At 40.0% G+C, this 72,089-nt stretch overlaps 3 protein-coding genes across 8 annotated transcripts; all 3 read right to left on the bottom strand.

The window, feature by feature from the left end:
- Positions 1–14,801: 14,801 nt before the first annotated feature.
- Positions 14,802–24,272, bottom strand: LOC125397983 (serine protease FAM111A-like). 2 transcript variants are annotated; one of them, XM_048430523.3, is made up of 4 exons: positions 24,139–24,272; positions 22,382–22,475; positions 21,897–21,979; positions 14,802–19,532 (listed from the first exon to the last, which is right to left on the bottom strand). In XM_048430523.3, the coding sequence occupies exons 3-4, from the start codon at positions 21,939–21,941 to the stop codon at positions 17,880–17,882; spliced, it is 1,698 nt and encodes a 565-aa protein (XP_048286480.3). In that variant the 5' UTR covers positions 21,942–21,979; positions 22,382–22,475; positions 24,139–24,272; the 3' UTR covers positions 14,802–17,879. The 2 variants fall into 2 exon arrangements, with proteins under 2 accessions (XP_048286480.3, XP_048286484.3); XM_048430527.3 differs by having other exon boundaries at positions 21,897–21,971.
- Positions 24,273–38,716: 14,444 nt separating this feature from the next.
- Positions 38,717–46,173, bottom strand: LOC125397984 (serine protease FAM111A-like). Its single transcript, XM_048430530.3, has 4 exons — positions 46,016–46,173; positions 45,103–45,212; positions 43,434–43,544; positions 38,717–40,591 (listed from the first exon to the last, which is right to left on the bottom strand). Exons 3-4 carry the CDS (start codon positions 43,512–43,514, stop codon positions 38,804–38,806), a joined length of 1,869 nt encoding a protein of 622 aa, XP_048286487.3. The 5' UTR covers positions 43,515–43,544; positions 45,103–45,212; positions 46,016–46,173; the 3' UTR covers positions 38,717–38,803.
- Positions 46,174–50,396: 4,223 nt separating this feature from the next.
- Positions 50,397–64,915, bottom strand: LOC125397985 (serine protease FAM111A-like). 5 transcript variants are annotated; one of them, XM_087908082.1, is made up of 7 exons: positions 64,695–64,915; positions 63,787–63,878; positions 61,925–62,015; positions 59,225–60,491; positions 52,098–52,266; positions 51,350–51,469; positions 50,397–51,197 (listed from the first exon to the last, which is right to left on the bottom strand). In XM_087908082.1, exons 3-5 carry the CDS (start codon positions 61,964–61,966, stop codon positions 52,193–52,195), a joined length of 1,383 nt encoding a protein of 460 aa, XP_087764208.1. In that variant the 5' UTR covers positions 61,967–62,015; positions 63,787–63,878; positions 64,695–64,915; the 3' UTR covers positions 50,397–51,197; positions 51,350–51,469; positions 52,098–52,192. The 5 variants fall into 5 exon arrangements, with proteins under 5 accessions (XP_087764208.1, XP_087764207.1, XP_087764209.1 ...); XM_087908081.1 differs by having other exon boundaries at positions 50,397–51,469; XM_087908083.1 differs by lacking the exon at positions 51,350–51,469.
- Between the last annotated feature and the right edge of the window lie 7,174 nt (positions 64,916–72,089).

Here is a 72,089-nt window from a genome sequence, read left to right as displayed (position 1 = left end):
AGGTAACAGACAGAATATACCTACAGGATGGCAATTTACATGATATCCAGGGGCAGTTCAAGGAGGAGATATTGTCTTTAAAAGGAACCATTAAGACCTTGGAATCACAAGTGCAGAATGAGGACCAAAAAATTGATACCTTAGTGAAATCACTAGAAACACGTGCAGGTCAGGAGATTCAGGATTTAAAAGAGACAATGATACAAAGATTTGAAATGATTGAAAAAATTATTGGAACTGATGAACCTGGTGAGAAGATACAAGGGCAGGATACAATGCCACCACCACCTGTTAGAACTGACTTACCCAGGGTTTTAGCAACATACCCTGTAATTTATTCTGACAAAGCATCACCTTCTAAAGGCTCAAAGGGAGCCAAAGAATCTAGATGGACGCCAGTAGGAATGAATGACCTAAAGGAAATTAAGCAAGCCGTTGTTAATTATGGCTTGCACTCTACATTTGTTAAGGAAATGATAAGGACTTGGGCTTCTAATGTTAGGGCTATCTCCCATGATTTCTCACAGTTAGCTTCAGCGGTCCTCGAAGATGGACCTTCCTTGATGTTTGGAATCTATTTCAAGGAAGAATCCAAACATATGGAACAGCAAGGAAGAGCAAAAGGTGTGGAGGTTTCACAGGATCAAATTCTTGGCATAGGAGCTTATGCTGATCCACAGGTCCAAGCTCTTTATGATGATGAAATATTGTCTTTATGCCACAAGGCAGCTTTAAATGCCTGGGGTAGATTACCAGAGCCAGAAAGAAAGGTAGAATCATATACCAGGGTTAGGCAGGGACAGAGAGAACCCTATACTGACTTTTTGCAAAGATTAATTAAGGCTCTGAACACAGGAATAACAGACCCAGAAGCTAGACTACTAATTCTACTACTAAAACAAATAGGAGGATGCCCTCTTATAGTTATTGACTTGAAGGATTGCTTCTTTACCATACCATTACAAGAAAAGGATAGAGAAAAATTTGCTTTCACAGTGCCTACTTATAATAACTCCCAGCCTACTAGGAGATACCAGTGGACTGTCCTCCCACAGGGAATGCTCTATAGCCCCACCTTGTGTCAATACTTTGTAAGTCGGCCATTGGAAATAATACATAAGCAATTCCCTAAATCTATAATATACCATTACATGGATGACATTTTGCTATCCGATTCAAACATTGATACTTTAGAAAGAATGTTTGAGGAAGTAAAGATAATTTTGCCTAAATGGGGATTACAAATTGTTCCTAAAAAGATTCAAAGAGGAGATTCTGTTAATTACCTAGGTTACAGAATAGGTTTACAGAAAATTAGGACACAAAAGGCACAAATTAGGAGAGACCTGTTACGGACTCTTAATGATTTTCAGAGATTGTTAGGAGAAAATTCCAGTTTACGACCGGCTATTGGGATAACACCTGATCTAATAATTCATTTAAACAAAACCTTAGATGGTGATAAAGACCTGAACAGTCCCAGAGAATTAACAGCAGAGGCAGAAAAGGAACTGATGATGGTTGAGGAAAAATTACAGGAGGCACATATAGATAGGGTGGATCCAAATCTTAGTTGCATTCTAGTCATATTGCCTTCCAGAATTTCTCCTATGGGAATTTTAATGCAAAGGGAAGATACTAGTTTAGAATGGATCTTTTTACCCCATAAACCAAGTAAAAAATTGAAAACTTATGTAGAAAAGGTCTCTGAATTAATTATAAAAGGTAAAGTGAGACTTCATCAACTAGCAGGTATAGACCCAGCAGAAATTATAGTGCCTTTCACTACTGATGAAATAAAAAAGTTATGGGAAGACAATGAACCATGGCAAAGGGCTTGTGCTAATTTTTTTGGAGAAATTAATAGCAACTATCCAAAAAGGGGTAGACTTAACCTTATAAAGAGAACTTCTTGGATTCTTCCTCGAATTGTACATGATGCTCCAATAACTGGAGCCCATACATTTTATACTGATGCTAATAAATCAGTGAAGGCTGGTTACAAATAGGGTGGATTGAGTAAGGTGGCAAAGCCCTTATACTTCTGTCCAGAAAGCAGAATTATATGCCATTCTTATGGTGCTAAGGGATTTTAAAGAACCTCTTAATATTGTTACAGATTCACATTATGCAGAAAGAGTTATCTTGCATATTGAAATCGCTGAATTTATACCAGATGATACAGAGTTGACTTCATTGTTTATCCAGGTACAAGACATAATCAGGAATAGACTTTGTTCGATGTACATAACACACATCCGATCCCATATGGGTCTGCCAGGTCCTTTAGCACAAGGTAATGCAGAAATTGATCAATTTATTGATTGGAAGCATGTTTCAGGCCTCAGAATTTCATAAAAACCATCACGTCAATAGCAAAGGTTTAAAGAAAGAGTTTTCCATTACATGGCAACAAGCTAAGGAGATTGTAAAGAGATGCCCTACTTGTTCTTTATATAACCAAACACCACTACCTGCAGGGACTAACCCGAAGGGTACTCAAAGGAATGAAATCTGGCAGATAGATGTGTTCCACTTTGCAGAATTTGTAAAATTAAAATATGTACATCACACCATTGGCACTTATTCAGGCTTTCGGTAGACAACTGCTTTAAGCTCAGAAAAAGCTGACTCAGTAATCACACATTTATTAGAAGTTATGGCCATCATGGGTATAACTGCACAAATAAAAACAGATAATGGTGGTCCAGCTTATGTCTCTAGGAAAATGAAATGTTATTTGCTTATTATAATATTAAGCATGTTACAGGTATACCATAGAATCCAAGCAGTCATAGAAAGATCAAATTGAACTATAAAGGGTATGTTAAATAAACAGAAAGGGGTGGAAAATGCCCCCAGAAATAGATTACATAATGCCTTATTAACCTTGAATTTCCTTAACACTAATGAGAAAGGAACAACAGCAGCAGAAAGACATTGGATAATAAAAAAAAGTCTGCGGAACTAAATCAACTGGTTTATATCAAGGATGTGCTGACCTCTCAATGGAAGCCAGGAGATGTGTTGCATTGGGGAAGGGGTTTTGCTCTTGTTTCCACAGGAGAAGAAAAATTGTGGATACCACCAAAATTAATAAAGGTTAGATTTGAAGAGAAGAAACCTCTTGGAAAGGAGAAATGACAGCATCTACAATGACGATAACCATACAGGTGGTAATAAAAACAGAATGGGGGCAGGGTTCTGTTCTTGTCTCCACAGGAAAACACTCATCTTTGAAAAATTCAAGGAACCCTGAATGTTTGAATACTGACAGATGGAAATATAACTACCCAATAAGAACTATCAAGAAAACTGAATAGGTTCTGTGAGTATGAAGCTCTGGAATATACTAAATCACGTTTCTGAATTTATAGAGCTGGTTTTTGAGTTGGACTCTTGGCTCGGTTCCTCTCTAATTCCAAGCCTGTTGTTAAGAGAAAAATCCAGAGTTTCTGGAGTTTCTGTCTTATGTCAAGAGCCATGATATGAGACAGAAAGAAATATGAGTTTAGAAAACATCTTTGCTTTTCTTCATATATATCATACTTTTCATTGAATATGTCTATCATACCTTTCATTGAATATATATTTGTCTATATATGTCTATATAATTAATGTTTAAGTTTTCCACAATGAACAATGAGTTTTTCTTGCACTGACATTTGAAGTTTCCAGGAAGATGGAACCCCCATAAGAACAACTCCACTTGGTTGATATGACGTCATGATACTGATGGTGCTACTACAAGTCCTATTTCAGGTATCAGCGGCACAGATGATTCCAACTTGGTTAGCTGAAATGGTGCACATCTTGTACAACATTCTGGCCAGACCTCCACAAAATACTCAGAGACTGTTTGCAATTTTAAAAGACATTGATCTTGAAATTTAACCATCATTTTACTTTCACAGGATCCTCCAGAAAGAACCTCACCCCCATGACAGCTGGAAGTAATTCTAGAGGACGATGCCCCCTCTCTCAGCAAAATTTGTCCTCGGGTTTAGGAACAATATTTAGGAATTGATTATAATTAGTATACGGTTGAGAGTTGGGAAAGGAATTTTATGAGCTCAGGGATCTTTTTGGAAAAAAAAGAGGGAAAATTAGATAGATAATAATGGTATTTGTGAGTTATTGTTTACAGATAATTACATCGGCATAGATTTTTGTATATGGATACAAAGTTAAATTATATTGAATGTTGTATGTATGTATGCATGTTTCTACCTGTTTAAAACATTTTTTATGTATTGATATATATATATATTGTATTGATATATGTATACCATATTGCAGTGTACATTTCTACCTCTGATTAAGATACTTATATATTGTTTATGTATTTATATTTATTGTTTACATTTGGAGGTCATTGTCCTCATTTATTGCATAGTTGTTTATTCTCTTAGTCTTTAAGTTAGATAGGTTTTAAGAATTGTAGATCAATAGTCATCTATGTCTGTCATATTTATGGTTAGATTAATGAGGTTCTTTAGATACATAGAGATTATATTCTGTATAAATAGTCTTCAACCTCTTCAAAGAACTGTAGAATATGGCATTTAATTTAATCTTAGAGTTCTGTGTAGTGAGACACAATCACTCCTGGCAACACTGACCTATTCCCAAGAGATTGTTGAGCACCAAAGACACTCCACTTGGAGCTTGTCTTCTTGACAAAACCAGCCTCTGGGCAAGGAGCTGCCCATACCTCAACTACTGACAAATACATGGTATCCGAAAATGGATAAGTAGAACTGTCAAATCTTACCAAGACAGGGTAAATTGGTTTTGAAAAATCTCTTGCCTGTTAAAAATAATCTGTCAGTTATTCTAGGCCTTAGTCAAAGTTGGTTGCTTCAACGCTGCAAACGTGACTTTGGTGATTGCCCAGGTAGCCAGTTGTCTCTGTGATTTGTTGCATGTTTTGGAAGGTCTTTGATTGCACTTCCTAATTACTCAGGTAACATTATTTCCCTTCTCAGATCTTCTATGGGGTTGAAGACTAAATAAATGTAGCTACTTTCCTCTCATGATTTGGCCAAGTTATTTATTATACAAGACTTAAGCTAGTTAGAATAGGATATTTGTACTTATTGTATATAATTTTGTAGGTTTGTACTTACTGTATATAATTTCATAGTAGGCTTAGAACTCTCTTACTTAAACAAAAGGGGGAGATGCTGTGGGAGTACCTTCCACTCCTTCAGCCAATAGCCGCTGAAATACCAGCCCACTGGGGCATGGTATATTTCTCTTTAAAAAAGAGCAGGAAGCCTCGGCTCGCTCTCTTGGTTCTGGTGCTTGGTTCCAGCTCCTGCTCCAGTGACTAGGCTCCTTTCCTGATGGTTTGTGTTATGTAAGTTTTACACCCCCCCCAAATAAATACCCCTTTAAGACCTAACTGGTGTGGGATTGTTTCACCATTATCATGCTGTTTCAACTGAGATAAAGTTCCAATCCCTAAAACGTGAATCTTTTTACCTCCTGAAGAGGCGATTTTGGATGCCAAGATTCTTGTGAAATTATTGTTATATCCGCACCTGTGTCTACTAGATTTTCACTGACAATGCCATTTATTTGCATTTTTAATTTTGGTCTTTATTCATTTATAGAAGTTTGCAGAAATAATCACTTTTTGTTTTTTCCTGAAATTTTTTGCTTTCTCTTCTATAGCTGTTATATTCTCCAAAGCAATATGGTTTCTACAATAGGCATTACGTTCTTTAGATTCTTTTTTATCAACTGAAGAATGTTTCTTCTAGTCTAAGGACTTTAAAACCATGAACAGTTATTGAGTTTTATGACATACTTTTTGCATTTATTAATAAAATCATGTGGTTATCTTTAAATTGACTGCTTTCCAAATAGTGAAGTGTAGATTTGCGTTTCTAGAATAAAACTTGTTTAGTCACAGTGTTTGATTTAAAAAATATTGCTGAGTTCTGTTTAATATTTCCTAAGGAGTTGAAGACATGCATTTATGAAAGACACTTTTCTGAAAATTTTATTTCATTTTCCCCCTTCTTTGTACTGTCTTTGTATGGGTTTCAGAATCCAGAAAATATAAGCTTCCCAAAATAAGATGGGAAATTAATAATCTTCTAATTCCTGGAAGAGCAATGTGAATTCTTCTCTAAAATATCTAGGAGTTTCTTTCATAAACATTTTAGTTACAAATTAAATTTTCTCAGTCGTTATAGGGTAATCCGAGGAGTTGTCTTGGCTTGTTGTCTTAAGGACTTGATTCATTTCTTTGAAGTTGTGGAATTTATGTATGTGGAGTTGTTCACAGTCCTTCTTTGTTATACACATGATACCTTCTATACCTATCTGATCCTCCATTTCATTCATGATATTGGCATTGGAAATTCATGTCTCTTAATATATTTCATCATTACTATATTAATTATCATAATCACCAGTAGTAGTAGTTCATTCTTCATATATCCATTTTGTTATACCCTTTTTCTAAGTTCTGTGTGCACCTGTGTGTGTGTGTGTGTGCATGTTTTGTTCCTGTGTGTGCGTGCGTGCGTGCGTGTGTGTGTGTGTGTGTGAATGTGGAGGTCACAGGCTGATTTCAAATATCTTCCTTAATCACTTTTTACCTCATTTCTGGACACAAGTTTTCTCAGTGGTCCTATAGCCCAGCTAATAGGCTAGGTTGATTGGTCAATGAACTTCAAAGACCCACCTGTCTCTGTACCACCAATGCTGTGGCTGCCACTGCTCCCCACCCCACTCAGTGTTGGAGTTATGGCCTGTGTCGTCATACTTGACTTTGATATGGGTGCTGGGGATCCAAACTCAGTCCTCATGCCTATTTTATCCACTGTGTCTTCTTCCCAGTTATTGGTTCCACATGGTCAGTTCAGTATCAAATCTGGGAAAGGGGAACCCAGAGAGACTTGCATACATCACCTGAAATGGAAGTCACAACCCATCATAGTAGCTCTATGTCCTCCTTATGAGCTGGGCTCATCGTTTGCTGGTCCTTAGCTGCTAAGTGTGTGAAGTGACAGGCAAAACCTAAAACTAAAATCTCCCCATGTCTCCTAATAGAAGTGTTTTCCTCTACAGGGGGGTCAAGGCCTGGCAGCCTGCAGATCCTAGCAAGCAAAGGTAAGTGGGCATTTTCTGTCTTTATCACTTACTACTCAGGGATATGTCAGAAATCTGATGTGGGCCTCGCCAGGTTAAAATCAAGATATTCGATGGTTACATTCCCTTTGGGAAGCTCTTCTGTGCTAATATGGTGCACCCAGCTACCCTCTCACATTGTTAATTTCACGTGCAACTTTCCCCCCCTCTTCTACGAAGCCTAACATCCTTGCAGGCCTAGGGTTTGGGTGTGTGTCTTTGGACACACTCTCCATATTCCTTATGCAGTTGTTTAGAGTCTCTTGTGCTGAGAGTTTATTTTCCATCTTCTAAGAGATTGTGTTTTGGCCACTCCTGACATTATGACTTGATAAACCCTGCCACAAAGTGGGTAGGATAAATCCTGCCAATTCATGTGTAGTCACTTCATTTCTCAAGGTTAGGTGTTTCAAACCGAGGCTAAATACCCATAGGTGCTGTGTAAAGAATATTGGGTTCTCCCCTGTATGGGGAAAAAATTCTTGCTTCAAAAATCCCAGGAATCTTTTGTGCTGTGATTTTTCCACTTTGTGGTACTTTTGCTGCCATCAAACAGTTTTGGTACCTACAGAGCAGCCAGACTTCATGGCCAAAGCAACAGAGCTGCCCCCAACCAACAGCTCTTCTGAAGAACTCCTTTATAGGGTAGACCCAACTCAGTGCAGACAGCTTCTGTGTGAACCTGCAAATGGAAGCAGTAGCTTTGAGCCCACCCCGCTTTGAGCCTCCAGACACAAAGAAGCCGATCACAGGGCACACCTCCCTCTCCCCAGCGGAGCATATGCTTCCCTCTTCCTGGTGGAATATGCAAGATTTGGTCGTTTATATTTTGCTACGGTTAAGAGGTCCTAGCATGTTTCCAACTTATAAAATTTATTATTATTCTTGGAGTTCCCCTCTCACTACCTGAGGTGTATGTAAGTTGGGGGCTCTGGTGCATTAGTTAACAACATCTGAGTAAAATAAAGAATAAAGTTTCCTCCAGAAAGAGAGCTGTCTCTGTTGTTGTTTTAAACAAGCAATGCCAGGAGTACACTGACTTAGCGCTTGAGTACATCATTTGCAGTTAACTGCCAAGGGCCTTTTGGATGCTCCTTGTACTAGTTGGTGAGGATGCATTCCTTCATACCAAGAAAAGGCTTCCTAGGAATCAATCAGTTTCAACAGGTTGTTCTCCAGGAGGGTGGCTCTTTTTTAAAGCATGTACTTACAGATCGTCTCCTGCAGGGGGCGATATTGTGCTATAAATAACCTATGAATGTACTTGCCTTCAGGTCTAACCTGGACTTTCAGAGGCAGTGGATGATCTACACATCCACAGGAAGCCGATGGAGAGCAGGAGGATGTTTTCTGAGATGGAGGAGTGACGCACATAACCCCATAACAGCAACTCGAATCCATGCATGTGGTCCATTTCCAAAGTTCTATTGCTTTCCTTCCCTACTGCAAATCTCAAGTAAGCCAGTTGACTTCTGATTCTTTACCCGAAGTGGGTCTCTGGGAAAACCAGAAGCTTAGAACAATGCCCCTGCAAAGGACAGAGGATACAGAGATGCTGCAAAAGCACAGCTAGGGTACAGTAAGACGAACAAGTGGAGAGGGAAACAGTTTGATTACCAGGCTCTTTCCTTCTTTTAGCTCCTTGCCCCAGAGTTGGCAACCAAGCACCAGAATGCATTTCCAGTATTCTCAATTTATGACGGGTTTATCAGGATGTAATCCCACCTCTACCCCATTTTCATTCCTGATTTCCTCCGTCTCTCTTGTTTCCCTGTACTTGAGAGGGTACCTTCGGTTAGATTTATCATCACATAGTTAGTTTATGACAATCTAATTTCTAGATCCTCAATTATATCTGCAAAGCCCCTTTATCCAAATAAGCTCACTTACAACTGATGTTGGACCATGGGGAACTGTGAGAGAGAATCCCGGAAAAAGGACAGAGGGCCTTTTACCTCAGGTGCGTTTGTTCTCCTGGTTGTTTTTGGATGTGATTTTATGCCTCCTGTGATAAACATCTAAATTCAATTTATAAGACATAGTTTACTCTTGTTGAATGTCAGATCATAGCTGTAGAAACCAATCTGGGCAGTGTAGCCCGAATCTGGATGTGGCCTTCTGCCTTTCTTTTGTGCTTTCCCAGATATAATCTATAGTCCATGCCAGGCAATTGCGTTTAAACTGTCTGTCCTGAGAACGTTCTGAGAAGGGGCTGCTCTGTTAATATTTAGTATGTGCTGATTGCTGTTTATTTACATGCTTTTTCTGAACTCCAACAGCCATCCTCGGATCATTGCTCTCTTTGTTACGTTCCCGTATAAAGTACACTGAAACTGAAGTATGGTTGTCTCCAGGATTAGATAATAGTCCTCCCCCATTCTTGCTGGTCCAGCAGACAAGATCTGCATAGGTCAGCCTAAAGTGGACAGTCTTGGGCTAGAACTCTGGAAAACCTCAGAGGGGGTATGATTCTATGATGTAATCCCATTCTTCCTGCTATCTTGATTCATTTATCTATTTATACATATATGTAAATATACATATTTTATATATTAAGATTTCTATTTATATATTAATATTTATTTTCTTTTTAATTATGTCTATACATGTGGAGCTGGGTGGGCATGTGTACATGTGAGTGAGGTGTTTCAACATACATGTATTTCTCTATGAGGTAGATAAGTCATCATTTTGTTAGGAACACCAGACAAAATTTTAGGGTTACCCTTGAAAGCCACTTAAACAGTAAAATCATCAACAAAACCATCATAACAATCTAAAGGATGCGTTACAAAATCTACAAGGAGAAGGACAGTTGTTCCTAGTGAGAACTCAGAATGTGGCCTTGTTTCATCTTCCCTGGGAGACTGCATTAGGCAACCCAGTCTTCAAATCTATGTGTAAAATTTCAAATGAGGAAAAACACCAAAAGAAGGATTTGATTTGAGTGACTTTAAAGAGCTTAATTAGCTAATTAAGATTAATGTTAGGACATGGGTAATTTTAAAAATACGTGATCTGAACTGAAAATACCAACAATCAGCTGGCTGAATTCTACCTATTGGGTTCTGCCTAGCATTTCATGAAGTGCCACACTGCTCGCACTGTATCTGGAATGTGCTCCAAGAATATGTCCTCTGGTGATGGGACAGAGTAGGAGGAACACCTCACCATACACTGGCAGACATCTGGAAAACAGAACTGAGGGAGAGGATTCTGTAAGCTTGTCGATGCGTGAGTCTTAGCTCCTTCCCAGCTCACTATACCTTCTCACCTACTCCTCCACTTTCTCTAAGGTTTGTAAACAAGCAGCTCCCCCCAGTGTAAACAAATGTGCCTTCTGATGCTTTATTATGATTGTGAGGCTACTTCCTGATCACACATTCTTCCAGTCTCCTCAAGGAACCCTGATTCCTGAGGAACACACACATGAGGACTCCAAGATGAAGCACGTATTTTTTTTAAGTGCCTACCGTATAAACATGCTGCATGAGTTACCTCTTTTGATTTTGTTTTTGTTGTTGTTGTTGTCTTCTTTTGAAAATTATAGATAAAAGTTTTAAGTGATAAGGGTTATACAGTTTGGGATTGTTTTCAAATTTTGTGATTCAATTTAATTTCTGGTTCTTAAAAATCATATAAGGATAAAAAAAATTGGTAAAAACTTAAGCTTGTGACTTGGCATGAAATGTGTAAAACAATAAAGTAGTAAAATTAAATATTTTTGAAATAATATTGACAGAAATGACAAATGAGAGAAAAAGGCCATGTTTAAATTTTTCGTCTGTGTTTTAGGTGGGAATAAACATGGACAGAGATCTGAAAAACCAGAAAAGGGCTCTTTAAGAAGGGGAGCTTTTAGGAAAGAGGACCAGGAGAGTAATAGAAAATGTGATATAAGGACTCCTGTTAAGTGCTCAGTAGTTAAAAGCACTTGTCACCAAACCTGAAGACCTTAGTTTATACCCTGGAATGAAAAAGTTAGAAGAGAATCAACCACTTCCAAAGTTGCCCTCTGATCCCCACCCTCCAGTCACTGAATAGATTTGGCCACACACATACACACCACTACATGTGTGTGAAATAAAAATATGTTTCAAAGAAAACAAAATATGAAAGCAAAGGGAAATACTGAAGTCATAGAGCAACAGGGCAGGGAGAAGGGAGGGAGGTTTGTGGGGATATATCAACCAAAATTTAATATGTATGAACTGTCATTGGAAAGTTTGTTATTTTGTGAAAAGAAGGAAGGTAGGAAGGGAAGGGAGAAGAAGAGAAAGGAAGGGAAGGGTAAGAAAGGGAAGGGAAGGGAAGAAAGCAGGCCTTTAGAGATAGCTGGGTGTATGCAGTTCAGTTGGTAGAATGCTTGCATAACATACATGAAGCCCTGAACTTGAACCCACCATCTCACAAACTGTACATGATGGCACAACCTTCTAGTCCCTTGGGAGGTAGAGACAGGAGAATTAGAAGGTAAGTACTGGTGAAGAAGAAGCAGAAAGATTGGAAGTTCAAGGGCCGAGGAATAGCTCAGTTTGTAAACTCTTGTTGTATGAGCATGAGGGCCTAATTCCAATTCACCATTTAAACTCCCATTTAAAAAAAAAGCATACATACATACACACTCACACACACACACACACACACACACACACACTCACACACACACACACACACACACTCACACACACACACACACACACACACACACACACACACACACAAGCTAGATGTCTCCTAGTTTACATTACAGTACATTGGATTACAGTAATCCAAGTGCTGGGAAGACTGATGGAAAATCCCTGTGGCCTGCTGTCCAACCAGACTAGCAAAATAAGAAGTCTCCAGGTTTACTGAGGGATCCTGCCACAAGCAAATAAGGTTAAGAGTGATTGAGGAAGACGCTAGAACCAGACTTTTGACCTTCATTCATGTAACACCTAAGTATGCTCCCCTAACACCACATGCACACACTAAACCCAGAGAAGTTTAACATCATCCTCAACTATCCAATGAGCTTGAAATCAGTCTGAGATTTAGCTTCTATATGAATAAATAATACACAAATCAATTAAACAAAATGATAGAAAATAAAATAGCCTTTAGTGTTCACTTAGAATATCTATGGAGAAAGCAGTCAAAGTTGTAAAATAAGTAGGTCATGTATTATTTCAGTAGGAGAAAGGAAGAAATTAAAATATGCATGCATGTGTGTGTGTGTGTCCCATTATAATGTTTATCTTTGATGTTTCTAAACATTCTTAAGTGTTATTTTTTCTCCCCGTCTGCCCTACATTCCCATTTAAGTGTATCCCTTCATTAGTATTATATACTTTTCTCATTGACATATATACACATATGTGTATATATGCCTTTATATGGAGAAAGACATACATCACACACACGAGAGAGAGGTTTAAATGGAATCACCTTGAGTGACCTTACATGGGGACTAATGTTTCTCTCAGATGCCATAGTTTGTCAGGCAAAATACTGAGTGCCAGGTGTGGAATACCTCCCCTCAGCTTGGTCAGGGAGTTCCCAAAGACACCCCCAAAAATGCAGCCTTTGCCATTGCTCTTGGTTACCTGACAAAACTTGATAAGACTCTACTGCTAAAGGTACAACATACTTTGTTCATAGGACATGAAGAAATCAAACTAGGGTCAACCTGGGAGCTTAGACCTTGCTGGTTATCTTTCATAGTACTGGAAAGTGTCAGGCAGGCTTCTGGGGGCAGGGGAGTCAACAACAATCTCATTTGGGTGTGAGTCATGTGAGCTGAAATAATGATTGACCAGACAAGACATGGCCATGTGTGCAACGGTGGTATAAATGTTATGAGTGTCACCAACTAGTTTCTGATTTCGTTTAAGACTTATTTCACAGGAGGAACTCATTCCTGGAATGACAAATTTTGCCTGTGGTTGGGGAACTCATATGTCTTAGAGGAGAGCCCATTACTATGTATCTTGATAAACTGATATAGTATCAAACTGTCTTCCAATCTTACCATTATACCTTTAGATAAAACCAGTTTTCAATCCCAGTCAGAGAAGCTTCTTTTGGCAGTGTGCAGCAGTTAATGAAGAGATTTACAAGTTGTTGAAGTATAAAGAACAAATATCTACGGAGTGTTCAGCCACAAATGGGACATGTTTATTATATGTCCATTCCCTGACGCTCAGGAGATGTGAAAGAGGAGGGACCAGGATTAAATGCCAGAGGTCAGAGGGGACCACTGTGAAACAGTGTCTTCTGAACATGACATGACTGTTGCAGTGATGAACTCACAGCAACTACGGTTCTTTGCACCAGAACTGCACAAGTTCAAGCCTCTCTCGGTGAGAGAGGGGCCCTTGAGTCTCCGCTACAGCTGAGAAACTGTTAGCAGTTGATGGCTACTGGGAGGAAGGGAATACACCATGTAACTCCAGTAATATGACATTCTGAAAAAACGTAAAACTACAAGGATAATAAAATAAAAGAATGATGGCCAGGGTTCAGGAAAAAGGGAAGAGGCACGATTTTCTTCAGTGATGTAGCACCAGGTGGGTTGACCAAGCTCTAGTGCAGTGGTTTTCAACTTGTGGGCCACAACCCCCTTCAGGGTCCGAATAACCCTTTCACATGTCTGATATCCTGCACTTCAGATATCTGCATTACGATTTGTAACAATAGAAAAATTAGTTACGAAGTAGCAACAATTATAAAATAACTTTATGGTTGAAGGTCACCACAACATGAGGAACTGTTTTAAAGGTTAGCAGCATCAGGAACATTGAGAACCACTGGGGTTTGGATAGTTTCAAATCTATGTACATTTTGGTAGTGCTAATTTTGGACTTAGAGGGTTTTGAAAACAAAAAGAAGAGGGGAGGAAGAACGGAAGAAGAATGATGAGGAGAAGGCATGAAGTTGGGAGAAATCCAGAAGGAGTTAAATGAGATTGTGGGTGTGGATATGATCAAAATACACTGCATTTGTGTGTAAAACCTTCAAAGAATAAATTAAACATTAGCTTTTACAAAAGACAAGAAACGTGGAAGGTAGAAACCAATTATTTCTTGGAAGATTATAAAAGGAAGTCAGGGGTTTGTACTATCTGACTTGTAAGTAGGGGGTCTAATGTGGTGACTTTGCAATTTCTCCATAAATTACTAGTAGTGTCATAGTGACAAGTCACGGCATCTCCTCAGACATCTACAGCTCTGTCAACAATTTCCCCTGCTCCAGGGAGCTAGGGTGACATCCCCTGGTTGAACTTTTGTCGAAGCCTTCTTCTCCTGCTCCTCACACACTCAAAGAGTCTCTGATTCTTTTAATGTCTATTATGTTATAGCTTCCCTCAACTTCTTCAACAAACCTTGTAATCCTCAGAAGGCCTCCAGCCTTCCCAGTGTTGTGCCTCAAATCCAAATCAAATAAACCACGACACAGAACCAGATGATACCAAATGTTGGGGTTGGGGCATGGAACTTCTGTCATTTGTTATTGCTGAAATACACAAAATAGTAATTAATTTGGAAGAATTTTGGCAGATTTTTTTTATAAAGCTAAGCATTGTCTTAGTATAGACTCCAATTATACTCTTTGGTTGGTTGGTATTTGGCCAACAGTGTTGAAAATGTGTGTCATATAAAAACCAAGACAAAGAGACTTGTAGAAGTTTATTAATAATCACTGAACACGGAAAGCAACTGAGATCTCTTGAAAAACAGAACAACTAAACAAGTTATAGCAAGTCCATGTATCACTATGTGGTAATGAAAAGAGACAAGCTCTATACAAGCATGGGACAGTACACATCTGCTAAATCCAGTAAATGTCACACTGTGAACTTTAAGTTATACAATTTTACAAAAATCATTCAGAATTCAAAGGCTAACAGGACAGCATGAATGTGGGATATTCCAGAAGGTTATTTTTGTGTAACCATTTCAAACGTTTAAAGAATCTCACCCAGTGTGTGTCAGGTGTAGATGGAGTGGGTGGAAGTCATCTCAACTGTAGAAGAGAATCCCATATGTCAGACTAAAGAAAAGGAACTGCACAGGAGCACATTATTTAGTTGATAATATGTTAGTCCTCATTCAAGTACAGACAATTTTACCATTTATGCTGTTGCTCTGAATCTATTATATATATATATATATATATATATATGTATATATATATGCTACAATAGCTAAGTATTATATGTCTTTATTATATGTATCTATGAATTTATGTCTCTGATTTTATATCTATACATTTGTTTTTCTGTATTGGCTATTTACCTACGAGTTTACATCTATGCATTTATCTACACACATGTTATTTAAGTGTTCATGTATATCACCATATATGTGCATTTATGTATATATCTATCTATGTATCTATCACCTATGTATCTATGTAATTACCTATGTAGCTATTATCTATATTATTATATATTATCTATATATCTATACTCGTATGTATGTATGATTTATATATGATCTATATCTATCCATATTTCTATTATCTATCATCTATCTATCTATCTACCTATCTATCTATCATCCGTCTGTCTATATAACCTCTGAATTTATCTATCTATACACTCATTAATCAATAACTAAATGACTGAGATATGGTAAGATCCATATTTTTCACAGTTGGAATGGAAATTTATAGAGATGGACTGAGAAGAGATACAAATTGTCTTTGTAGTTATGAGTCAGATTTGATGACATTCATGATAATTCTGTAATTTATTGTAGATACATATGGTTATGGATACAAATATTTATAGATCTATCTATCTATTTAGGTTATTGCACATATATATTTCTTGGTCCTATCTGTGTATCATCTGTTTATCTATCTATCTAGGTTATTACACTCATATATATATATAAAGAATTTCTCCCATTAATAAAGGAGACACAGAAACAAAAGAGAAGAATATATTACTTAAAATTCTTGGGGGTCAGCAGACTACAGACACACTTAGTATTCATAAATCTCTGGGTTCAAATTCAGGCAAAGAATTTGTGTTAGGTACAGTGCATTCCTTGAGGTTGGCATGCATGCACGCAAGTGCAGAAAACTGGAGCAGGGAAGGAATGGGGGCACAGCTTCTGTGCTCTTACTGATATTTCTGAATAACCAAATAAATTAGTGCATAAGAGAGAAATACCCATTGCAGAATCGTCCCAATGGATTATGTAGATACTTCAGGAACACCTACGCCAGGACAGAGAAACAATCCCCACTCCTTAAACAAAGACTGTGCATAGTGACTTCCTTCCCACGGGTGCTACCCAAAAGTGGAAAGAAGAGAAGGGGTATGTCTTCACAATGGAGAAACCTGGCAAATACCACTTCAGCTGGTGACATGAGTCAATAACAGTAGGCACGAATCATGTGGATGTGATAGTGTGAAAATGATACATGCCTGTGATTGACCTACTTAGAACTCACACCTCTGTCTACTCATCAGAAAGGCTCAGGTGACTCCAATACAGGGGCATCCTAAAGACTGCCTGACCTGTTCTCTTTTTAACTGCCAGGGCATCCAAACCAGCAGCTCTGAAAAGCCATCAGGAACCTAGAGGATAACTAAATGTAAGTGTGGATGAAATCTGGGAACAGAAAAGGGGACACTCGGTATAAACTAATGAACTCCCAAAAAATCATAAGGTCTTTAAGTAAGATTAATTATAAAAGTAGATATTATCATCTGATTTTTGGTTGGAATGGGTCGAGAAGGGACCTAGGAAGCCCACCTTTCACTGAGAAGCTTTGGGCAGTTGATTTGGGAATAAAAAGTCAGTTTTCTTAAGGATTTGGGCTCTGATAGTTCAACCATGCTCCAGTACATGTCCAAATACCTGACAGTATACAGGTAACACAAATTGGACTAATGTTACCTTTCAAAGAAAATGAGGATATTAAGTTGGGAGGTGTAGATTTGGGAGAAGTTATGGGAAGAAGTTAGAAAGAGGAATAGAGAGACAAACATGATCAAAATACATTATATGCATGCTTTAGATTTAAAAGAACTAATGAGCATCTTACATTTTTAAAAAGTGGAAAATAGGCTACAGGCATGGGGACATTTGTGCTATACTCAAAATTAGATAGAGAACACTTATAAAGATGTTCAGTTGTTGAGTATTCAGTTGTGGATGGGTCATCTGTATAAACCCTGATCAGGTCATGAAACTTCATGGTCAAGAGGACACAAAAGAGCCAGAGGAGTGGGAGGAGAGCTGTGGAAAGTGACATCTAGACATGACAGGGATGTTGCAGGTCTACTCACCGAAGCCATGGTTACCTAAACAAGGTCAATCAAAAGTTCTGCAAGGATGAAGTGGGGCCTTCAGGACAATGTCCTTTGCTGAGCAGCTATTGACAGTAGATGGCCACTGATGCAAGGAAAGCTGCTTTCTTTTGGGGACATGGTGGTGGTAGGGCGTTCATGTCCCAGTGAATGGCCACATAGTTATGTGCACAAGGGCAGTACTAATTGGGCTCAGGAACTTAATAATAGCAAAAAATAAAAAGAAGGCATGAAATTGAGATAGAGATTGGGGTCCTAGAAGAGTTGAAAGATGGCAGTAGATGGATATGATCAATATGCATTGTGTAAATGTGAGAAGAATACATTGTAGAAGCGTATTGTAAGAACATATTGTATAATTGTAAGAATAAGAATGCTGTTCATTAAAAGGGAAAAAGAAAACAGACTAACTTCTCTCCAGTCCTCAACACTCTAGACTATTCATTTCTACATCTTGTTGATTTGCACATTCCTTTTCATACCACGTTGTATGATTTGTCTTAATATGGTTGAAGATGGATTCTATAGCACAGCCAAACTCGATGATACTGGAAACCCCACTTTCATACTCACAAATGAAGCCAGCGGTGTGCATGGCTATCAGTGATCCTTTAGAATCAAATATAGGAGATCCTGAAGACCCACAATAAAAAGTGTTATTCCAGGTAGACACACCAGGTTCGCGGACTTTTTCTTGGAAACTTCTTTGGGTGTACATATAGATATACTGTGTAGTATCACTGTCGTCTGCTGCTTTTCTTTTCTGAATGTGCTCATCTTGAGAAACCAGAACACAGCCATCACTACGCTTCTGTTTTATATCAGGATGACCAATAACATAAATTAACCCACTAGATGGTACAGGGGCTATTCCATTAAACAGCCCTGCAGGTTCTTGTTGTTCATTTTCCTCCAGTTTTAAGAGAGCATAGTCGAGTGTGTCATCATAGATCATGAACCAAGATTCAACGGAAAAGCAGTTTTCTTCATTTGCCAAGTACTCTTCATAATCAAAAACGACTTTTGTACATTGACTAATTTTTTCTGCCCACTTACTTTGCTCTATGTCTTTCCCCACGATGTCGTTTATCACATGCATACAAGTAAGAACATACAATCCTTTAAAAACGAAACAAGTGGCATAGCCCTCATTTCCATTGTTGTTCCAAACTATGAGCCCAACTGAATCACTGAACTGTGAGAGAAGTTTGAGCACTTTAGTTGGGGTGGAGTTTTTTGTCAATTTCCCAAAGTTGGCTTTGTGCATTTCAAAAGAGGAAGTTTTCTTACTTTGTATTTCACTTTCTTCCTTGATGTATGCTCTGATTTTTTCACTTCCTCTCTTTAAAGTGGGGTACTTGTTCACAATGTATTCTTTTAACTCATAGTAAGATGGCTTCTCCAAATCAGTGGAGTTTGCTGCCTGGGGACATTTTTTTCTCTCAACCTCAACCTGAAAGAGTTTGCCTTCTAACTCATCAATTGGCTGGGTGTTTTCTATAATGGTGTCCAGGTCACTAATGAGCTTCCAATGGTCACTCTCTACAAAGGAATTAAACCTGCCATCCTTCCTCAGAGTGTCCTTGATGGACTCTCCTTTGAGGCCATTGACACAGAGTTTTTTCCCCTCTTGGTGAAGTTCTCTACACTTGAGAATCCTTTCGCTTCTCTTCCCAACTGCATGAATGTAAAATTTAATGGAGTCTGTACACACCTGGTGCTGCGAACCAAATGCTTGCTTATCTTCTCTCTGCTCACTTTCAGTTTTAGAGAATGTAATGACCATGTGGCTGACTTCTGGTATGCCAAGGTTTATGTACCCTTTGATTCCTTCTTTGCCACACACCAGCATTTCTTTGTCTTGTTGATTTTCTATCTCTTCTTTGACAGCATTGAGAGTGGTCTCATGATTTCCATCTATGGTGATGCTAATTGTCTTATTTGAGGAAGTGGGCTGATCTTGTCGATATTTCTTAGGTAGACATTGATTGTGGGGGTTGGTTTTCTCACTTGCTCTTTTTCTAGATTCCATCTCAATTTGATCAACCTTGCAAACACTCTGCTCTTTTTGGGGGACCTAAAAATAAATGATAGATAGTCTAATATTTCTATTTTTAGTGTAAAATTCACAGAATTCCTGTGGGAATCTCAGTACCAACCTCAGAAGATCAGTGAGTAGAAATAATCTGAGTTTAACTTGGGATCTGAAATATAAGCTCAGCTTCCTATCAAATCAGTCAGATAATTTCTTTATATCACATATGGTACATTTCCCAACCAATAAAGGGGAAAGAAGTGTTATCCAGATATTTTAAATCTACCAACTTCCTGATACAGTGTTTCAGGTCTTGCTTATTATTTTAAACAATATAATTTTCATCTTTGCCAATCACAGTGCTATATTGCACTAGCAATTGTATCCATTTGCTTATTTGTTATTGTTTTTCTATTATAGATTTTCATTATGTATCCAGGCATTCCTAGAACTTTTCAATTAGTCCCAGTTGCCCTCAAATATATGATTGTCTTGTTTGTGTCTTCTAGGGCTGGGTTTTTAGAGACACCTCACAATACCAGACTTCAAAATTTTTAATTTAAAAAGCTTTAAAATTAGAAATAGTACAGCATAATGATTTAGTACCAGGTATTCAATGCTAACAATAAAAATATCAACATTTAACTAATTATTTTCTCATAAAAATAGTTATTTTTGGTAATAGATACATTGATTCCCCTAGCATCTAACATGCAAAAATCGACCATTTCTGCCATTACATCAATACCAAAATCATTGAAGTAGGTAGGACAGAAAATGGCCTGTCTTATGTTTTGATAGACATGGTGATATAATGAACATTTTTCGTTATGAGTGCCTTACCTGTTATCACATAATAACCAGCAAAGAACTGAACAAGTTAAGACTAATACCCAGTTTCCAATCATTCCCCATTCATCTATGCATTTTTTTTGTAAACTTTGTATCCACAATTTCCATTTCTATAGGATGTTATCTCAAGAACCAGGAAAGTGTGATGGTGGGGATTAAGGAGGATTGATTCAAACAATATAAAGGGAAGCATCTGCCTCCTGTGTCAGAAAAGTTTCTTTTCCCGATGTCATGGTTTCATGAAAATGATGCCAACAGTCCTGGTTTAGAGTGCAGCAATGCTATACACTGGTAGTGAGGACAACAATGACAGAGCATGGTAAAGGTTACTCCTGTTATCATTTGAGATGACACTAATATTCTCAGATTTAGAGATTAAAAAGAATGTAAAATAACAAACTTACTCTGACCATCCCTAGAAATTATCCTGAAGTCCATCTGCAGTCTAAATGCTGTCACCAGTGATATCCTTGCCACACTGTGCGGAGTGCTGGAAATGATTTTCATTATGCAAAGACATTGGGGGCAATTTAGGTACTTTTCCTTGTGAATTTGTAGTATTGTGGTTATTGTTGTTGGTTTTTGGAATGTTATACCTCCCTGAATCAGCAGGAATGTGAAAATTTCCCTCCTGCTTACAGAGTGCTGAGATTACAGTTCTTGCTTGGCCTGAAACTTTTAAGGAAAGGGAAGCAGTGTATGTGGTTATCAGATTATTTCTCTATAATAGAGTAAGGCAGAGACAGACTCAAGCTTGACGTGAATTTTCTAACTATTTAGGTCTTCTAGCTTTATGAAACTTGGATAAGAAGAAACAAGGCAGAGGCTTTGAAGCAGTATCCTCAAATGCCTGTCAATACTCAACCTTTTTGACATATTCAAAAAGCTGTAAGGACACAGAAAAGGGTCATTTTTATAACCAAGCTTAAAGAATGGAAAGAATTCTGATCACATTAGAAAACTGAAACAAGTCTTCACTTCTCCTTCCAGAAACTCCCTTCTCTCCTTTCTTTCCATAAGCAAATAAAAAACACAGTCTTCCTCACCAGCCTGACAAGGTCACAGTAATAATCAATATACAAAACAATTACAAACTCAAGTAGTTTAAGAATATAGGTTGTTCTGATTGAATGAATTATCCATACTCAGAATATTTCCATGCTGTGAAATACTATTGATTTCATTTCCCCAAATCTTACCATAACAGATTGCATTTGACATTTTTACTATCATCATTATTGTTTAAGGCAAAATTACAAACAAAATTTCTTTAAGAAGAAAACCATTTTAATATGATTTAGACTTGATTTACAAATGTCTTCCCCAATTCCGTACACTAAAATAAAAAGAATCAAAAAAAAAGAAAGAAAGAAAGAAAGAAAGAAAGAAAGAAAGAAAGAAAGAAAGAAAAGACAGGAAGAAGAATCAGGTAAATGGGGATGATTTCACAATACACAAGGAAGCAGATTCCCGGCAGGAAGAACTATGCAATCTAGGACCAAGTATGGCCAAGTCTATTGTATAAATATTTCATAGCAGAATATAGCAACGTACCCGAGAAAAATGGTCCCCCTGTGACTTGCACTTCTCACAGCTCATGGTAGCTTAAAGATGAAAGAGATAGTTCACCTGAAACACTAATTTGAAAATGAGTCAATGTATGGCAGAATCTGTAGAGAAGAAATGATTAACTGGGGTCCTGTCTGCCTCTTCAGTTCTGGTCTTGTTTGCCCCAGTGTGCTAAGTTAGGAAGCAGTTAGCTAACTGACCAAACATGATCACCCCAACAACAGAAAGTGCGAGAGCATTCTGAGTCAAGAACTACCCTAAAATTTTAACAAAATGACCTCTAATTGTTAGTTCCAAAATTGCCATGAAGAGCAGGCTTTCCTTAGATTTTGTTTGGCAGGAAAGTAAACCATTGACAAGAAATAAGACACACCCAAGCCTAGAAATTGAAGCAGAGACCAAATTCAAATACAAAGAGAAGAACCCACATAGCAGCTTGTAGTCCAGGAAATCAAAAGTTTTCTACTTACCTTGATGTTAAGCTCTGGTCTTCCTTGCAGATGGAGGTAGTAAAGTTATAGTAAATTTGCAGATGAATAAGTAGGTGAAGAACTTGGCAATACCCTAAAGATGAAAGAAGAAAAAAATATCAAGATGAGATCTGGAAAAAATATCCAAAATGATTGCTTAAATTACTGCTTTAGTTTTTTGGATTTTTTTTTTCTGTCCAAAGATGTGTTTTTCCCTGTTTCTTTCTTTTGCTCTCTCTCCAATAGAAAACATTTTGAATTAAATATTGAAACCTTCATTAGTGCTTAATACAATCAGAAGGATCTATATTTCTTTATGACCTCACCATCTGGACAAAACCCAGCAAAAGGCAGACCCTTCTGGTACATTCATGGAATGGATGGAGACCTATGATGGGCGAGGCTATATTCCAAAGGTTTTCCCCCAAAGATGTCATGCAGCTCTTGCTCTCTTGTGCTATGGGTAAGGATAGTGCCACGTTAGCCATAAACTAGAACATTTTCTGATAGAAAAGACAGAGGAAGGTATTGTGAATTTCCAAATATGTATCACATAGTGTTCTGTCTTTTTGAACGTTTATTTTGTCTTTCATTTTAATAGGCAACAGAATCATCATGACATTTTAAACCCAAGTCATTTTCCATCTCTAGGCATGAAGGACCTTATCTTCTATAGTTACAATGTTGATTTATTTACTCAATAAAAATAATCAGAAATTATTATCACTAGGTTTCTGTCAGTAACTATGATTAGTCCTAGCACTCAGGAAGCAGAGACAGGTGAATCTCTGTAAGTGTGAGGCCAGCCTGGTTTGCAAAAGGAATTCCAGGACAACCTGAGCTTTTACACAAGAAACCATGTCTTCAAAACAAACAACAAACAATACCCCAAGTAAATAAACACTAATAAAAATGTAGGTGAAGGCTTCAGGCAATGGTCATGTGTTACAGACTGCTCAGGTCACATTACTGCTAGTGCTGTTATCAATACTCATAACCAAGGACACTCTTAGAACAGAGGAGATTCTGAGAAAGTAAAAGTTGAAAAGTAAGTGGAGAAGTGGGCTGTGCTGTAAGATTTCTGAGGGCACAAATTTCCTACTCAACCAGTTAGACATCTTGGGAATTACTGTTTTTTTGCTGATGACTCATTTAATGGACTCCCTCAGAAAAAGAAAGTGAGCTGATGTGAGGGGCAAGGCAGTACAGAGGTTCCTCCATCTTGTATTCCTGATGAGGCCATTTTAGATTTACCTCGAATCTGGTCTCTTTGATGAAGAATTTTATGGAAAATTACCCAACTATTCTAGGACACAAGGCTAAGATGCCCAAGCTATCTTAACTTCTGTTAAATTGTGAGCTTGTGCAAACTTCCTCTTCCAGCTGCTGAACAGGATATAAGGTTGTGGTTCTTGTCTTTAAAAGTCCCTTAGTCTAAATGCTCAAGGTTACTACACTTAGGTCCTGAATACTTGAAGTTAGTCTTAGCCGGTTGGAATAAAGACTTTCACTTGGCTATTGACTGAGTGGTCATCTCTGGTAGGCTCCCCTTAACACAGACAGCAATGTGAATTTTACAGTTCCCTCACAAGTTTTTGAGGAAGAGTTAAGAGGTTAAGCTAAGACTCCATATCCATTTCCTCACCTCCTATCTTTTCCAATATTCAGACAGAACCATGTTATAGCAAGATATTCAATGCTTGCCAGTATCCTAAACCAATCTTTGTTGTGATGGGAGAAGTTGAAATTCCACTGACCTTAATAAAGAACTTGCTGTCTCTTCTTTAAGTAACAAGGTAACAGAGCCTGTTAAAAGTCCCCTCTCCAGCCCCACTGCAACACCCTTCCAGTCCCCAGTACCTACAGCTCCCAGTCAGTCAGCAACAATTTCTCTTTGTCCCTCCCCTGTTCCTGACCACTCTTTCTCAACTTTCTTCATTTACATCCTTCTTTGCTCCACCCTTCTTACTTCTCGTTCATTCTGTCTCCCTCCTCCTCTCCCCCACCATTTCCTGAGCAATCTTAAAGATATTTAAAGCCTCTTGGCCACCTGATTTCTCACTCTCTGTTTCGATTTCCCAGGCCAGACTTTTCAGAAGCAAAATGAACAGTTAATCAATGCCTTCTCCTAACCCTCCACATTGTTCCTTCCATGACAAAGTGGGACAAGAAGCAGTCACTGAAAACTGCTTTCCTGGTCCTCCAAATGAACTGCTCTTCTGGCTCAGTGCTTAAGAACACCCAATCCCATCCCTTCCAGACCAGGTGTCCAGTGCTGCCGAGCTCCTGTCACCCAGGAGAGGACCTGTGGAGCCTGTACACTCACCTATCTGCTTGATGTCTTGCTCACAGTCACTACCAGCCCCTGGCTCAGATCAGCTCTTCTAGAAAGAAGAAAGAAACTCTTCTAGAAAAAAAAGCAATCTCCCAGAAAGAAAATCTGACCAATGGGAAAGCATCTTGGAAACCTTGAAAGGGGATGGGAGCGTGGGTGGAAGGAAACTAAACCCTTAGAAAATTGTTGACTCCGGCCAATTGGTGTGTTTCTTGTCATTATTGCTTTTCCTTTTTCTGCATTTTACTTCTAACTTTTAGAAAGGAGGGGAACTAGCTCACAAACTACCCAGTTTCTCTGTGATATTCCACTGGTTGTTTTCTCTCCTCCCAGCCTGCCAGGCCTTTTCTCTGCTCAGCCTTCTGCCACCTCCCAGCATTTCCACTGCCCCAGTTTACTTCTTCGGATAACTGTGGGAGAGAGGAGCCTGGCTGTTTCCGGGGTTGCTAACGAAGGGCTCATTTTGTCTGTCAAAAACAAAAGTGTTTCAAATGTAATCATATAATAAAGAAAGACTTCTTCGGCAGAGCATGGTGGTGCACCCCTTTAATCCCAGCACTCAGGAGGCAGAGGCAGGTGGATATCTCTGTAAATTCAGGGCTAGCCAGGTCTGTATAGCAAGCTCCAGGACAGACAGAGCTACTTACATAATAGAAAGACACTATTTCAAAATCCAAGCCAAAACAAAGCAAAAAAAAAAAAAAATCCTTAACAATTTACCCATTTTGTTCGGCTTTTACTAAGCTCAACTAAAGAAAACTGAAACTATTACACACTCCTTTTTCTTGCCTCTGAGGGTAGAGACACCCACAGAGAAGATCTCAGAGCCTGGTTCTAGCTGGGGATTGATAACATCAAATGGGGCTTCCAGGAATCTGTTGTTAAAAAAAATTCAGTTTATTGCTCTTTGGGTAGTGACAAAAATCAGTTCATAGAATCTTAATAGGACTGAGGGAGAAAGGTAAACGTGGGCTGAAGCAAGGAGTAGCCCTGGAATGCTGAGTCTGGTTACTGTGGGAGCTTGGTTAGGGCTTGGTAGCGGAGTAAGATCTGTAGACACAAGAAGCCTGAGGTTTTGAGACAAAGGGTGAAGAAATCTTGGTTTGTCCACTGTTTTTAATGGTTTCCGTTGAAGGATAGCGGGATCTTTGAGGAACCTACTGGGTAAGAATTGTGCTTATAACTTTCTAGTTTCTGGTAGAACATTACAGGCATAGAACATTGGTGCTGACGGAAGCAGTGGAGAACAGTCACGTTAATGAAGTAGCCACCTACATGAGCTAGTAGATGTTTCCTCTCCTCAAAAACACCGCACATGTATGAGAAAGCAATCAGTATTTATCACTTACTCTGTGACACTCGAGAAAGCATCGTGGGACTGGAGAGATGCCTCAGTAGCTAAGCAGCTCATCAGCTGCTCTTCCAGAGGGCAGGGATTCAATTTCCAGCACCTCCATGGTGACTCACAACTATCTGTAATTCCAGTTCATGGAGGCCCAATGTCCTCTTCTGACCACTCCAGGCACTGTATACATGCAGTGTACAAACGCACATTCAGGCAAACATGTATACATATACAAGAAAAAAAAACCCTAAATCTCAAGAATTATATTTTTAAAAGATTTGTAATATTTGTTGTATACAATGTTCTGATGGAGATCTCATTAGGCATTTTCATGAAGTAGCCAGAAGTTTTTACAGAAATCTCTTTGCAAAAATCTAGACTGGATTTCCCTTGAGCACTGCTGCAGAAATCCTTACAGTGATTCACTTTGGCTCTCCTCTCCCTCCTCTCCCCTCCCCTCCCTTCTTCCCCTTTCCTTTCCTCTTCTCTGTACTGCAGACAGCACTCTAGTGGAACTGCACTCCTCACTCAGGAACTACAGCCCAGGGATGTACAGGTCAGCCCCCCGTGGTCTCCACCACCTGAGGCTTTCCTTCATCCTTCTATTGCCAGTAATCTCTCTTCCCCAGAACCAAAGGCATAACACAGAAGAATGTTACAGGTCCAGGCTCTAATGGCAACTACCTCGTGCTACCTCTAGTTCCTAAACAGCCGTTTCTTGCCCACTTCAGCATCTGCCCTAACATCAACGTATTAAACAGGTTACAGCACTTGGGGATGTATTAATGAAACCCTAGTTATTACTACCTGAAAGAGCAGGAGCATCAGGGCAGCATGTGGGGCTTATAGCTAAGGTTTTCCTGCTTTATTGCCATGCATCTACTTAATGTTTCCACCAATGTATTTGAAAAGTACCTAGATTTCTGACTTTCTCTGTGCTGTTACTACCAATACTTCATCAATGTGTTGCCACCTTAGAACATGGAATTTGAGGTACCCTAAAGCTGTGTTCCCAGAACACAGTCATGCATATTTGGCTTCACAATAAATGATACTTTCTCCCCTTTGAGGTGGGATTTGTGGTTTTGCACCCACACTAACTTCAGAGCACAACTGTGAGTAATTTTCCTGATTAACTGAGGTGGGACCGTCTGTCCTAAATGTGGGTGCACCATCCCATGGACTGGGGTCCTGACCTAATGAAAAGAAACAATATAGCTGAGCATCAGTAACCAGCTGCTTCCTGGATATATGCAGGAAGTGTGACAAGCTGCCTCACACTTACTCCTGAGGCCTGCCATCTCCACCATGAAGGACTGTGACCAACTGTCTCACACTCTGACTCCTCAGGCCTGTGGTCTCCACCATGAGGGGCTGTGGCCTCAAAGTGTGAGTCAAATGAACCCTTTCTTTCTGATGTTGTTTTAGCCAGGTATTTGTCTGAGCAATGAGGCAGGTAACTAATATGCAGACATATGTGAGAAAAATAGTACTTGATTTTTTACATTTTTCTTCAAACTAGATGAGATCTTCCATGATCTGCACTCTTACAGCTCATGGTGACTTAGAGATGAAACAGATGTTTCAGCTGAAATGCAAACTTTGAATTGGTTTAAGTTATGACACTTTCTTCACAGGGGTCACAGGTTGTACAGAAGAGAAAATGAACTGGTATCCCATCACCCCCTTCCCCTTTCAGCTCCAACCTTGCTTGTGATTGGATGTTCTGAGTAAGCAGACATTTTTTTTTTGCTTTCAACATACCCAACAATAAAAGCTGAACATTGTGATAAACTTAAACATAAAACTTACAGAAATTATCTCTAACCCCAGGGATGCTGTGAAAAAAACAGATTCCAGCCAGGTTTTGCTTCAAGGGAAAGGACATCTTGGACAGACCTGGGACGTGATGCCTCAAGCCCAGAGCTGGAAGCAGAGAGAGAGTTCAAAGGCAGCTGTCAATATCTCACAAAAGAATTCACGTTTGGGAATTCAAAACTGTGTCCTTCTTACATTGATGTTAAACTTGTGTCTTCCTTTAAGGTGGAGATAGGAAGAGGTGATAAATTTACATGGAAAATTGTAGTAAAATCAGTGGGTAGTAGCTTAAAAACCAAAGGAATTTGTGAAGAGAGAGCCAAAGGAAATATGGAAAGATTATCCAACATGAGACATCTCTCCAGCCATGTATGCTTCCTTTCAGACATCCCCTTCCCTGACCCCAGTCTTACCTAACATGAGCTGATGCAGGCAAACTCTGATTGACCAGCTTTCTGTGTCTCAAGGGGACTGCTGGTGCTTCCTTCTGTAATAACACTCCTTGTCCAGGGGAGCCTGTGGGCTGTGTAAATAGGTATACAGGGTAGGTATTGGCTCAGAGGCACTGGATCCTCTGGGGCTGGAAGAAGATGAGTTGGAGGCCCCGGATATCTGAGCTAGATATTCCACAAGTCTGAAGGACCCATAGACCACAGGCATGTTTTGAGTGGATTCTTGTTCCACTGTGCGCTGGAGGGTACCAGGTGGTGGGCTAAGGCAAGGCGTAGTGATCTTTGTGATCACTACCTGTGATCCTTGGCTCTTAGAAAGCATAACTGAGCAAAAGTGGAAGCGAAAAGAATTTTCCATTTGAATGCCACATAGGCTTTAAGAGAACACAGAAAGTTGTGACCTGGAAGCAAAAACCAGGAAGTTGTGAGATGGAGGGAGCAAAAATAGTAAGGGAGAGAGAGATAGAGAAGTAAGGAGGGAAAATGGGAAAACAGGTACATGGGTGGGGGTAAGAGAGAGTGACCAGTGGAGGGGATAAAACATTTCAGAGGAACTGTCAGTGGGGTGGACATGGCACCTTGTATATGCTGTGTTGCTTTATTGCTTTACAGTAGGAAGGAAAGCAAGTCTTTCAGGCATGGAACCTTGGCTTCTTCAACTATAACATGGAAATGATCTAGGGTAGCTACAGGTCTGACACTGACTAATTTAATTTCATTGAATAATGGAGAATGTTCACAGAAAATGGCCAAATGTGATGGACTGCTCAGTGCACAGTAGTGCTAGTGTGGTTGTCCATCTCAATACGTAAGCACAGAACTATTCAATGGACTGTAGAGACTCTGAGCAAGTAACCAAGCAACTGCCTTGTGTTTTAAAATTGCTGAAAGCAGACACTGATTGCTCAAATAGAAGTACAACGTGGGGGTCTCCCCCTCTGTCTGTTAATGATGGATTCTATAAACTGAGTAGAACGGAATGTGAGTTTGGAAGCTCACTGGCATGTACTTTATTATCCCAGGGACACGGCCTATGACATTTCCAAAATGCAGAGGAACTTGGTTTGATTCCCGGCACCCACATGGTGGCTAACAACCATGTGGGTCTCTAGTCCCAACAGATCCAACACAGTACTTGTGAAACACAACTAAAACCACAAACCAAAAAAATCAAAACCAAAATTCGAAGGAAGCTTTGTTCTTCCTTCTCTGGGGCAAAGACTTGAAGAGAAGGCTGACGGGAGAGAGTGGTAACTAGACAATTGCACTGCAGCTGAGATAACAGAAAGAGTCACTTCATGGAATCTTGGTAGATTCCAAGGCTGAGGGAGAAGAGCAAGGTTGAGTAGGACATCACTTTGGGATTTCATATTCTGGCCCAAGTTCAACCTTTAAATGTGCAGGATGGGTTAGGACTAGGCAGCAGGGTATCTTTTGTGGATACAACAAAGGAGAATTGTGAGACCAGAGGTCAAGTAATTCATTCTCCTCTGTGTAGCCCTGACTGTCCTGGAACACACTCTGTAGACCAGACTGGAGATCCACCTGCCTCTGCCTCCTAGCAAGGGGATTAAAGGACTGGTCCACAACCCCCAGGCTTGGAATTTTATTTTATTTAAAGTGTTCTTTGAGGCTTTCTACTAAAGAGTAGCTAGATCTTTTCGGAAATCACAGGAATAAATGAAGACACGTTTGCCATTTTTTAGTCCCTGCCAGAACATTTAACTGGATAGGAAGGGTCTAAGTGAGTGTAGAAGCTTTCCACTCCCCAGAAAGTCAGACATGTCTGAGAAGTGAGGTTTGGTCACTAACTCGATTTATCTTTATTCTCAAAAGAAGCACAGCCAAGAAAACACTTTTGCCTCTGAGGAGGTATTTCCATAAGTTGAGCCATGATTTTACAAAAACCAGTGTTTTTGTTTGCTTTGCTGCTTGTTTCTGGAGGGGGTGTTGTTTTCGTTTTTACATTGCGGTGCGTTTCTCTTGCATACTGTTGAAGGATAACTTAGGTTCACTTTAGCTCTGTTCTTTGACCTCTTCCTGCAAGAACTGCAGGCAGTAGGCAAATGAACGCTCATTCCCCTCCATGAACCACAGCTCACCAAGGCAAGGGTGAGCTAAGTGCTAAGGAACCTTTTCTGGATTTTGTGCTTCACTCTACAGTCAACGAATCCTACCCAGACTTCACATCCTCCCCAGAACTGAGGGAGGAAATTCACCTAAAAGGAAGAGTCTTTCAAATGGAGGCTGTTCTGTTTGCTCACCAGGCCGCAGGTCTTTATACTCTTCTCTGGGTGTAACATGAGCAAACAAAGCAAAATGAAACAACCCTGAATCAGGCTGTACAATAAACCAGGAAGGGGGCAGGGACACCTTTGATTTCACGTCTCTTATGTAGAGCAGAACTTGTTGTCAAAACTTGCTTTGGAAAACAGACAGGAGTGTGACTTGTGCCAGTCAAATCCGTTTAACACCCTTCGATTTGGTATTTCTTAGACCAACACCCCACACGTGGAACCTCCCTGGGTCGTGAGTGCTCCTTCTCTTGTCCACTGAAGTTACTCTGGTGACCCATAGCAGGACCCTGAATCACACGGAGGATTTCACCCCTGAAAAGATGCAGGACTAAACTGGCTAGGTTTCCTCATTTAGAAAGCTCTCAATTGCTCCACAGTAGAGCTTGAGGCCAGGGGCAGATTGCACAGGGCAGAGCTTGAGAAGTCCCAAAGGAGGAGCCAGCACTCTGGAGGAGGGATCCTGTGACAGTTCTTGCAGGGTGCACTGTACACTTGCTCAAAGGAAATACTAAACGCTTGGAGAAAATGTGAGACACCAGGTTCTGCAGCTTGTGGAGGGGAGGCAAGCAGACCCTGAGAGTATGGAGGAAACCTGTGGGGTTCCTGGCTTCCTATGGGCCAACCTCTGCATGTGCCAGATGTAAGTACATGAACTTGTGTGGACAAATGTATTTTTTTCATCATTTTTTTAAATTTATTTAACATACCAACAGTATGTTACCCTCCCTCCTCCCATCTTCCCTTCTTACCCCACCTCCCTCCCCCATCATTCTTCTTACCCCCTCCCCCCATCCTCTCCTCATTCTCCATCCAGATAGGGTGAGGTCTCCCTTGGGAATCAGCAAAGCCTGGCATATCAAGTTGAGGCAGGACCTAGCTTCTCCCTGCATCAAGGCTTAACAAGTAGTCAGGACTTGTTGCCCTGAGATTCAGCTATTGGTGTTTCAGACCTTCCTCACAGCTGCCTGAGGAGGGTAAGTGACCACTGAGCCAGAGCAAAGTGCAGACGCCCTGGAACATTCTCCTTCTGCCAAGCGTTTCATTCATCTTGCATGCCATAGGTGGAAAGGAAAGAAATTCTGATTGCCAAAGATTTTGAAAACTTCTTAGCAATCATGCATCACTGCCAGTTATGAAGAGAGAGAATCCTACTGATTTAGAATAGAAAATGCCAAAGTTTCGGTAAAAGGTGTATGAACCATTAAGTGAGACTAAAGATGGCTTCAACGTCTTAAAAATCCAGGGAGAACAACAGTTTTGGAAATTGATTTGAGTGCTATCATATTCATTTTTCACTGGGGACTAATCTTAGAACCTCATGCATGCTAGGCAAGTGTTCAACCAGTGAGCCACATTTCCAGCCATCTTTTCACGTTAAAATGAACGCTTTGAAGGTCAGAAAAACATAGTACTGCCTTTAAAAACCCAATTCTCTTAAAGAGAGAAAACGGGCTCTTTCTCCCTTCCCCCTGGGGCCACAAGATCTCCCCAGAGCTGCTCCCTTGCACTCTGAGCCTGGGCTGTGGGCTCAGCCGGGCAGGGGCAATTCCTGTACTTTGAGAGCCTGCCTGACAGGCAGGCCCTGAATCAGCTCAGCCACATTCCTGGGCAGCAAGAGACAGTGATCTTCTAGCAGACATCCATTGGAGGAGAGGTGAGTTTGCTCCTGTCCCGAGGGCTTGGCTAGGAGGAATTCAGACTTTCCCCGCCCCCCTCGATTTTCTGGTCGCCCTGCAGTGGTGGCTCCACCCTGCGGAGCTCTCCCGAATCCCATCCCAGCCTTCATCCAGGTACACCTTCCTCTCTTCCCCCCTTCCCCCTGGGGCCACAAGATCTCCCCAGAGCAGCTCCCTTGCGCGCTGGGCCAGGGCTGTGAGTGCAACCCGGCAGGAGGGAGTGCCTGTGTTTCAATAGACTGAGGAAAGTGCCTGAGGAAAGGTAGACCTTCTGTCGGTGAAGTCCCTGCCCAACAAGGGAACCTGACCTGGTACCAGAAGATCAAATATAGAGCAGTTGAAGGAAGAGATGGGCAGACGCCAAGGCAAGAACTCCTCCAACAATCTAAAAAACAACATGAAATCACCAGATCCCAACGACCCTACAATAAAAGGACTTGAACCTCTCAATTCAGAAGAATTGGAAAAAAAATGCCATTATGAAAGCAATAGAGTCCCTTAAACAGGATATGAATAATTCCCTTAAATAACTGGATGAAAAGTACAACAAAAGGAATGAAGAAATGAGTAAAGAAATGGATGAGAAGTATAACAAAAAGTTTGAAGAAATGAGAAAATCAGTGAATAATACACTGGGAAACCAAGAAAAAACAATCAAACAGGTAATGGAAACAGTTCAAGAATTGAAAACTGAAATGGAGGCAATGAAGAAAACACAAAACGAGGGCTGGCTGGATATGGAAAATCTAGGTAAATGAACAGAGACTACAGAATCAAGCATAACCAATAGGATACAAGAGATGGAAGAACGAATCTCAGAGTCTGAAGATACCATAGAGAAAATAAATGCTCAGATCAAAGAAAACAGCAAATCCAACAAATTCTCATCACAAAATATTCAAGAAATCTGGGACACAATAAAAAACCCAAATCTAAGAATAATAGGGATTGAAGAAGGAGAAGAACTGCAGATCAAAGGCCCAGAAAATATATTCAACAAAATTTTAGAAGAAAACTTTCCCAACCTAAAGAATGATATCCCTATGAAGGTTCAAGAAGCATACAGAACACCGAATAGACTTGATCAAAAAAAAATCCCCTCACCATATAATAATCAAAACACAAAACATACAGATTAAAGAAAGAATATTAAGAGCTGCAAAGGAAAAAGGTCAAGTAACTCATAAAGGTAAACCTATCGGACACACCAGACTTCTCTATGGAAACCATGAAAGCCAGAAGGTCCTGGATAGAGGTACTGCAGAAACTAAGAGACCATGGATGCAAACCCAGACTACTATACCCAGCCAAGCTATCATTCACTATCAATGGAGAAAACAAAATATTCCATGATAAGAACAAATTTAAACAATTCGTAGCCACAAACCCAGCCTTACAGAAGGTAATAGAAGGAAAATCACAACCCAAGGAATCCAACATTGCCAACACTGCCTACAATAACTCAGACATCTAGCGACCCTTAACGAGCTTAACTCAAAGAAGGGACACATACAAACTCTATTAAACAAACAAACAAAAAATAATAATAACCGGAGTCAACAACCACTGGTCATTAATATCACTTAATATTAATGGACTCAATTCACCTATAAAAAGGCACAGACTAAGAGATTGGATACGAAAACAGGATCCAACATTCTGCTGTTTACAAGAAACACACCTCAACCACAAAGACAGACATCTACTCAGAGTAAAGGGTTGTGAAAAGGTTTTTTAGGCAAACGGACCTAAGAAACAAGCAGGTGTAGCCATTCTAATTTCCAACAAAATTGACTTCAAACTAAAATCAATCAGAAGAGATGGAGACGGACATTTTATACTCATAACAGGAACAATTCATCAGGAGGAAGTCTCAATTCTGAATAGCTATGCTCCTAATATAAAGCCTCCTACTTATGTAAAAGAAACTCTTCTAGAACTCAAGGCAGTCATCAATCCACAGACACTAATAGTAGGAGACTTCAACACTCCTCTCTCACCAATGGACAGGTCAATCAGACAGAAACCTAGCAGAGAAATAAGAGAATTATTGGAGGTATTGAATCAAATGGACTTAACAGATATCTATAGAACATTCCACCCAAATAGGAAAGAATATACCTTCTTCTCTGCAGTTCATGGAACCTTCTCGAAAATTGACCACATACTCAGTAACAAAGCAAACTTCCACAGATACAAAAAAATATTAGTAACCACCTGTGTCTTGTCAGACCACCATGGATTAAAGTTAGAATTCAACAGCAGTGCTACCCCCAGGAAGCCAACAAATTCATGGAAGTTGAACAGTCAACTACTGAATCACCCCTGGGTCAAGGAAGAAATAAAGAAAGAAATTAAAGTCTTCCTTGAATTTAATGAAAATAAAGACACAACATACTCAAACCTATGGGGCACTATGAAAGCAGTGCTAAGAGGAAAGTTCATAGCACTAAGTGCCCAATTAAAGAAAACAGAGAAAGCACACATTGGAGACTTAACAGCACACTTGAAAGCTCTAGAAAAATAAAGAAGCTGATACACCCAGGAGGTCTAAAAGACTGGAAATAATCAAACTGAGGGCTGAAATCAACAAAATAGAAACACAGAAAACAATCCAAAGAATCAATGAATCAAAAAGCTGGTTCTTGGAGAAAATCAACAAGATCGAAAAACCCCTATTCAAATTAATCAAACGGCAGAGAGAGAACATGCAAATTAATAAGATCAGAAATGAAAAGGGGGACATAACCACAGACACAGAGGAAATTCAGAGAATCATTAGATCTTACTACGAAAATTTATATGCTACAAAGTTGGAAAATGTAAAAGAAATGGACATTTTTTTAGATAAGTACCATATACCAAAGTTGAACCAAGAACAGGTGAACAATCTAAATAGACCTGTTAGTTGCGAAGAATTAGAAGCTGTTATCAAAAATCTCCCTACCAAAAAAAGTCCAGGACCTGATGGTTTCAATGCAGAATTCTACCAGAACTTCCAGAAAGAGCTAATACCTATACTCCTTAACGTATTCCGCAATATAGAAACAGAAGAATCATTGCCAAACTCTTTTTATGAAGCTACAGTTACTCTGATACCAAAACCACACAAAGACACAACCAAGAAAGAGAATTACAGACCAATCTCACTCATGAACATTGACACAAAAATACTCAATAAAATACTGGCAAACCGAATCCAAGAATACATTAGAAAAATCATCCATTATGATCAAGTGGGCTTCATCCCGGAGATGCAGGGTTGTTTCAACATACTCAAATCTATCAATGTAATCCATCATATAAATAAACTGAAAGAAAAAAACCATATGATCATTTCATTGGATGCTGAAAAAGCATTTGACAAAATTCAACACCCCATTATGATAAGGGTGTTGGAGAGACTGGGTTAACGAGGATCATACCTGAATATAATAAAAGCAATATATAGCAAGCCGACAGCTAACATCAAATTGAACGGAGAGAAACTCAAAGCCATTCCACTAAAATCAAGAACACGACAAGGCTGTCCACTCTCTCCATACCTCTTCAATATAGTGCTTGAAGTTCTAGCAATAGCAATAAAACAACATAAGGGGATCAAGGGGATTCGAATTGGAAAGGATGAATTAAACTTTCGTTATTTGCTGACGATATGATAGTGTACATAAGCGACCCCAAAAACTCTACCAAAGAACTCCTACAGTTGATAAACACCTTTAGTAATGTGGCAGGATACAAGATCAACTCCAAAAAATCGGTTGCCCTCCTATACACAAAGGACAAAGAAGCAGAGAAGGAAATCAGAGAAACATCACCTTTCATGATAGCCACAAATAGCATAAAATATCTTGGGGGTAACTCTAACCAAGGAAGTGAAAGACCTATTTGACAAGAACTTTAAGTCCTTGATGAAAGAAATTGAGGAGGATACCAGAAAATGGAAAGACCTCCCCTGCTCTTGGATTGGGAGAATCAACATAGTAAAAATGGCAATTCTACCAAAAGCAATCTATAGATTCAATGCAATTCCCATCAAAATCCCACCAAACTTCTTCACAGACCTTGAGAGAACAATAATCAAGTTTATATGGCAAAACAAAAAACCCAGAATAGCCAAAAACAATCTTATCCAATAAAGGAACTTCTGGAGGCATTACCATCCCTGACTTCAAACTCTATTACAGAGCAACAGTGTTGAAAACAGCTTGGTATTGGCATAAGAACAGAGAAGTCAACCTATGGAATCGAATAGAAGACCCGGGTATTAACCCACAAACTTATGAACACCTGATTTTTGACAAGGGAGCTAAAGCTATACAATGGAAGAAGGATAGCATCTTTAACAAATGGTGCTGGCATAACTGGATGTCAACCTGTAGAAGAATGAAAATAGATCCATATCTATCACCATGCACAAAACTCAGGTCCAAATGGATTAAAGACATCAAGATTAATCCGACCACTTTGAACCTGATAGAAGAGAAAGTGGGAAGTAGTCTACAAGATATAGGCACAGGAGACCACTTCCTAAGCAGAACCCCAGGAGTGCAGACAATAAGAGAAACAATGAATAAATGGGACCTACTGAAACTGAGAAGCTTCTGTAAAGCAAAGGACACTGTCAGTAAGACAAAAAGGCTACCTTTGGACTGGCAGAAGATCTTTACAAACCCCTCATCAGACAAAGGTCTGATCTCCAAAATATACAAAGAACTCAAGAAACTAGACACTAAAACTCTAATTAACCCAATTAAAAAATGGGGTACTGAACTGAACAGAGATTCACAACAGATGAACTTCGAATAGTCAAAAGGCACTTAAGGTCATGCTCAACCTCCTTAGCGATCAGGGAAATGCAAATCAAAACAACTTTGAGATATCATCTTACACGCGACAGAATAGCCAAACTCAAAAACACCAATGATAGCCTATGCTGGAGAGGATGTGGAATGAGGGGAACACCCATCCATTGTTGGTGGGAATGCAAACTTGTGCAGCCACTGTGGAAATCAGTGTGGCGGTTTTTCAGGAAACTGGGAGTCAACCTCCCTCAGGACCCAGCATTTCCACTCTTGGGAATATACCCTAGAGATTCCCTAACATACTACAAAAGCATTTGTTCAACTATGTTCATAGCAGCACTATTTGTAATAGCCAGAACCTGGAAACAACCTAGGTGCCCCTCAATAGAAGAATGGTTAAAAAAGGTGTGGAACATATACACATTAGAGTTTTACTCAGTAGTAAAAAACAATGACATCTTGAATTTTGAATGCAAATTGATGGAATTAGAAAACGCCTTACTTAGTGAGGTAAGCCAGACCCAAAAAGAGGAACACGGTATGTATTTACTCATAAGTGGATTAACCCTAATTAAAGGTCTTTGAGCCTATTATTCGTGATCCTAGAGAAGCTAAATAAGAAGATGAACCTGATGAAGATTATTTAGCTATCCGTCAGGAGATAGGAAATAGACAAGAGTCCCAGGTAACCTCGGGTGCATGGTGGGGGGTGGGAGGGTTGTTGGAAGGGGAGAGGGTTAGAGAGAAGGGAGTAGGGGAGGAATGGCGAAAGCTCGGTGGACCGGGATGGGGGGGAGGGAGGAAGGATGAATATGGGACCAGGGAAGAATATATTTCAACTAAGGAAGTCATTTTAGGGTTTGCAGGAAACTTGATTATATATGGGATCCCAGGTCCAAGGAGAGATCCCCCAGATTGTTCTCTGGACAGAGGAGAGGGTGCCTGGCCCGGCCTTGGCCCATAACCATACTGATGAATATTTTGCTTATCACCATAGATCCTTCATCTGGCGATGGATGGAGATGGAGACAGAGACCCACATTGGAACACTGGACTTAACTCCCCAGGTCCGGACGAGAGGCAGAGGGAAAGAGAACGTGAGTGGAGAGGGCAGGGCCAGAGGGAACCTTCATCCGACGATGAATGGCGATACAGATGGAGACCCACATTGGAGCACCGGACTGAGCCCCCCAAGGTCCAAATGAGGAGCAGAAGGAGGAAGAAAATGAAAAAGTAAATCAGGACTGTGAGGGATGCGATCGCCCACTGATACAAGGGGACTGATCTAATGAGCGTTCACCAAGGCCAGTTGGACTGGGATTGAGCGAGGACGTGATCCAACCAGATTCTCTGAATGTGGCCGGATTCTCTGAATGTGGCTGGCCCGGGGTCTTTCTGAAAAGCCATTGACAATGACACTGGGACTTGTTTCCTCTGCATATACTGGATTTTGGGGATCCAGTCTGTTTGGATACTCACCTTCCTGGACATGGAGGGAGGGGGGAGGAACTTGAACTTCCCACAGGGCAGGAAACCCTGACTGCTCTTGGGGGTGGAGAGGGAGGAGGGGGGGGGAGTGGGAGGGTGTTGGAAAAGAAGCGGAAATGGAAACTTTTATAATTTAATAAAATTACTTTCTTAAAAAAAAAAGAGAGAGAAAACGGGAACAAATACTCTCCCACCTTCAAAACTCTTCACATTTCTACATCCTGTTCAAATACATTTGTATAGGCTTCACTGCACATTTCTACATCCTGCTGATTTACACAAACATCATCGTACCATATTTTATGTTTTTGCTTAATATCAGCAAGAATGGATTCCATCTTTATGCCAACCTCAATAACATTATAAACTCCGCTTTCATGCTCACAAATGAAGCCAACAGTATGCATGGCTACTAGAGAACCTTTACAATCAAATAGTGGAGATCCAGAAGAGCCATTATAAAGAATATTATAGGTAAAGTCATTAGGGTTGACATTCATTTCTTGGAAACTTCTTTTTGTACACATATGGAGGAACTGAGAAGAATGGCTATGACCTGTTGCTTCTTTTCCATGAACAAATTGCTGACTCTTCTCTTTTAGTTTACCTTGAGTGAGCACTGCACAACGATCAAAAACCTTGTTTCCATTTTCATGGCCAATCATATATATCAACTCACTGGGAAGGACAACAGCTATTCCGTTATTATACAGTCCAGCAGGTACTTCTTGACCATTATCCTTCATTTGCAGGACAGCATAGTCAAGAGTGTCATCAGATATGAGAAGCCAAGGTTCAATGCGAAAGCAACTGTTAAAGTTTGAGGTTGGCTCTTCACAGCATTCGTCATCAAATGTTACCCTTACGCATTGGCTCATTAGGTCTAGACACTGACTTGGCTCTCTTCCTTCTCCCACAATATCATTTAATACATGTCGACAAGTGAAAATGTACAACCCTCTGAAAACAAAGCAAGTGGCTCTACCCCTGTTTCCATTATTGTCCCAAACTATGAGTCCAGTGGAATCCATGAAGTGTGAAATAAGTTTGACCATTCCGTCTGGAATAGAGCTTTTCACCACTTCACTGAACCTCCTCTTATAGGCTTCGAGAAGAGACTCTGCTTTACTATTCTCACTTTTCTTCTTGATATACGCTCTCACTTTCTCACGTTCTCCTGTCAGTGTGGGGTACAAATTCACAATGTATCCTTTCAACTCACTGATGTGTCTGTCCTCTAACTCAGATTTCTGAGTTCTCGCTGCTTCCCAAGGGCTCTCCTTTGTCTCAACATCAATCTGAAAGAGCTTGCCCTCCAACACATCAACTGGCTGGCTGATCGCTATGATGGTGTCATTGTTAATGAGTGTCCAATGGTCACTCTCTACAAAGGAGCAAAACCTGCCATCCTTCCTCAGAGTGTTCTTGATGGTCTCTCCCTTGAAACCATAGACACAGAGTTTGGTACCTTCCTTGTGAAGTTCCCTGCACCTCAGAATCCTGTGCTCCCTATTCCCTACTGCATGAATGTAAAATACAACACACTCAGCAGATGGCTGGTCAAAGCGGCCACACACTTCATTATTTTTTTTCTCCTCACTTTCAGTTTTGGAAAATGTAATGTCTACATGGCTGCCTTGTGGAAAACAATAGAGGGGCATACTAAAGTTTATGTACCCTTCTATTCCTTCTTTGCCACACACCAACATTTCTTTGCCTGGCTGTTTTTCTATCTCTCTTTTGACAAGGGCATGGGAGTTCAGGGCCTCATATAAGCTACCTGTCTCTCTATGGATGGAAATGCAGAAATATTTTTTGGAATTTTCCCCCAAGGTGATCTTGATTGTTTTATCTGGGAGAACATTCTCATCTTGTCGAGTTTTCTTAGAAGAATAGAGTCTTTGCTCTTGGCTGTTAGATGTCTCATTTGATGCTTTTCGAGATCCCATTTGCATTTGCAAAATCTTGGGATCCTTCTGCTTATCTTGAAGAACCTAGGAAAAAATGACAGATACTTTAAAAATTGGATTCCAACTCTAAGTTTTAGTTTACCTCATTAATAGGCAATTCAAAGGTTCAATGAATATGTTTAAATCAGAATTTAACTCAAGATCCAAAATGCAAGCCCAGCTGCTCTAACTTACCTTTCAGATGATCTCTTCCTATTGCTCATGGCTTCTTTCCCAAACAACGGGCAGTAAAAATCACAGTTGTTTCCCAGACGTTTAACTGTCTATCAGTTTCCAGAAAATTTTTCCAAGTATTTTATTTCATTTTATTTTCAGCAATGCAGTTTTTATCTTTGCCAAACATAGCAAATGATGGTATCTAAATTTGAATTTGTTCATTTTTGTTGTTTTTAAAAGACATTTTATTTGTATTTTTAAGTATATGTCTTTACGAGGGCTTGTGCATGTTAATGCCGTGCCTGCAGAGACCAGAAGAGGGCATCATATCCCATGGAGCTAGAGTTCCAACCAGTCCTAGCCTCAGGATGTCAGGGTTGGTCAATGAGTTCTAGTTTCCTTAAGAGCGGTCCATTCATTTAAAAAACAAGCCATCTTTTGAGCCACCTGTTGCAGTTTCTCTGAGACAGATTTCACTCTGCAGTTGAGCCCACTCTGGAATAAAATATCTAGTCCAGGCTGGCTTCAAACTCATTATTTTTATTCCTCCTTCTCTCTGTGCTTGGAATCTAGGAATGCCCTGCCATGCTCACCTTTAATGAATTCATTAAAGCAACTTAGCAGGGATATGTTAGTATAATCTATTTGTTATTTTCTATTTTATTTTCTTTGTGCATGCATCTATTTGTGGAGTTTGGGTGTGTGTATTTGTGGGTAGTCCTATATGTGTGGACACATGTTTCCACAGTATGTGGAGATAAGAGGCTAAAGTTGGGTGTCTTCTTTGATAATTCTACTCTTTATGTATTGAGTCTGAGTAATTTTCTGATTAAGCCAATCTAGCTAGCCAACATGCTCCAGGGCTCCCCTACCCTTCTTCTCATATGCTGGATTTACGGCTGGGCTATCATTACCATACAATATTTATATGGAACCTGGGGATTCTAACTCTGTCCTACACACTTCTATTGCCAAGGCTTTACATACTGAGCCATCTCTCCAGGTGTTATTTAATGGATTATTTATTCTGCAGTAATGAAAGCTAAACAACTTGATCCTTCCTTAAGCTAACTTACTCCTGAAAAATTAATACATTGATTCACCACCACTACCACTGTGCAAGAAAACTCAATGTATTTCCTTTCTTACATAAATTTACAAATCCTATGCATGGCCTCTCTTTTTTATAAAGAAATTGAGGATCAGAAATTTATCTTCTAAGTGCATTTCCTAATGTCACATAATGACCGATCTAAATTGTAAATACTCTAATGTCTCTTCCCATTAGACTACTCATGATATTTGCAAACTTTGCATCCATACCTCCTATTCTTATAGGCCACTATCTTAAGATTCAAGGAAGAAGAAGGAAGAAAGAACCAAGGTTAATAATCAAATTATTAATCAAATGATAGCAAAAGTGAACAAAATAAAAGCCTTTTACTCCCGTGGTCCTACATCACATTTATCTTGGCAAGGGTTCACTTGCCAGCAGTACAATCACTGGTAACAGAAGGAACAGTAGTGGAGTATAGTAAAGATTAAGCCTCTTGTCATCTGTCACACTGTCATTCTGCTTTAAACATATAAAAGAATGGTCCTGTAGGCATGCATAGAAAATCTCAGAAACCAGTTCCTCAGTCTAAATGCTCTCAGAATTATCTGTGCACTATCTCGTGGAGATGCTGTAGCAGACTTTCTTCTACACAGGCTTCTTGGACAAATGTAGACACTTTGTCAATTTTTTGAGTCCATGTTGTACACTTGAGACACTGTAACCCAGGCTGGCCTGGAATTTGCAATCCTCCTCCTCTGCTTCCAGAGTGCTGGGATTACAGGTGTGAGGCACTTTGCCCGTCTGACATTTTTGAAAGGGAAAGACATAGGAACTATGTGTGGTTCCTAACTTGCTGTGCCATGGAGTAGGATAGAGAAAAAACAGACCTAGAAACAAAAGCCTCATTTTCTGAATCATCAACCTTTCTAGAACTTGAACAAAAGGAAACAGTCTGAAGGACTGGCCTTCTCAGCCTTTTATTTTCAATTCAAGAAGTGTTCTCAACTCAGAAGAGACATAAAATCTGCCATGTCAGCAGAACCCACAGAGCAGGAAGGGCTCTGACTTCAGGGAAGCAACCTTGTCCATGTCTCCACTTGGCCTCAGGCAACCCCTTCTTTCCTTTCTTGACATACACAAATTGGAGGTGGAATCCCCTTCACCCACTTAATAAAGCTAGAGTAAGAACAGATGTATGGAAAATCATGTTTATAAACTTCAAAGCACTATGTAAATGTAGGTTGCTAGGATTCAGAAGATTAGTCACACTAAGAGTAAGAGTTTCATGTTCTTAAGTATTATTAGTTTTGTTATTTATACAGTTTAATCTAACACATTGTATATGACTTTGCAAAAATGTTTGTTTCAAGGATTTGAAGAGACAGTTCATGGTTCAGAGCTCGCACTGTTCTTTTAGAGGACTCAGGTTTGGTCGCCAACACCCACATAGCAGCTCACAACTGTCTGTAAATCTAGCTCTAGGGGATTAGATGCCATCTTCCAGCTTCTGCAACCACATACAATTTAATGTATGCAATACTTCTAATGCTAATGAGTCTTTGTCTTAGCAGGAAGATTATGTGGCCTAGGATCTAGGGTACTATAGTCTACTCTGAAGACATCCCACAAATCCACAAATGTTTGCACACATACCTGAGGCAAATGGTACTTAATTGTCATGTTGTTCCTTAAATCGGGAAGGACCTTCTGTGACCCTTGCTTGCTGTAGCTCATGGTGGCTTAGAAATGAAACAGATGCTTCAACTGGAACAGAAATTTCAAAAACATTCATATTACAGTAGTGTCTCCACAGCATACTCAGGAAATAAAATGATCAAAGTCCCAAATCATATCTTTCCTCTTCAGGTTTCATGCCCCAGGATGGTGTTAGCAAGCAGATAGTTTATCCACCAAGCATAATGAGCCAAGTAGTAAAAACAAATCACTATATATCAGGCATTATAAGAAAATATCAAAATCTTAACAGAAATTGTCTCTAATGGCTGACCAACAGAACTACCATGGAAAACAAGATCCATTTGGATGGTTTTGTTTGTTTGTTCAGACAGAGTATCTTGAAAAAAAAAAGTGAAGTGCCCAAGGTCACATCCTGAAACAGAGAGGACATTAATGTTGGTAACAATAACCCACAAAGAAATTTCCAGTTGGGAAAATAAATAGTATGTTCTACTAACGGAGATGCTAAATCTAACCTTTGAATGTATGAGCATTTATTGTTAGTTGTGTGTATGTTTTCAGGACTGACCATTTGCTTTCAGATAACCAGCTGGTGTGTTCTTTCATGGGAAAGACTTTCTCCCGTTCTCAGTATTCCAAGAATTTGAAATGAGAGCAACCTGAAGTGTGTGTGTGTGTGTGTGTGTGTGTGTGTGTGTGTGTGAGAGAGAGAGAGAGAGAGAGAGAGAGAGAGAGAGAGGAGAGGAGAGGATTAAAAGGAAGAAAAGAAGGAGAAATGATGTATTTATATTATAGTCTAAAAAGGTAATAATTATGTAAGGAAGTCTGATCTTCACTGAAGATAGAGATGGAAAGTGATAACAGATTCTAGGGAAATCTAGAAAGGGAAAATTGGATAGTACCCTGAACATAAACAAAATTTAGCAAGAGTTATAAAAACTCTGAAAAGATGCAAGCAAAATGATATTTAGAAAGTGTACTGCTTTCTTTTTCTTTTTTGTTTGTTTGCTAATTCAGAGACAGGGTTTCTCTATGTAGCCTTGGCTGTTCTGGAACTCACTCTATAGACAGGATGATCTTGAACTTAGAAATCCACCTGCCTCTATCCTCCAGTGCTGGAGTTAATGACATGTGCCATTTGCTTTAAATGGGTTTTACCCCCAAGTATTTTCCTTTGCTGTGACCTCTCAAAAATAAAGAACAATTTAAATAAAACTTTGGCTATTTTCTTTCCCTTGCCAACCTGGAAGGCCTTTCTTAACACACTTACCCTTACCCACTCCAGCACTCCTCAATTATTCAGGAAGAATGATGTCCTAGGCTCTCTGGGAGAGATGCTCTCAGAAGGGAGCATCCCACTCTATGGTCAGCTTTACATCACACACAGCCAGCCTGAGTATCAGATTCCCAAGACCCCAGGTCTGCTCTCTGTGGACTTGTTTTACTCAAGGACAAAACCAAACAAACAAAAATAAAAAGGACAAACACAAGCTACAATGTTTCTGCTTACAGGTAGGTTATATAATTGCAAAGGTTCCTTAAATGTTATCTTTATCAGTAGAAACAAAAATATCCACAAACCACAGCAGAAGCAAAATTACTAATACAACTTCTGCTTTCTTACCTCTGGGACTGAGAGTGGCCACAAAGTTTGAAGTGACGTCTCTCTCTATAGCGCACACAGGTACTGTGGATGTTGACTTCCTAGGTCCTCGAGGTTGGACTCCCAGAATCCTGGTGATAAAACAAACCTCGGATTACTGCTCTTGGGGTAATGAGAGCAATCACTTCACACAGTGGTAGCAGTACTGAGAGAGAAGAACATGCTTAGGCTGAGAAAGTGTGTAGCACTGTGGGACTTTGAGATCTTGTTTAACTCAGGCTTTAATGAGGGATTGGTTAGGACTGGGTAATAGATCCGGATTGGTGGCTATATCAAACCTAGAGGTCAGGATTAAAAACTTGTGATGCAAATTGTTTTATGATGTCGTCTATGAAGAGTGACTGGTAGTAGAATTAATAACAATTACGTTATCAACTTTGTAGTCCCCTGGCAGAACAGTCCTCAGCATTCATGATGATTTAAAGAGCAGGAGAATAAGTCGGGTGATTGGAGTAGACTGCACTGCAAGAACCGACGGCTTCACTCTATAAACGGACCATGCTTAGGAACGAGATCAGCTTCTGTCGCTTACGTCTTGTATCCTTGCTCTAGAAAGAGGCCCGCTCATAAAAATATATTTGTGAATATTTACTACGCACACATTTAGATCCTGAGAAATTTATTTTAGGTTTCTAAAAGTGAGCCACCAGGTTTAAGGAGGCCAGGTTTTACACCACAGTGCGCTCTCCCTTGGGCCCTGCAGTTCTTTTACCCGCCGCCAAGAGCTGCAGACAGTGCACAAGTGGGGCCTGTTCTCTTCTGGAATCGAGGTGCACTTCTCTGTCTCCCTGACGCCCATCTGAATGAGGCTTTTCTGCATTATTCCACCGCAAATAAATCCTCCAAGTCAGCCCCCAAACTAAGAGTAGCTCACCTAAGAAAGTTTTCTCTCCAAGCAGCACGGTTACTGGTCTGTGCTTCGGTCTGGGACTGTGAAGATGTCTGCCACAGCGGATCAGAAAAGCGCGCGAAAAATACAGCAGGCCGAGTTGTTTACCCAGCTCACATTGGCCTGGGGGGTGGGGGGGTGTGACGCTATCGCTATAGGCGACACAGCACTCTGGTCCCTGAGCAGCCTACTTCCTGTCAGAAGATTGAGAGTTGCAGCCAGGCTGCAGCTGAGGAGAACCGCCCTTTCCTCTGTAAGATTCTTCTTTATTCGTGTTTGCACATCCCCTGCGGTGGGTAGAGGGCCTGATGCTGATCTGACCAGCGAGCTAAAGGGAGGAACCAGGGTGCCAGGGTTCCTGCCCCAGCTCAAACTAGGTAGGCAAGGTGCCCCGGGCAGGAACTTGGCCCGCAGGAGTCCTCGGGAACTGGGTCCTACAAGGACATCTACTGCAGAGAAGCTAATCACTGTTGCCAGGGATGTGAGTGAGAGCCACAGTCCCTGCAGGTGGCAGGCGAAGGCTTTGAGAATCAGGAAGAAGCTACAGGTGCCTTCAGAGCAAATTCACTTATCATGAATCTGTTTCCCAAAGGAACCTGAGTGCCTGCTGATGTTGTCAGTTCTGATGAAGAGCATGGTGTCCACTTCAGAAACACAGATCGCAAACATGCTGCTAAGCATTTGCCATGTGCTAGTATCAACTGAGACATGATATAAATACAAAAATACACCACTGTATAGAAAGGAACTTGGTATGAAAACATGGGGTATCCAAACACATGTAGTTACTACGTGTTGAAATCACAATGTTTTGCAACTGAGTTAAATAAATTATAGTACAAAAAGACTAAGAAGAATAAAAGGGACAGGGAGGAGGAAGCTTCTCTTTGTTCCTACACTACTGTGCTGAGTTCCTTTCTAACTTTCATTCTTTTTAGTTTTTGAGAATTATGTAATTACACCATTTCTCTTTCTCTTCTGTCCTTCTAACATCTCCCATGTACCCCACCATGACCACCTTGTCCTCTTTCATACCAAAGTGTGTGTGTGTGTGTGTGTACAATTTGTTCTGTTCAAATCATGATATGTCTGTTTTTGAGGCTGATCATTTGGTATTGGTGTCTCTTTCATAAAGAACCATGCGCATACTGAGACAGTCCAAATAGCTGTTAACTGTCAGGTCCAGGTCGATGAAACACAAAATGAAGAATCCTGTGCAGGAAGGATTTAGGATGCACAGAGCAGTGGGTTCAGGGGGCAGCAGTGGCATCACTAAGTTCAAGAACATAAGCTCGGTGGTGACCTGGGAGTCATTAGGAAACAGGTTCTATCAAACTAGACTCCTTCAGCATCAAAGCAAATGCCAGACCCTCCAACCGCTGCTGCTAGAGCTCCGGTTAGAGATGAAGCTGGCTGCTACACATGGACACTGAGGTAATTTATGCAGTGATTTCTGCACACTCAACTTTTCTGACTTAGCTTGCCTGGAAGTGGAGCAGAAGCAAGATGTCCTGCACTTTGTTTCTGTCTTTCAGAGTAGTAAGTACAGAAGAACCCGATTTCTATTACTTGCAAATTAATTGCTTGCGTGTCAGCCTTTGGTTTTCAAAGCTCTGAATGTGATGGGAAGAATGCGGCATAGAGTGGGTGACTTTCTTACCTGCCAATTATGGGATAGTAGATGCTGAGCTGAGAGAAATGAGCAGAGAACCTGGAACATTCTACTGGCAATAGAAGCTGGTGCCATAGAAAATTTAGATTACCAAAGGACTTTGAAACCTTGTCAGACAGTAAGAATTTTTCAGCCAGTTATGAAGATGCAGCATCCCAAGCATTTAGAATAGCAAATTCAAGGGGTTTTGTAAGGTACATCCTTCATGAGCTAAGCATTTTAAGTAAGGATTAAGATGTTTCTAATTTAAAAAGCCAACGAGGAAAAAAATCAACTATTGACTTGAATTCTAATATGTACTTTTCACTGGGGATTAATCTCAAGACCTGTGTATGCCAGGTAAATGGTTTACGGCTGAATCACGTTCCCACCCCACTTTTAATTTTTGATTTGGGGATAGAATTTCACGGTTGGCCTTCAGCATACTCTGGAGCCCGGGCTGTCTTGGCACTTGTGATTCTTGCTCATTAGCCTCTGGAGTAGCCGATTACCAACTTGTGGTAACAGGTCCACTTGTCAATATCTTTTCCTTTTTAACACACCCTAGATCAGTCTGAAATATCTGAAATGATGTCTTCTTGTTAGTTTTCTAGTTACTGTGACTATCTTTTGTGTCTTCATTCAACAAGCTAACTAACCTCTCATTTTTTTCTATTTAATATTGTAAAGAATAGAATACATAGACTATCCAAAGTCAGTAAAGGCATGAAGTCTATGTTGGCAGTTATTAAAGTGTCCAATCATATGTCAGAAGAAAGCTTTCCAGATTCCTTCATTGGAGAACATGAATACCCACTATATTAAGAAGTTTTATATAGAAGTGTGCATGCTGCAAACCCTTGACAGAAACTTTCTTTGAGTAAAAGCATGGCAAGTGGAAGCATGGAGTTCTCTGCTTGTCTTGCTAGTGGCCTGGGAACCTTCCTTACCTTGGTGAGCACAGACAATAGAAATTGAAGAGGCAGTTGAGGGATAGGGACCTCAGTTCTTGTACAGAAGCTGGAAATGTCCTTGGTTGTGTCGTGACTGGATGCCAGAAATGTCAGAAATGGTTCTTGCTCTGGCTTCTTTTTCTATTTCTGCTCCATTTACATTTCTGCCCCATTTACACAACCTTAAATACAAAACCCACTGTCTGGAAACGGCCCTGAGGTCATGACTGAGCTCTTGGACACCTCGTAGGTAGGCTGACTGGCCTGAATGCCCTCCTTGCCTTACCCCAGCTTCTGCTGTAAGTCCTAGAAAAATGCCCCTAGACAAATAGTTTTATGTTGTTCTATTTCCTGGGATCTCTGTGTTCTTTCCTTCTCTTTGTTTCTGCCTATAATCCTGTATTTCACCTTTTTTCTACGAGCTATCCTCCCCTGGGCTGTGAAGTTTCCTTCTTGAGTTTAGAAGACACGGGTTTGGGTTTAGAGTGTCTCTGGTGGATTTTGATTTATTAGGCATCTTAGCTCATTGCACCGAAAGTGGGAAAGTCTCCATTGCATCCAAGAGCAGCTTGCCACAATTTCAAAAATCTCGGTAGAACCATGTCTCTAATTTTTCTTTCCTTCTCTTCCTCCCCCCCCCCACTGCCTTCTCTTTTTCCAAGACTAGACATTAAACTCTAGATCTCGTGCACACTGGGTAAGTTCTCTATCACTGAATTAATATCCCCATCCTTTTCACACATTGAATTTTTCTATTTTTTTTTACACACGGTCTTCCTAAATTGACCAGTTGACCTATCTTTCCAGTTCCTCTATTTTCCCATTTAATTTTATACTCTAGAATTCTATCATACCATGCAATCCATGTCTCAAAGGGAAATGCAACCCCAGAGAGCTCCAGAACTCTTTACAACAAAAGGCTACCTTTGTTTATTGCTATGTGTGGCCACAAACTTGGATCTATGACCTCACTGACTCTTAGAGCATACAATCATCATCATAGGGAAACAAAGACAAGATGTTTGGAACTGCAACTTTCAAAGCCTGGACATGAAGAAGCTCAGGACAGGCTCATCTGTTCCTCCAAGTAGAGAAGAAAAGAACTAATTTCAAGAACTGCTTCTTTTACTAAAACTGTACCAGGATTTCCAATCATTTTCAAAGTGATAAATTTTTATAAAGCACTTATTTTTGTTTTTCTGAATACGAATACTGGATAATATGTATGTTGGAGTTATGGACTGCAGTTACAAGTTTTTGTGAGCTGCTGTGTGGATGCTGGGATTTATACTGAGCATTTCTGACTAAGCTGTAAATGTTCTTAACCACTGATCCCTCTCTCCAGTTCCTGTGATGGAATTCTAAAATGCTAGGAATTGTTATTTTATATTCTTTCTCAAAATATTTTCTCTTCCAACAATACGATTCTGATATAGATTCATTATGGCTTTGTCCAACATTGAAAATTCATCAAGAGATGAGCTACCTTCTAGATACCCAGATTCGTAGCATAATGTCTTCCTGTGTGGGGTCTGTTGTATAATTTCTCCAAAGAATCTGTCTGTAGTCAGTCCACAAAGACAAAAAAGTTCAATAGGTTTATTCTCTAGAATTTGTTTATTTCTAAGCCTTTTGATCTGAGTTTTTAAACTTGATATCCACTTTATACCGTTGTCCATCAGTTATCTTATGACCTTCTCTTAGTGTCTGTTCTAGATAGCTTTTCTGTTACTGCAATAAACCACTCTGACCAAAAGCAACCTGAGGAAGAAAGAGTTTATTTCACTTAACAGGTTACAATCCAACATCAGGAGAAGCCAAGGTAGGAAGTTCAAACAAGGGCTTGAAGGAGAAAACACATGAGCACTGCTTGCTTTCTTGTTTAGTTTCCTTTCTTCTACAATCGAGGCCCCCCTGCCTAGGGCTGGGCCTCCCCACAGAGGGCTCTCCCCTGGATGCTTCACAGATATGGCCACAGGACAGTCTAGTGTGGAAAGTTCATCAGTAGTGGTTCACTTTTCCCCGGTGGCTTTAGGTTTGTGTCAAAGGTGACAGCTAAAGCTAATTATGGCAGTGTCCATTTGAGTTCATTTAGGTCAGACCAGAGTTGGCCAACTTTACAGAGCACTTTTGACAGTCTCACCACTTGGGCATATAGATATAAAATATACTTCATTTTTGCGAAATTCCTTCCTCTTCAGAATCTTTACCCTCCTACCAATACGTTGGGCATTAGATGTCTGGATAACCAATGTTTACTTTAAAACGAAAACCTCAGACCAGCCATTTCAGAGGCAGCCACAGGCTTATATACCCTTGAGTTGTTGTATCTATAAACAACATTGATCATAATAAAATGATTTTCTATGTCTTCTGAAAGTGTTACTTCATCTTGGAGACGAGCAGAGACTCGGTGACTTTACCCCATTCTGCAAGTACAGTGTTCTTTAATTAGATGGAGATTTCATTCAAGGGAACCGTGCATCGATGTTCATTATTGTTCAGATTTGAATTCCAAACTTCAAGGACTATTTATGCGTGTTGACATCATTTCTGGTGCTATCTGGAGAAAAAAAAGGGAATTGTGAGGAAGTGCTGTTAGTTTGTTCTCTACTGCCAACTGTCCAGAAATTTCCAGCATGTAACTCAGCTCTGGCGGAGTGAAGAATCAATGCAATTGCTGGTGAGTAGTTTCTGTTCTCAACCTTCCCATACCATTGCGTTCAGTCCTTCTGACTTCTGTAGGTTCTCAGACATGTCATAGCTGCCCTCAGTGAAATATTCTCTCTAAACCGTTAGCATGAGTATCAGATTGCTTCCTGATGACACATCCACCTTTTTTCAAAAAAAAAAAAAAGATTGGACTCTGAGTTTCACATATATGAGGACTAAATAATCCCATTTTAAATATCTATGACAATGCACATCCTATCACCAATATATCATATTCTTTTGTAAGTCATAAATAAGATTTTTAAGTCAGCTATGTACATAGATTTGTAATTTTCAAAATCTGAATTCAATATTTCTGTTATTCTTTAACACTTAGAGAATAACTTATGACAAACACCGTGGGAGATAGAAGGAACATTTTAGGCAGAAATGAGAACTGAGCAAAAGGTCACACTGAAAGCCTTTGGATGTGAGTTTGGGTGGAAGTGAACATGGCTAGAGGCAGGAAGTAGAAAGGGACCCTTGAGACAGAAGGGACAGAGATGATATGCAAAAGCTTTGAGAAGATGGTCAAGGAGATCATCAGAAAACATGGTATCAAAATAGGAGGAATTCTGGGAGTAGGAAGGACACGAAGTGAGATGGGTGGAGAGGGGAGTGGATGGTAGGCTGAATAAGCCAAAACTCCATGACATTTTCATGTCATGAAGAAATTTGGTTTTCATAAACTAAATGCATGGATACAGCCTTTAGAGAGCTGAGTATGAAGTCCATTTGGAAGAATACTTACCTAGCATGCTTTGAATTTGGTTCCTGACCACTTATTCACCTGATGTAATGGCATATTCCTGTAATCCCAGCACTTGGGAGAGGGAGACAGGTGGGTCAGAACTTCAAGAACTTGTGAGAGGAGCAGGAGTTCCATGGTGGGAGAAATGTTTCAGTCCATAAAGTGTTCTCTGCATGAGCATTAACCCCAGAATTGGATAATTAGTAAACAGAAAAATCCAGTTGATCCCTATGTTGCCTGTAATTCTACTACAGAGGACGCCAAAGCGGACAATCCTAGGGCTTGCTGGACAGTCAGCCTGGCCAAATCAGTAATTTGCAGGTCCTGGGAGAGAAACTGTCTCAAAAACTAAGGCAAAGAATGAATGTATGAGACACCTCATGTTGTTTTATGACTTTCGCACACTCACAACACATCTTGTTTGCCCACATAAACATATATGCTCAGTCATGTACCTAGGTACAAACCAAAGATAAACATTTATGCCACATACACACACACACAGGTACACTTGCAGAAATGCAGAGACAACAGATAATTCAAGGTTAACCTTGGCTATACAGTGAGATTGATGCTAGCCTGGAATACCTGAAATCCCGTCTCAATATATAGTCTCATTAATAAAATGAATCAATAGAAAGTGCAAATGTCTTCAGGTCACTTGGAATTTCTAGATAGAACAAAAACATTGATGGAAACATGGGAGTTTATTGTAGAAAAGAGATGAATTCCTGTGCCCAATTTTGATATGGAACTCTTAGGCATACTTTTCTATGACGACGTCATCTATTAAAGGGGGCAATTGAAAAGTCACCCATTTCAGATGGACAAAAATACTGACAGTTGGATTTTTTTTAGAGTGTTACTTGTGGGATAGAGAATTCACAAATGGTTTGGCATCAGTGGTTAGTGAAGTTGTAAGATTCATAAGATTCATTATAATCTCTATTACCAACACATTGAAATCGATAACTTGTGATTGTGTGTGTGTGTGTGTGTGTGTGTGTGTGACACATGGGGGCTCCTTATCTACAAGCACTAGTAATGCTACTGTCTGACAAGGTCAAGAACTATTTCATTCACATTCATGTATTTTCTGGGCTAACATTTGCCAATTAAAAACATGTATGGGCATCTTGGAAGGCGGAAACCTAGTGGTGGATATTCTTACTCAGAAGGTCATGGACATCAGACAGGGCATTGCAAATATCTTACTTATAAGTAATGTAGTTGTGATTTCTGCATAAGTGGCTCTTGTCATGGTAGGAAGTCACAGCAACTCCTCAGACATCTGCACTTCTGTCAGGGAATTTTCTCCCTCTTCCGCAGGCTTAGGCTGATACTCTCTAGCTGCAGTTTAGAAATATCTTCTATACCTCTCCCCCTCAAAGAGCCCCTAGTTCCTACACTATCTATAGCAGCTTTCTTACATCAAAACTTGCCCAAACATCCTCGATTTCTTAAAAAAAAAAAAAAAAAAACAACCTGGTAATCAATGAAGAATTCCAGACATTCCAGTTAATATACCTCAAGTCCAAATCAATCACACAAACCACAACCTGGAAGTTGATAATATGAGATTTAGGGAGGGGTTTGGAATAGTATGTCTCTTGTTGAATTCTAAATCAGAAATTCAAAATTGTAGGTACTTTGAAAGGAATTTTGGAAGATTTTTGCAAAGCTAAATATCATTTTAGAATCGAATCTATCAATCACATCTGTTAATTGGTATTTATTCAAAAGTATTAATATATTTCATTAAAACAACTAAAACACAGAAGTCTTTAGCGTTTTTATTAATAATTACAGCACCTAAAAGCAACTGTGAGATTGTTAAAAGGTGAATAAATGTGAATAATGTGATAAATTCATCCAGCATTAATCAACAGCAAATGCAAATGAGATCTCAAAGCACAAGATACAGAAGAAACTTTAATGGCTTATAAATCACTTCCAACAAGTTGCATAGGATATGATTCTATGTGATATGGCATTCTGGAATAGATGAAATTGTGAGCACCATAAATCTGTGATTCACTTTGGTTCAGATGGGAGAAATGAAACAAAGACACAAATCACAGACTTTTAGGACAGCCAAACTTCTGTATGGCAGCCTAAGGACCAATACATGACTTTATACACTTGCTAAAGCCAGTAGAAATTTACAGTTCACAGTGAACCTTAAGGTATGCAAACTTAAAAATCATTTACGAAACCAGTACCTCAAAGGAAGGAATGTATGTGTGCTCTGACAAATTAATTTAGTAACATTTAATTAATTGTGCTCTAAGTATATGAAGAATCTCCCATGTTGGGAAGAGGGCCTGACTCAAGCATGCTTAGAGCCCTGATTCAAGCATGTTTAGAAATAAATGGCATGCATCAGATTAAAAGCAGAAGAAATTTGAGATGTAAATGTGGGCTAGTGGTTAAGAGCACTGCCTGCTCTTCAAGGGGACCTGGGTTCAATTCCCAGGACCTACATGACAGCTCACAACTCTCTGTGACTCCAGTGCTAGAAGATATGATGTCCTGTTTTGGCTTTTATGGATACCAGGAACACATGTGGTATATAGACATATGTTCAGACAAAATACCATACACATAAAAACAAATAAAATTGAGAAAAGCCAAACAAACAAACAAAAACAGCCTGAACACATTCTCTAATGGATATGTTATTTCTCATTCACACACAAATTAACACCCATGTGTATTTACTACTGCTTTGTGTCCATGTATCAGCAGCATTCGTGTATATGTAGCTGTATCTGTGTTTCAGAGACTTTCACTGTACTTCCAGGACTCGTTTATTGAAATATGTGCTGTGTACTACACTTGTGTACACATTAACCCCATGCTAGGCAATGAAGATACACTACAAACAAGACACAGCCTGTATCACCAGATACCAGTGTGATTAAGCCATGAAAATAGCAGGTAAAGAGCTGAGCATTTGGACAACACTGCAGAAATAGATATTTCTATGGTCTAAGAAGGTGGTATGCTGGCTAGTGTTTTGTCATCTTGATACAATCTAGAGTCATACAGAAAGAGGGAAGCTCAACTGAGAAAATGTCCCCACTATATTGGCACATAGGCAAGCTTGAGGTGCCATTTCTCAATTAGCTGTTGATATGGGAAGACCCAGGCCACAGCAGGGAGTGCCACCCTTGGTCAAGTAGTCAGGGTTCTATAAGGAAGCTAGCTGAGCAAGCCTTGGGAGTAAGCCAGTCAGCAGCATTCATTCTTGGCTTTTGCTTCAGGTCCCACCTGCATGTCCCTACCTCAACTTTCCTAAGCAGTGGATTACAAGATATAAGCTAAAATAAACCTGTTCGTCCCCAAGTTGGTTTTGCTCATGGTGTTTTATTGCAGCAATAGAAACCCTAACTAAGACAGGTATTGATACTAAGTAAACCAGGTATCTGTAAGAAATAGAATTAGTTGATCTCTGCCCCAATACTAACTGTGGAGCTATGGAAAAGTGATGGCTTCTAGGAGATTAGGAGTCAGTTTTCTTTAAGGGTGTGGTTTTTGGTAGGTAGACCACACTCTGGTGGGTGGCCCCACATTTAGAGATTTATGGACAAAGCATATGGGGATCCATGGACTAGTAAATGTGAAAGGAGAACAGACAGAGACTGGGTAGGTAGAAAGGTAGGGGTGAATCTGCAACAAGCAGGAATGAATATGGTCAAAATATGATACATGGAAATCTCAAAGAGTTGATAAAAATGATCTAAAACAAATCAATGAATCACTATTTAACTGTCAGTTGTTGCCTCTAACATTTTCCCTATGAAGGTGAACACTTTAGAACTCTGTAAGCAACTGATGGTTGGAGAGAGATAGCTTTGTTGGGTAATCAGCTAGGGTAATACATAACTAATCAGAACATTACTGTTGATGAGTTTACTTTGAGAGATGAATGTCTGGGTGTTAGAGTTATGTCCCATTCTGTTTCTGTGGTATTAAAAAGCTGTGGCATGAAGAATAAAAACCCAAAGATAGATATTGGGGTTCAAGCCGAAGATCTGAAAAGCTAAACAGCCAAGCCACTATAGGAGTCTTACCTCTACCAAGGCTTGATGACTGCACACTGAGCCCTGAGTCCCTTAGTACTGGGATTAAATGTGTGAGCAACCACAATCTGGATCTATTTCTGCATTGATTCTGTATAGCCCAGGTTGGCCTTGAACTTACAGATATCCATCTGCCTCTATCTCCCAAATCCTAAGATTAAAGGTGTGTGACAAGACTGCCTGGCCTCTAGTGGTTTACATTACCTTCTGATCTTCAGGTAGCATTTATTTTTTAAAATATAAATATCATTATAAAAACAAATAAATAAACAATAACAAAACAAGCAAAAGAGTATGACCAAAAACAATTTCGGAAATAATTTTCAGCTTTATGTGGAGAAATACAACAACCAATAAAAAGCAAACAAAAGAAAAACCTCAGGTTAGATAAAACGCTTGTGAAAGATAAAAGAACTTCTGGAGACGTCACCATGCCTGACCTCAGCCTGTGCTGGAGAGCTAAAGTAATAAACATTGCATGGTATTGGCATAAAAATGGACATGCTGATCAATGGATAGAATTGAAGACTTAGACACAACTCCACACACCTCTGAGAACCCGGTTTTTGATAAATAAGTTAAAAGTATACACTGGAGAAAAGACAGCGTTGTCAACAAATACTCCTAGTCATAACGGATATCTCCTTGTAGAAGAATGCAAAGAGATCCATATTTATCACTCTGAAAAAAACTCAACTTCAAATGGATCAACCACTTCAACATAAAGTCAGAGACCCTGAGACTAATAGAAAAGGAAGTGTTGAATACCCTTGTACTCATTGGCATAGGAAAGATTTCCTGAACAGGACATTGATAGCACAGGCACTAAGAAAAATAATTAATAAATGGGACGTTACTAAACATAAAAGTTTCTCATGCATGTCTGTTCCCAGCGGCAGGTTCATGGTTGACTACACGTTCTTTCTCCCAGCATTCAGTTTTGTTTGCCCTGCCTACCTCTATTCTGCCCTGCCAGGCCCAAGACAGATTCTTTATTAACCGATCGTATTCACAGCATACAAAGGGGACTCCCACATCACAAAGTGGCGGGCTACAGAATGAGAAACGATTTTACCAACTGTATCCCATAGAGGGGTAATATCAAATATATACATATATATAAATTAAAAACTAAAAAAGCATGTTTATCAAGAAAGCAGATAACCCATTTAAAAATGGACTACAGATCTAAAAGGAGAATTCTCAGAAGATGACATACCAATGGCCAACAGTCATCAAGGAAATGCAAATCAAAATTACTTTGAGATATCATCTTATACCAGTCAGATTGGCTAAGATCAATATAACAAGGGGATAGCTCATACTGAAGGTGTGATGTAAGGGAAGTGCTCATACATTGCTGGTGGGAGTGCAAATTTGTATAGGCACTAAGGAAAAACAGTGTAGAGGATGCTCAGGAAGCTGGGAATAGGTCTACCTCAGGATCTGACTATACCACTCCTGGGAATATACCTAAAGGATTCTGCATCCTACTACAGAGGCACTTGATCAACCATGTTCAGCTGGAAACAGCCTAGATGTCCATCAGCAGTTAAGTGAAGGAAGAAAATGAAATATTACTGAGCAGTTAAAAAGACCCTCAAGTGGGGTAGAGATGACATTGTTCTGTGCGATCAGAAATCAGAGTGTCATAGCCACACTTTGCTCAATTTTCTGTAGCTGTGCTCTTTCAGAATAAAAAATTTAAAGCTATTTATCATAACATTAAAACCAGAATAAAACTGCTATCATGTTAGATGCTGACAAAAAAATAAAAAAGAAAAAGACCCTCAAATGATAAAATTTGCAGGGAAGTAAACAAAGCTAGAACAAAATCATCCTCAGATAGGTAAATTTGACCCAGACTGACAAATATGGTATGTTATTTGCTTATAGGTTGATGTTAGCAGTTGTATATTTTTTACATTATTTCTTTGTGTGTGAATGTATGTGTTTCTGTGTCTCTATGTGTTTCTTTTCCTTTTCCTTTGGCTCTCTTTTCTGTTGCTTTGTTCCAATCTTGTTATTTTTTTGTTTGTTTTATTTATCTTTTTAGACGCCTGCTTGTTTTCTTATATGAGAAAGAAAAATATATGGTGTGGATTTGGGTGGGTGGGAAGAAGGGGATTATCTGGGAGGGGTTGAGGAAGGAGAAACTCTGATCAGAATACACTGAAAAATTATTTACAATGAAAAAGGACATAGACTAAAACATCAATTGTTCATGAAAGGAAAACCGCCATTTAAAAGTCCAAAAAATATATTATCATTGCCTACAGAAAAACAATGCAGAGACAACTGCTTTAACAATAGGTAAAGAAAGATGATTTAAAAAAATCCCAAACTAGCTCAGAATTCAGAAACAGATAGTTATCTATTTAGAAGTAGACTCACAAATCAGAATCCTCTACTTGAAAGAAGAACAGCAACCAAATCCTGCAGCCAGAAAAAGGGAGCAGAGGCATGCTCTACATTGGCTTATATAGTATAGGAGGCAACGCCCCAGTGGACAGGTAACCACTGGCTGTAGGACTTCCTACAGCAAATAGGAAACTGCCTAAATTCGAAGTCCTGAGTGTTCTAGACTCACTATTTCTACAGCCTGTTGTACACAAATTTCATTGTACCATTTTTCATGTTTTTGCTTAATATCATCAAGGATGTGTTTCATTGAAGATCCCAATTCGATAATACTGGAAACCCCACTTTCATACTCACAAATGAAGCCAGCAGTGTGCATGGCTATCAGTGACCCTTTAGAATCTAATACAGGAGATCCCGAAGACCCACAATAGAAAGTGTTATCCAAGGAAACCACACCAGCTTCATGGACTTTTTCCTGGAAACTTCTTTGGGTGTACATATAGATATACTGCATAGGATCCCTGCTACCCACTGCTCCTCTTCCATGAATATCCTCACATTTCCTTCTTTGCTTGCCTTTAGGCATCACAGTACAACAATCAACAACCTTACATCTTCCATCTGGATGACCAATCATAAATAGAAATCCACTAAGTGATTCAGAAGGTGTTCCATTACCGAGTCCTGTAGGGATGTGTTGTCCTCTTTCCTTCAGTTTCAGGACAGCATAGTCAAGAGCGACATCTGACACCTCAAACCAAGGTTCAACAAAATGATAGCTGTCTTCTTTGACAGGGAACACTTGAAAATCAAACGTCACTCTTAGACAACGCCCAATTATATCTGCCCACTTACTTGGCTCTATGCCTTCCCCTACTATGTCATTTATGACATGTCGACAAGTGAAAATGTACAGCCCTTTAAAAAGGAAGCAAGTAGCACTACCCCTGTTTCCATTGTTGTTCCAAACCATGAACCCAACTGAGTCACTGAGCTGGGAAAGAAGTCTGAGGACTTTACATGGGATGGAGCTTTGGGTCAGCTTCCTGAAGTTTTCTCTATGAGCTTTGAGTAAGGAAGTGTTCTCTCTTTTCTCACTCTCTTCCTTGATGTATGTTCTCAGTTTTTCCTGTTCTCCTTTCATCATGGGGTACAAATTAACAATGCATTCTTTTAATACAGTGAAGTTTCTGTCCTCTAACTCAGATTTCTGACTTGCCGCTGCTGCCCAAGGGCTCTCCTTTCTCTCAACATCAATCTGAAAGAGCTTGCCCTCCAACACATCAACTGGCTGGCTGTTTGCTACGATGATGTCATTGTTAATGAGTGTCCAATGGTCACTCTCTACAAAGGAGTGAAACCTGCCATCCTTCCTCAGAGTGGCCTTGATGCTCTCTCCCTTGAAGCCATAGACACAGAGTTTGGTGCCCTCCTTGTGAAGTTCCCTGCACCTCAGAATCCTTTGCTCGCTATTCCCGACTGCATGAATGTAAAATACAACACACTCAACAGATGACTGGTCAAAGCGGCCACACACTTCATTGTCTTCTTTCTCCTCACTTTCAGTGTTGGAAAATGTAATGACCACATGGCTGCCTTGTGGAAAACAACGGAGGGGCATACCAAGGTTTATGTACCCTTCTATTCCTTCTTTGCCACACGCCAGCATTTCTTTGCCTGGCTGTTTTTCTATCTCCCTTTTGACAAGGTCAAGGGTTTTCAGTGCCTCATATAAGTTACCTGTCCCCTTATCTGTGACCTCACAGATTGCATGGTTTACACCAAAGGTGATAGTAATTGATGTATTTTGGAAAGAGTTCTGAACTTGTTGGTTTTTTTCTTCCCAGTGTGATCTTTGGTCCTGGTTTTTGATCACCTCCTTTGGTCTTTTTCTACATTCCATTTTCCCTTGAGAAATTATGGGGTCATTCTGCTCCTTGGGGACCTAAAGAGAAATGGTAGACACTTTAGAAAACTGTGACTACAATGGCATTCCTGTGATATTTTTGTACAGTATGTGCTATATTTTCTCAATAAACAGGAAGAAAGGGCAGAACTCATCTAGATGTCTCAAAATCTACCAGTTCCAATAGAAAGCATTTTTTTTCTTTTTTTCAATAGAAAGCATTTTATTTATAATTTGTTTATTATTTTAAACAATAGATTACATTTTTAAACATGAAAAATGTTTAGAACTCTTTTGTAATTTCTTTGCACATGCATGCACAGAACTGAGAGGAGAGTCTTACTGAATAACCATGGCTACTGTGGACCTAGATCTGTAGCTCAGGTTGGTCTCAAATTCACAATAGAAAGAACTGAGATACCCTTTTGAGTATTCACCAGAGAGTCTTAAAAGCATCATGATTGTTTGTATGGGAGAGTGCAGGCCTGAAGCATGCTGGGCCACTCATGTGGAGGGCAAAGGACAGTAGTGTGGAGCTGGTTCTCTTCACACATTCCAGGCATCTAAGTCAGGTGCTTAAGTCTGTACTTTAGGTGTTCTCATTCCCTCAGCCATGGCAGAGACCGTAGATATTTTATCCAAGAGTTCTGTTTTGAGTGTTGAGACACTGAGCCCAGACTTCCCAGAACTTATGATCCCCTTCCTTCTCTAATCAGAGTTCTGAGATTACAGGCATGTGCCATCATGCCTGGCGTGATACTTAAGAAAGAAAACAGGGGATTGTGTATGTGGTTATTAGCTTGTTGATAACCACAAAGCTAGGGGTGGGTGGCGGCGGAAACAGGTTTAAACTTTTCATGGATATCTAGGTGTTTGGATTTTCTAGTTTTCTAGAATGTGGAATAATGAAAACGAGCTGATGACTTTGAAGGAGCATCTCAAATGTCTGACACTTCTCACCCTTCTTAGTCAGTACAGCCACGATACTCAATCTGGAGAGCACCTCAGGGAGGCTCACATGAAGCAGAGATTCTGTAAGCAAATCCTTCTCACAAGCCTAACGGGGTTATAGTAAACATGAATGACACAGTCATTTCATAAACTACAAAGTACTATACGGGTAAACTTTCTTAGGATTAAGCCACACTCGGAAAGAAGTTTCCACTCCAGGGAACTACACCCATTTGGCTTTTCCCCAGTTTAATCTTACACAATATATTTTATCTTTTTCCTCCCTTATTGCTCCAGGCAGTATTATTTTTCAATTAAGGGCACTTTGAGATGGATTCTATTTGTTTTATAATTCCCTTCCCCAGTGCCATCCGCCGAGCTAGAAAGAAGCAAATGGACACGAAGTAGAGTATGTAATACTCCCAATTCACAGTCAGATAGTTTCCTGGCAGGAAGAACCTTGTAACTGAGGATCAAAGGTTGCTACTTCTGCTATGGATGTGCAGTATTTACAGACATACCTGAGAAAAGTAGCGCAGGATTTCCATGCTTTTTCTTTGCATGAACTAGGATGTTCTGTGAGGTATGCCTCTAACACTGGATGGACTGGACCTGAAACAGATAACTCGGATGAATTTGCTAATTTCAAAATGGTTTTAAGCCATATCAGCATCTTCATAGTTGATGTATAAGGGTGAATATTTTCCGAGGTCCCACATCACACCTTCCCCCTCTTCAGTCTTTCTTCTCACAGGGTGATCACTTCACAGCCAAGACTTTATCCATCCAGCAGAGTCACCCCAGAAATCAAATCAAGGAACCACGTGTCAGGAACCAGAGCAGACACAGCCTCAACTACATCTAACTGCTAACCCCTACTGCCGCCATGGACAGAAGGTTCTAGCTAGAATTTGGGGTGGGTGGGTATATCTTTGGCAAGGACGGTAATGTGCTCACTGCTTGAAGCAGATAGACAAACCAAGAGTAGATATAAATTCCAACAGAGGTTTGCAATCGGGGAACTCAAAAGAGTGTTTTAATTTACACAGATGTTAAAAATCTGGTCTTTACTTAGAGTAGATATGGGAGGACGGTTGTAATACAGGGGGACAGGTAGGAAGAAAATGGGTAGTACCCTGAGAACAAAAGAAATTTAGAAGGACATATGTAAAAGAAATATGAAAGTTATCCAAGATGATACTCAGGACACAATTAATAATTTAGAGTTTGCTTGTTTCCTTTAATGGTGGGGGTGATGTTTGTTTGTTATTTTGTTTTTTGGAGTATGTGTATAGGTGCGTGCGTGTGTGTGTGTGTGTGTGTGTGTGTGTGAGAGAGAGAGAGAGAGAGTGAAGAAGTATGTATTTACATTTACCTTTCCATGTGCTGTCTCTAAAAAGAAAAGGAATGTTTTAAACAAAATAATTTTTTCAAGCACGTGAAATTGGTGTTGTCAGCCTTATTTCACCCACGAAGAACATGAAATTCCAAAGGAGTTAAACTTTCTCTCAGGACAGAAACTTGAAAGAATACACTTTGGAAAGCTTTACTGTGAATGTTTTCTAACGTAAACGGAAAGAGCAGAAAGAGCAGGAGACAGAGAAAACAGAGACAGAGGAAAGAATCAGTCACAGTGAATTTCCAAACATCACACCCATCATTAATAACTGTTCTTTTTTTTCTTCTTCAGAAAACGTCTTTTGTAGCCAAGGCTGGCCTTGAAAACTGAACTTCTGATTTTCGTGCCTCTACGTGTTAGCATCTCAATGATGTGCTGTCATGTCAGGTTTGTGTGATCCTTAGAATCCAACCCAAGGCTTCACGCATGCTGGGCAAGAAGTCTACCAATGGAACGACCTCCGAGTCCCACACTGCCTTTTAATTTTATTAGATTAACTTAGAGGCACTGTGACATTTTAACCCTGTATCACTTTCCATCTCAAAAAGTTCAGGAATATTTCCTCATAATAACAATGCCAGTTTATTCACATTAAATGTTAACACAGTTGTGGTACACATATCACCTTTACAATTTTTTGTTTTATTTTTTGATTTGTTTTGCTTTGTTTTTTGAGACAGGGATTCTCTCTGGCCTCAAATTTTGCAAGACAAAGGTTCTTGTGCTGTCTGGGAAGGCCTCGGATAAGTTCTTAAAAAACAAACTCCAAACGTTTCAACATCTGATAATATAAAAATTTATTAAATGGGGGAGGAAAATAGGAGGAGGTGGACATTTTTAATAAAAAAATAAAAAATTTAAAAAAGAAACTATAAACAAAAAAAGAATTTATTAAAAGGTACCATTACCTATAGGAATAAAATTAAGAATTTGTGAAATGCAATAAAACACACTGAAAATCTAACACAATAATGCCTTTCTCACCTTTGCAGTCAGAGAGTACAGAAGGCTGAAGAAACAGAGAAACACACAGTTCTAGCTGGAGGTTGATAATGTCCAACGTGGCCTCCAGAAACCTGTTGATAAAACCAAGGTAAACTTACCGCTATTGAGGCAATAGTTACTTAACAAATGTTTGTTCCTGCTGAAGCAGAAGAGCATGGTTGAGGAAGGGAAAATGGATCTGGTATTCTAAACTCTGGTCTAACTCAGGCTTTAATGTGGAGGTAAGGGAATTTGTAACAGAGCAGGATTGGTGAGATACTAAACCCAGGATTTTGGGACCAGGGCTACAAATAAATACCTTTGATATTTTCCTTGAGAAAGCTACTGAAATCAAAGAACATTCCTGCCTTGGTGCATTTATGGTGGTGGAAACGGGTAACATGGCTAACTCAGAGTCAGGTTAACTGGGGCATACCGAGTCAGCCCATGTGGCTCCACCACCCGAGCACGCTGAGCGTGTCTGAGACAGGAAGTCAGTATCTGTCCGTAACTCCCTACATTTTCATGCTGGAGAGAAGCATAGACAGGAAACCACATTCATATCAGCACACAATCAGACACGAGTTAGTTCATTTAAGGAGGCATTTTCAGAAAAAGAACAGTGGCTACTACAGACACCAGTTTTTTAAACTAGAGGTATTCTTCTTTGAGTATTAAAAGACAAAACCAGAAACATTAAATTCTTTCTTTTTGTTCTTTTACTCTCCCAGCAACTGCAGGTACCACCCAAATGGAACTGAGCTCACTCTCCTCCCAACTCTTTCTCACCGAAAAATTGTTTGCGGTTTTTCTGCATCAATCCACTGCCTGTCAGTCCTACCAGGCTTCGGGTCGACCCGGAAGTGAGGGGTAAGCCCTCACAAGAGCCGATCTCCCTACAAACTCACCTTCCACTCGCTCTTCTGTCGCGGCAGGATGGTTTCTGCCAGTCACAGAAATGGCTCTCTGCCAGAAAAAAAGTGCGCCTAAAAACAGCGCTTACCCAATGGGGATTGCAAGGTCTTGGACTGGTCTTTTACAGAATTAGCAGCTTGTGACACAAGCCTCCCCGGAGCCAATCACCAGCCAGTTTGAACGGATTGACGTCAGTTCTACCTCTTGGGTTTCTCTATCTGGGGGTTAGAATTGTCTCAAACCGCGACAGAACTCTGGGCGGGGCTTGAAAACGCGGAAAAAGCCCTCAGCTGGGCGTTTGGAAACAGCCTACTTCGGGGTGGCAGTTGGAGGCTGAGCCCTGCCTGCCTCACCATCAAGGCTAAGGCAGAGACGCACAGACTCCGGGTTCTGCAGCGCCATCCTTGAGGCACTGAAGGAAGATGAGAGTTAGGGCAACTCAGGTGGTTTCCCAGGAGACAACAACTCCAACAAGGGCAGGGTGACAGACCAAATGCCCTGGTCACGAATCGAGTTTCAAAACGTGCATCAGTTTGTGTAACTCTTTCTTGTTATTGTTCCAAAGAGTATATAATTTTTAAAATTAAACGCTTCTTTAATATAGATGAAATAGTTTGACAACTGCATTTCCCATATCCAATACCAACAACAGGAAGAATAAAAGTGTTCGAGAATGTTTCAGTGTATCTAATATTCCCAAAATACAAGAAGGAAGTGTCTGAGCGAGAAGAACTATGTGACTCAGAACTCAGGATGACCCGAGTCGACTGTGGTTATAATGTCAAAGTATTTATAGACACACCTCAAGAAAATATTGTGTCAAATTCTTACCAGAAATTATCTCTGTTTGCTAACTTCCACAACCGCCATGGGAAGCGGGTCCTATGTAGATTTTGCGTTAAGTGAAAGGATCTCTGGCTAAGGAGCTGATGTGCCCAAGCCCACAGGTTGGAATGGAGACAGAGTTCAAATGCAAACATCAGTTCTCTGTAATAGAACTTGCAGTTGAGGAACTCCAAACATATTCTGCTCAATTTGATGCAAAAATCTGGACCTCCTTTAAGATGGAGGAGAAGAATGTTAAGCTCTGGGAAAAGAAGTAGAAAGGGAGTTAGGTAAAGTGTGCAAGACGATTTGTAAAAAGCTATCAGAAAGAACTCAAGAAAGTTTATCTAAAATAATAGTTAGGAACCCGCGTTACTATCTGAGTTTTGTTTGAAGAAATATTTTCTCTGTATCTTTCAAACAGAGTAACGGTTTAAACAAAATATTCAAAGCTTTACCAGTGCCGAAAACCACTAGAAAAACAAAGTCCACTGAGAGGAGGAGCACCTGTGTTCAATACCTCACCCTCTCAACAGTGCCTGGGATAGGACATCAGTTACAGAATTGTCATACAATTAATAATAAATCTTTTTAAGAATACAGAATCCACAAATGAATAGAGTAGGTGTATGCCATGCCACGTTATGTTTTAAGTGCTTTTCATATAAATATCCTCACATAGTTTGTTCAGTCCTAAAAGATGGTTTCAATAATCCTCCTTTACCCATTAAGAACTGGGAATTCTAAAGAGGTTAAACTCTTACTCACAGCCACACAGCTCCAGAGAGTACACTTGAGAGAGCTTCCATTAAGAATTTATTCTGGTAGAGGTGAAAATATGGGAGGGGAGAGGAAGTAGAGAGGAAGAGGGCCCTTGTTCCTTAGATTTCTGGTCCTCTTACCTGTCATTCCAATGGGTTGGAAAAAGGCATGTGCCACCACTTTTGTGTCTCACAGTATGGGACATCAAACCTGGGCTTCGTGAAGAAAGGTGAGCACTGTACCAGCTGAGCCACATCTCCAGTCCTGTGCTCTGTTTATTTTGCTATATTACAGATACACACATCATGACCTCTAACCTTAAGATTTTCCATCTCCAAAAGAAGGGACTTTTGTCATACTAACACAATGCCAATTGAGTCACATCAAAATGTTAGTACTGATGTAGAAACAAACTGCCTTCCTGTGACGTGCTTCCTGACCAGCAGGAATGGACGACCACAAAATCAAGAATCCTTCTCAATCACAATTTATTAGAGCTACTTGGTTGAATAGGGGAATGGGGAAAGGGGATGACGAGAGAGAGCGAAAAACCCAAAGACAGCCGCTTTTCTAGGGTGAGAGGCTCGAATGCTGATTGGTTGATGCCATTCTGCTAGGGCCCAAGGCCACAGGACAGGTCAGGGAACCAAGTCTCTGAAATGCAAAACAAGGCCCCAAGCACACTGGCCTGTGTGCAACATCAAAGGATTTGTATACCTCCAGGCTGTAGGACCGCTGGCACTATCTCGCCAAGGCAACATCCTGGCGGCTCCTTACACCTTTCCAGTGAGAAACCACCCCATATAGTTAGGGATCAATGAAGGCAAATCTCTTGAATGGTGCTGATCGGACTCTGACTACTGCTCCATGAGAAGCCGGCCTGGAATAGAAGATTCTATTAACTATGTACATCTAAGGTTTATGCATCCCACAAACACTCTCATCCTTAAATCTCTCAGGTCCCCATCTCAAGTCAGACCTTAACAATGTAAACAGAGAAGGGAGACTGCAAGTCTGGCCACTTAGGCAGTTGGGAGATTTATACTACAAAGACATTGCCACAGGAATTTCTTAAGTGCACCAGTTCTGATTATTTGTTGATGTAGGTGGGCCTTCTGTCTATGTGTTATTTTCATTGGTTAATAAAGAGACTGCCTTGGCCCTCTGATAGGACAGAAAATTAGGTAGGCGAAGTAAACAGAACAGAATGCTGGGAAGAAGGGAAGTGCGGCAGATGCCATGGAGCCAGCCACCAGGTCAAACATGCTGAATCTTTCTCGGTAAGCCACCACCTCGTGGTGCTTCACAGATTATTAGAAATGGGTTAAATGAACACAATTTGTGTGTTGTTATTTCCGGGGCTAAGCTAGCCGTATGGGAGTCAGGCAGGACGAAAAGCAGGCTTGCCTGCAGCTCCTCACTACAATTTGTTCTGCTTTTCGTTTTTTGTTTGTTTGTTTGTTTAAATAATTTTTTCCTAGATTCTGCTTCCTCACAAGGCAGAATTACATGCATTCTGATGAGAGCACAGGGGACTTAAAGACACCAGGCCTTGAGGATTGTTGTGACCCCTTGAGCTGCCCCTTAGAGGCATGTCCTTTGATATGGGAATGGGCCTAATGGCCTGTGGGAAGTCAGGATTGTCTCCTTTTGTTGTGAGAATGGAGCCTAATTGGATATCAATCTTGGTGAATAAACATTAGCAGAAACTTTCTCAGCAAACACAATTTCAACTGTGGTACACAATTTTCTTTCTCACAGTTTCTAACATTGTGGTGAGCACAGTACTTACCTTTCAGTTATTTTTATTGGAGGCAGTGCTACTTTAGCTAAATTCTACTTTGTATAACTTATTATTTATAAGCAAGTTTATTAATAAATTTTTTTCTTTTTATTTATGTCTTTATTTATTTAGTTAGTTTTTATATCCTGACCACAGTTTCCCCTCCTCCCTTCCTTTCATCCCTTCCCTAACACTGGACCTATGTCCACTCCTCCTCTGTCTCTTTAGCAAAGGACAGGCCTTTCTGGGATATCAGCCAGCCAAGTTATATCAAGTTGACTGAGAATAGGCATTGCCTCTCCTAGTAAGACTGGATAAGGCAACCCTCTAGTTGGAAAGGGTCCCAATGTAGGCAACAGAGTCAAAGATAGCCCCTGTGTCCACTGTTAGGAGGCCCACAAGTAGACCAAGCTACACAATCATATATGCAGAGGGCCTAGGTCAGTCCCATGTAGGCTCCCTGTTTGGCATTTCAGGCTTTGTGAGCCCCCTATGAGCCCAGGTGAGTTGATACTGTGGGTTTTCTTGTTGATTCCTGATCCCTGTGACTCCTACACTCCTTCCCCCCCTCTTCTTCTGAATTCTCCTAGCTCTGCCTAATGTTTGGTTGTAGGTCTCTGCATCTATTTCCAACTGTTGCTGGGTGAGGCATCTCAGGTACCAGATAAACTAGGCACCAATCTTTGAGTATAGCACAATATCATTAGAAATCATTTAATTGACTTTTTTCCTTTTTTGCCAGTCATGTTTGATTCTTTTTAATATTTTTTAATTACTTTAAAAATACCAATCCAAATTCCTACTTCCTCCCCTCTTTCCACTCTCCTTCCACTCCCTCCACATACCTTAACCCCCACCCCCTTACAGTCTTAAGAGAGGGTAAGACACCTTGCACTGTGGAAAGTTCAAGGCCCTCCCCACTACATCCAGGTTAAGCAAGGTATATATCAAACGAGAATAGAATCCCAAAAAGCCAGTACATGAAGTAGAGACAAATCACAGTGTCATTGTCCATTGACCCCTCAGTCTGCCCCAACTGTCAACCACATTCAGAGGGGCTAGTTTGATCCCATGTTCATTCACTCCCAGTTCAGTTGGAGTTGGTGAGCATCTATTAGCTCAGGCAAATTGTCTTAGATGGTGAAACCCTCATGGTCTTGACTTCCTTGCTCATACTCTCCCTCCTTCCACTCTTCAACTGGACCTGGGGAGCTCAGTCCAGTGATCTGATGTGGGTCTCTGTCTCTGTTTCCACCTGTTGTTGAAGGAAGGTTCTATTGTGATATTTAAGATAATCATCAGTCTGACTACAGGGCAAGGCCAGTTCAGGCACCATCTTCTCTGTTGCTTAGGTCTTAGCTGGGGTCATCCTTGTAGATTCCTGGGAATTTTTCTAGAGCCAGGTTTCTTGCTAACCCCAAAATGACTCCCTCAATCAAGATATCTCTTTCCTTGCTCTAATATCTGTCTTTTCTCCATCTCAAATATCCCATTGCCTCAAGTTCTCCTCAACCCTCCCCTTCTCCTTTTCCTTCTATCCCCCATCACATGCTCCCGAATTTTGTCAGGCAGTCTTGTCTGCTTCCAATATCCAGGTGGATCTATATACATTTTTCTTTGGGTTCACCTTATTACTTAATTTCTCTTGGATCATGAACTATAGGCTCAATGTCCTTTGTTAATGGCTAATATCCGCTAATGAGTGAGTATATACCATATTCATATTTTGGGTCTGGGTTATCTCACTCAGGATTGTGTTTTCTAATTCAATCCATTTGCATGCAAAATTCAAGATGTCATTGTTCTTTTACATGTGAGTAGTACTCTAAGGTGTAGATTGCCACACTTTCTTTATCCATTCTTCCATTGCGGGGCATCTAGGTTGTTTCCGGGTTCTAACTATTACAAATAATGCTGCTATGAACATAGTTGAACAAATGCTTTTGTAGTATTATTGGGCATCTCTTGGGTATATTCCCAAGAGTGGTATTGCTGGATCCTGAAGTAGGTTGATTCCAAATTTTCTGAGAAACCGCCACACTGGTTTCCAAAGTGATTGCATAAGTTTGCATTCCCACCAGCAATGGATGAGTGTTCCCCTTACTCCCCATCCTGTCCAGCATAAGCTATCATCAGTGTTATTGATTTTAGCCATTCTAACAAGTGTAAGATGGTAATCTCAAAGTTGTTTTCATTTGCGTTTCCCTGATAGCGAAGTAAGTTGAACATGTCCTTAAGTTCATGTTGGAGTCTATGCTAGGTCTCTCCATCCTATGTGTCCTGTCCCTCCAGAAATGTCAGGAGTGGGCTTCCTCTCATAATATGGGTTACAAGCTGAACCAGTTATTGGTTCACCATTCCCACAATTTCTGTGCCACGTTTACCCCAGCACAGCTGGTAGGAAGAACAGTTGTTAGACTGAAGGTTTTGTTTCTGGGCTGCTGTCACAATCCCTCCACTGGAAGTTCTGCCTAGTCGCAGGAGATGGCTGGTTCAGGCTCCATATTCCCCATTGCTAGGAGTCTTAACTAGGGTCACCCTCATAGATTCCTGGGCATTCCCATTGCACTAGGTTTCTAGCTTGCCCCAGAGAAGTCCTCCACACACCCAAATTCCAGTCAGTTGTCTTTCCAGTACCCTCCCTTTATACTACACCATCTGGTCCCTCCATTGTCCTACACAGTGAGACTCATGTGCCCCTCTTACCCCCAAACTCTCCTTGCTGTTTAGCTTCTCTGGGTCTGTTGATTGTTAAATGTTCATCTTTTATCTTCCAGCTAATGTTTACTTTAAGTGAGTACCTGCCATGTCTTCTGGCTCTGGGTTATCTCACTCAGAACAGTCTTTTCTACTTCTATCCATTTGCCAGCAAATTTCACAATGCCATTGCTTTCAACAGCTGAGTAATACCCCATTATGTAAATGTATCATATTTCCTTCATCCGTTCTTCATTTGAGGGACATCAAGATTGTCAAGAATATGAATGTAGTTGAGCAATTATCTTTGTGGTATGATAGAGTGTCCTTTGAATATATACCCAGAAATGGTATCCTGGATCTTGAGGTAGAAATAGTCTCAGTTTTCTGAGAAACTGCCATACAGATTTCCAAAGTGACTGTACAAGTTTGCACTCCTGCCAGCAATGGAAGAATGTTCCCGTTGCTCCACACTCTTGACAGCATGAGTGGTCACTTGTGCTTTTGAACTTAGCCATTCTGACAGTAAGGATATAGAATGTCAGTGTCTCTTTGATTTCCATCTCCCTGATGATGGCTAAGGATGTTGAACATTTCTTTAAGTGGATCTGAGTCATTTGAGATTCCTGTTGAGAACTCTCTGTTTAGATCTATATCCCATCTTTTAATTGATTTGTTTGCTTTTTTGACATCTTCTTTCTTTTGTTCTTTATGTATTTTGTAGATTAGACCTCTGTCAGATGTACAATTGGTGAAGATCTTTTCCCATTCTGTAGGTTTCCATCTCATCCTTTTGATAGTGTCCTTTGCCTTACAGAAACTTTTCAATTTCAGGAGGTCCCATTTATTAATTGTTGATCTTGGTGCCTGCACTATTAATGTTCTGTTCAGGAAGCTGTCTTCTGTGCCAATGCATTCAAGCTTATTCCTTATTTTCTCTCTTATCAGGTTCAGAGTATCCTGTTTTATGTTGAAGTCTTTGATTCACTTGGATTTGGGTTTTGTGTAGGGTAATAGATATGGATCTAGGTATATTCTTCTTCTTGCCAACTTCCAGTTATACTAGCACCATTTGTTGAAGATACTTTTTTTTAACTCTTCAATTTTAGCTTCTTTGTCAAAAATCAAGAGTCTATAAGTATGTGAACTTACTTTTTGGTTTTCAGCTCATTTGATCAACCTGTGTTGGATTTTATCAAAGGTTTTTTAGCATCTAAGAAGATGATAATGTGGGTTTTTTTTTTTAGTTTGCTTGTATGGTGGATTACATTGGCAGATTTCCTTTTTATGGCTTATTTCTTTTTTATTTTTATAAGAATAA

The sequence above is a fragment of the Myodes glareolus genome, chromosome 7 (genome assembly GCF_982192425.1).
Source record: "Myodes glareolus chromosome 7, mMyoGla1.1, whole genome shotgun sequence".
Lineage (NCBI taxonomy): Eukaryota > Metazoa > Chordata > Mammalia > Rodentia > Cricetidae > Myodes > Myodes glareolus.
Note: the sequence above shows the minus strand (reverse complement) of the source record. Positions and strands in the feature narration are given on the sequence as shown.

Excerpts from the sequence above, each read along its gene's own strand:
- LOC125397983 (XM_048430523.3), bottom strand. The coding sequence starts at position 21,941 with ATGAGCTGTGAGAAGTGCAAGTCACAGGGGGACCATTTTTCTCGG. Across the intron at positions 19,533-21,896 it reads AGGGGGACCATTTTTCTCGG|GTCCCCCAAAAAGAGCAGAG; the intron begins GTACGTTGCTAT and ends ATTTATTTTTAG.
- LOC125397984 (XM_048430530.3), bottom strand. The coding sequence starts at position 43,514 with ATGAGCTACAGCAAGCAAGGGTCACAGAAGGTCCTTCCCGATTTAAGG. Across the intron at positions 40,592-43,433 it reads TTAAGTACCATTTGCCTCAG|GTTCTTCAAGATAAGCAGAA; the intron begins GTATGTGTGCAA and ends ATTTTTTCCTAG.
- LOC125397985 (XM_087908079.1), bottom strand. The coding sequence starts at position 61,966 with ATGCAAAGAAAAAGCATGGAAATCCTGCGCTACTTTTCTCAG. Across the intron at positions 60,492-61,924 it reads TCCTGCGCTACTTTTCTCAG|GTCCCCAAGGAGCAGAATGA; the intron begins GTATGTCTGTAA and ends ATTTCTCTTTAG.